We start from the raw sequence: 72,089 nt of genomic DNA, 5'->3' as shown, positions 1-72,089 counted from the left end.
CACCTTCTTTCATGTTTCTTGCAGTTTGCAAATCTTTAGAGATGGGATTTCCAATAAATTCTGGGATGAGGACTCGAGTGCACAAGTCGGTACATAGCTCTAAAATTTCTATGAAAAACCTTGCTAAATGTCATTTTTCTTTATCTCCCTGAAATAAATCCTAGGCTGTACCGGCAGCCAGTGTAACTTCTGTAGATGCGGGGAGATATGTTCAGTATACGAGACTCCTAACACTGTTATTGTACCCTAACTACGCTGTCACTCTCGCATTGCACGACACTCATGAAGGGGAAAGTCAGAGTGTAAGGGAGGAAGAAGAAGTAGGGATCCTCCACAGTCCATCAAGCAGGAATGGAAAATGTCAAAGGGAGATTATGTATGGGCATTCAGTTTCAAGGTTCATTCTTAGGGATGTGCAGCCCCAAAAGAACTTTTGATTGGTTCTTTTTTTTTGTTTGTTTTTTATTCAGGTCATTTAATGCTAATTTTTGGATTATTTTCCAAACCTTAAAAAAATTAAATAAGAAACACCCCGCCCTAAACTTCTAAAAAAGAAAGAAATAGGCCTCGGGTAACTCTTGACTGGCCTTTCTGGGCCAAAATCTGCCCCATGACAAGCTTATCCCAGGCTGGACCCAGAACCAAGGCCTAACACCTGTGGCAGGACCCAGTACTGAGGCCTGTCCCTTGTGTTGAGGCCTAGCGCCGGGTGAGGCCTGGGTTGAGGCCTAGCCCCAGGCCAGGCCTGGTGCCGAGGCCTAGACCTGGCACTGAGTCCAACCTTTGACTGGGCCCAGCACTGAGGTCTAACCTTGAGCCTGGCCTATGCTGGGGCCTGGCCCTGGGACATGCCCAGAGCAGGCCAGGGCCAGGTCCTTCACAAGTACTGGGGCTGGAAAGCTCCCGCTCTGGCCCCTTATTACCCCCTTCCCAAAACGTGTGTTAAAATTGGCGTGATAAATTCCCAGTTGCTCCCACCTGGGTTCTGGTGCTTTAAAAATGGTCCACAAGCAACAGAGGAGAGATACTGCACAGTATAAAGCAACAATCCAAACGAGAAGTGCAGTGTTATTATCAGGAAGATCCACACAATGAGTTCATGTGTATAATTTTATATTTTGAATAACTTAACCAAGTGCCACCGGTTAAGTTGTGCACCGACGCTTGGCTAAGACTTTTGAAACTTTTGCCGGCCCTCCCGATGCAGCCGCAAGGCGAAACACAGGACCGTGTCGGGGGGGATTGTTTAAAGCTTGTACCACTGACAATCTTTAAATCGTGGAGTTGCCGCATTTATTCAAAATATAAAATTATACACATGAACTCACTGTGTGGATCTTCTTGATACTAACACTGCACTTCTCCCTTGGATTGTTGCTTTAAAAACGGCGCCATCTGCCTGGGATTGTGCCGTTGTGATGTCAACTTCAGTAACTTCTTCTGGTACAGCTGGTGCCATTTCTTTTCATGGCCATAGAAATGTATGGCTGTATAAGAAAAGGATCCCAGCCGCACCAGTGGAAGCACCAAAATAATGTCACTTTGCCATTTTTAAAGCACCGAGTCCCAGGTAGGAGCAACTGGGCATTCCTCTTGCCCGTTTCAGTACAGAATCCAGGGAAGGGGGTCAGAGGGGGCTGGAGTGGGAGCTTCCCAACCCCATTACTTGTGAAGACCCCCCCTCCCCTGACCCTCTCCAGTCAAGCCCCAAGGTTAGACTGTGTGTGTGGACTGTCCTGCCAGAGGTCCCCTTTTTTTCTTTTATATGCAAAGAATACAAAAATACCTGAAAATGTTCACGTATTTTTTGTTCGGTTATTTGCCAAACCTTAAAAAAAATTAAATAAGAAACACCCCCGCCCTTTAGCTGCTATTTTCAGTATGTTCCATTCAGAAAACACTGAAAATAGCCTCATTCTTTGCATTTTTTGCATTCGTTAAAAACAAACGCACATCTCTATCATCCCTTCCACACATCTCCTCCTTTGTCTAGGCAAGCCAAGTGTTTCCCCCCCTTCACAGCTTCAATGAAATTAAAATGGGTAGACGATAATTCACACTGGGACCAGTTAGTGTACTTGCTCTCAAAACCAGAAGGAATGTGAGCCCTTCGTGAATATGTGGATAAGATCTCTCAACCTTGGGTTACATGGCAGCGGGCAACAGTATCCACTGATTCAAGGATGCCTTACAAAGATGGAATACAGAAGGACAAACTATGCTTTAGGGCAGCAGAGTTGCCCCAACTCACTCCAGATTTACAGGACAAATGGATCCAGTCCTGGCTTTACCCCCCCCCCCTGTTCACGTCCCCTAGAGAAGCAAGACTACAAATCCAGGCAGGCAACGAGAAAGCCAGGACTGGATCCACCCTGTCCTGAAAATCTTGAGCTGCTTGACAACCCTAGGTGGCAGGTCAGTAACAAGTGGGATCCCTACAGTGGGGCAAGATGATCTGGGTGATGCGGTAGTGGGACCATTGCACAAGTTGTACTGTAATCCCTAGGAAGAGCAGGAATGTAGAAATGTTTAATTAGTTAATGAAGCTGCGAGCTATGAAAGTTTAGTCAAAAGTAATGGAGAAGGAGTGGTTTCAACTGGTGCCCTCTTATGCAGCAAAGTGAGATACTGCACAGGAAGAGACTAAAACAGTGTTTCAGTAAAAGAGTAGAGGAGCTCTCACTAGCAACAAAGCCAGAATTTATTTTCTGTCAGAAGCTCCCGGAGGTGTTTTTGTTTTGTTTTGCTTTGCTTTCTTCAGACAGAGAAGAATGCAACCGTCATCCTCACAAGCTAAAACGCTAATTTGAGTAGCTTCAGCACTAACGCTATTGTTAAAGCACTGCCTGATTTATTAGCAGAGAAGCCGGATGGACCTGGCACAGGGCTTTGTCTTGCAGGACGCGGCAGCAGCAACTGCAGAAGCAATTAGGACGAACCACGCCGGCCAATCAATTAAAGGGAAATCAATGGCATCGATCAGGCAAAAAAGCTGTTACTTGGGGGGGGGGGGGGGGGGAACGACCCATGGCAAAATCCAGCTGTTGCAAATCCCACTTTTAAAGCAAACTTATGCACAAAAAATTGATGGCCGCAGTCCAGGGCTCAACACGATAAGAAAACGTACTAAATAAATAAATAAATAGATAGATAGATAGATAGATAGATAGATAAATGCAAGGGTAAGGAAAGCGGAAGCTTTAATTGAATCAGAACCGCAAGCTATTTAAACGTCGAGGAAAGAGCGCACGGAAGATGGGGAATCTCCAGACTCCGACATCCCTCGCCAGTGGAAAAAGTAAGCGGCCTTCACCGTTTAACCACGCTGCTCCCTTCTCCAGATCACTCATTCACCGCAGTCAATCAAATTAGTGCTGGAGCCCTAAGCAGGAGCCACTTGAAGCTGATTCTGAGTGCCTTATCTCCAGATTTTAGCTTGCTTGCCCTTTTATAATAATAATGAAAAAAAAAAAACCCCCCACAATACTTCAAGATAATACCTTTTATATTGGAAGCAAATGTACTGGTGGCAGTAGTGCTGACAGAAGTGGGGGACTATTTTTCAATTTTAGCAGCAGCCTTCCAGCCTAGCACTGAATTTCAGTTTTAATAGTTTTCTCCCTCTCGCGGAGGCCGACGATGGATAATTAAGCTGGCATGCAGAGCGCCAGTGTAAAATGTACAACGGGGATACTTAAGGCCAAGCACCGGAAATAAATTATGCCCTTGCCTGCCTAGTATGAAGACCGTATTTTCTGCCAAGCAAAGTTTCTACTGCGAGGATTTGATTCAAGGTTTTCTTTTTTTGCCAAGGAGTTTCAAAAATCAATTTGATAAAAAAAAAAAAATTAAATTAAATTTTAAAAACCCTCTACTCAGCACAGCTAACATTTTGCTTTTGTAACTTCCATTCTGCAAATTTTAGGCAAAATACGATTTCCAGGATACACTATCAGGTTCACTGAGGAAGCACCACAAAGATTTTAGTAATTTTTAGCTTGGGATCCCAGCTACTAATTGATAGTGGGTTGACGAAAACAGAGGAAAAAAAACCAAAACATTGTGCCAAGGATTACTGGAATATTTTAAAGGAAACGTCTTCATATCTGTGTGTTGATCGATATTTTAAAATTTCATAAAACAAGTTCTTCCTGCCCTTCCCAAACTGGAAAGCTTTCGCTGTGCTCTTCCTTGAGTGCATTCAGTAAAGTGAAACTCACAGTTCTGCCTCCAGCAGCTGGGTTGGTGAGGATGGCAAAAAAATCACAGCACTCATTCCTGAATCCCATGGCTCAGGAGCGGCCGAATATCATAGGGGTGGGACCAGGAGCAAAAAGAAAAAAACAAAATTAGAGGCTAGAATATTTTTTATTATTTCTACTTCACCGTCGCATCTTTTACTTTAGGGCTATTTCTTAGAAATGTGCACCTAAGCATAGGCACACAGTACAGAAAGTAGAATTTCTACTTGAAAACACGAACAAGCTCGATATGTCCAGAAATAATTCCCTATATAAAAAAAGAGCGAGACAGGACGGGGAATGAGATATATGATTACTTTGCCTTACAAAATGTATGAAAATGCTTTTCTTTCCTATGTCAATTGCAAGTTAACAGCACCGTGTAGCCTTATGGTACAGACGCGCTGCTGGGCTAGGGACGTACGGCGGTGTTCGAGAAGAGGTTTGTGTAAACTTTCGACCAACCCAGAGAAATTTCAAAGCTTCACCCCATCCACTAGATGAATTTTCTTTCCAATAAAAACGACTTGTTAAGTTGAATTTCAAAAGACCGGAGCGCGCATTAATTAGGGGATGAGCCAAATAAGTCTGGCTCTCGCACGCCGAGCGCATTTTAAACGCTGCCCAGATACGCGCGTATCTCCCTCAGCGCGCAGATCTCCAGCGTGCAGGGAATGGGCGGGGTGTGGGCGGGACATGAACCAGAGATGTGCGCGTAATTACGTACACGCCTGGGCAAGCGCCCAGAACCCCAGGCGCCTTAGTTTACGACTACTATGGAGGAGTTGTAAGTTATAAAATATTGAAAACTTGGCAGATCTGTGGGGTTTTAAGGGTCGGGGTTAACTGGGGGGAATGAAGGCTATTAAACTAGGGGGGGGTTTGCAGGACCTATCTCTTAATTGGGCGAACTGGGGAGGAACTGGAAATGGTGTAGACGCGTGCCCCATTAAGAATCCCACGACTTACACAGTAGATGAAGGATTTGTGCACATATGCATGCGCCCACCTAAAATTTGGCAGATATGTTTGCATGGCCAGACTGTTTTATAACATGTGCGCATCTGCACGTGTAAGTTATAAAACAGGTGTGGGCCGATGTATGAGTGCAAATGGGAGCCCCCTCACTGGTGTGAAAGTTACTGTCTTTGAAAACAAAATCTTTGTTAAGATCCATGGAAATACCAATACCATTCCAAGCCAGATCATTGCAAGGTCTTCAGGGAAGATTCAAAGGATTTTCCAAGGGTTTCTTAGGTCTTTATTCTGTCCTATCCTCCTTGACCTGTCTGCTGCTTTTGTCAATCACCACCTACTCTGTCCTGTCTTAGTTCTCTTCTTACCTCTCCCATCGCACTTTTAGCATTTCCTCTGGTGGTTCCTCCTCTACTGCTATCAACTGGTGTGCCTTAGGGCTCTGTCCTGGGCCCCCTTCTCTTCTCACTATATACTAATTCCCTTGGTGCTCTGATTTCCTCTCTTGACTTTCAATACCATTTTTATGCTGATGATTCCCAGATCTACCTATGTATACCAGAAATTTCATCAGAAATCCAATCACGGATCTCGGCCTGCCTGTCTGACATTGCTACCCGGATGTCCCACAGCCACCTTAAACTCAACATGGCCAAGATGGAGCTCCTTATCTTTCTCCCCAAGTCCTCCTCCCCTGTTCCTCCTTTCTCTATTTCTGTGGATAATAGAGGTGTGAATCGTGTGATCGATCGTCTTAACGATCGATTTTGGCTGGGGGGGAGGGAAATCTGATCGTCGTGTTTTGTTTTGTTTTTTTTAAATCATTAAAAATCGTAAATCGGGGGAGGGCGGGAAAACCGGCACACCAAAAAAACCCTAAAACCCACCGCGAACCTTTAAAACAAATCCCCCACCCTCCCGAACCCCCCCAAAATGTTTTAAATTACCTGGGGTCCAGTGGGGGGGTCCCGACGCGATCTCCAGCTCTCTGGCCACGGCTGCGTTGAGAAATGGCGCCAGTGGCCCTTTGCCCTTATCATGTGACAGGGCAAAGGTAGCGCCGGCGCCATTTTGGTTCCTGGCTCCCGACGTCACGCGTGCAGGAGATCGCCCCCGGACCCCCGCTGGAACCCCAGGGATTTTTGGCCAGCTTGGGGGGGCCTCCTGACCCCCACAAGACTTGCCAAAAGTCCAGCGGGGGTCTGGGAGCGACCTCCTGCACGCAGGCCATATTGCCAATCTTCAAAATGGCGCCGGCGCTACCTTTGCCCTCACTATGTCATACGGGCGACGGTCTATTTAACGATACAATACAAATGCCCCTGACGATAAATCAGGGGCATTTGTATTGTATCGTGCACTCTAACGATTTTGGACGATTTTAAAATTATCTGACAATAATTTTAATCGTTCAAAAACGATTCATATCCCTAGTGGATAACACAGTTGTCGTCCCTGACCCATCAGCTCGTAACCTTGCAGCCCTTGCCAGGTACGTGTTAGCCTGGATTGGCCTCTGTTGGAAACAGGATGCTGGGCTTGATGGACCCTTGGTCTGACCCAGTATGGCAATTTCTTATGTTCTTATGTTCTTCTCCGACTCCTCTCTCTATGCATATCCAAAACACTGCTAAAACGTATCATTTCTTTCTTTATAACATTGCCAAAAACTGTCCTTTCCTTTCTAAACACACTACCAGAATCCTTATCCACTCTCTCGTCTCCTCCTGCTTAGACTATTGCATCCTGCTCCTCACAGGTCTCCTGGCGAGCCATTTCTCTCCCTGCAATCTTTCCTAAATTCAGCTGCGCGACTTATCTTTCGCCAAAGTCACTAAATCCATTCCAGATCCTTATCCACTCTCTCGTCTCCTCCCGCTTAGACTATTGCATCCTGCTCCTCACAGATCTCCCGGTGATCCATCTCGCTCCACTGCAATCTGTCCTAAATTCAGCTGCGCGACTTATCTTTCGCCAAAGTCGCTACGCCCCCATAGCCCCTCTTCTGAAGTCACTGCATTGGCTCCCTATCCGCTCCCGCAAACAGTTCAAGCTCCTCTTTCTCACCTACAAATGACTTCACTCTGCAGCTCCTCACTACCTCTCCTCTCTTATCTCTCTCTGCACCCCTCCTCTCGTGCACTCCGCTCATCGGTTAAGTCATTCCTATCCGTGCCCTTCTTCTCTACTGCCAATTCCAGACTCCACCAAGCTGCGCCGTGTGCTTGGAATAGTCTTCCTGAACTGGTGCGTCATGCTTCCTCTCTTGCCATGTTTAAATCCCATCTAAAGAGCCATCTTTTTGAAACCATTTTTAAATCTTATGCCTGATTGCTTTTAGTCTTGACTAATTTTCTTTTCATTTAACCAAGTCTCTTGCCCTGTATGTTTGTCTTGTTAGATTGTAAGCTCTATTGAGAAGGGACTGTCTTTTTGTATGTTTGTATAGCGCTGCGTATGTCGTGTAGCGCTATAGAAATGTTAAGAAGTAGTAGTAGTCTTAGGTAAATCCGAATTTTCCTTGATTCAAGTTTGACTTGACCCTCTTACTGATGGGGTGAACTAAGTTATTATGAGACCAGTAACATAATACTTCCATTTTTCCCTTTAAAATAATCATGAGATTTCCTCTTGGCAGATCACTTTAACAATAGTCGGCTAATGCTATGTCTTCTTTTGCCACAAATTAATAGATTAACTTGATAGTATGGTCTAGTGAAATATATGCTAGCTGAATCTCATTAACTAAAGTATCAAGTCACTTTCTTTCCCATTGCTTCAGCTATCTGTTACCACTGACTGACAGTGCTGGATGTTGCAATGTAGAGAAAGAACAGTAGATGTGCACTATAAACACAGGACAAAATATCATCCATCTCATACTGAATGAACTCTGTTCATTGCTAGGGCAGTTAGATGACCATTTTTAAACTATGTGACTAGCTTGCAAGCCCACTGGTACTTTATACCTGTGGGCCTGCAAGCAAGTTTAGAAACTTCAGGGCTGGTCAGATTCAGAATAGGTGCAAAGTGTATGCCATAAGCCATGATGAACAGGGATTTCAAAATTAAATCTCAGCATGCTGTCTGCTGGCTCTGTCCTTTCTCTGCCCCCCACCCCTTTGTGACACTAGAAATAGTACCAGCGTTGTCAAAACAGCACAGGTACATTTACCTGCAGAATAGGAGGGCAGTGTGCAAGCAATGATTTCACCCAGATATCAACTGCTTAGTTACCGGGTGAAACAGATTAAAAATTGCCATTGTCAGGTGAAAGCTAAGAAACTAAGAAGCCAGGGGCTTTGAGAAGAAGCGATAGACTGGACAAGTGTTGAGTAAGTGCAGTGGTTAATAGAAGATTGATAATGGTAGGCCTGGGGAATGGAGTGAGCTAGAAGGTTGCTTATATGGGGTGTGTGTGTGTGTTTGCTTATATGGGGGAGTGTGTGTGTGTGTTTGCACACATTAACTTCAAATACTAAGAGAATAACTTTAAAATGGGTGGACAGGCACACATAAACAATTGTATATGCGCACATAGCCAGATACACAGCAATTTTATATCCTACATGTGCATAAATGCACGTTTTAAAATTGCCTGGCGTGTGCATGTGTGCTCCTAATTTGAAGCTTGTAAATGCACAGCAGCATGAGTTGGCTTTGGGACATGCAAGTGATGGAATTTTTTTAATAGATGCGCAACAAGTCCATGGCCACTTTCACCAGTTTGCCCAGTCTAGAGCTGGGTCCTCCAAACCCCCTCAAACATTTCATAGATGCCAGGAAACAGTTTTATAAAGGCTTACACCTCCTCCATAGCAGAAGTAACTTTGCATTGACATACGCCAGGGCGCGCACCTAGGCGCATAGCTACTTGGACACACATCTCTTGGCCCCTGCCTGGAATGCACATGCCCCGCCCACATTCTGTCCCTGTTTTCCCCGATGCGAGATATTCCCGCATCGGTACTCGTGCGCACATGTGGGCGGCTTATGAAATCAGGTGGACACTCGCACGTGCTGGATGCACGCTCATCTTATAATTTAGGTGCTTGCCCTGCTTTTAAAATTCACCTTTAAATGTACAGTGCGCCAGCAGAGAGCCACAACTAGAGCTATTAGGTTTTTTTCCTGTGTCTAAAACAAGGGTTTTTTTTTTTTTGCTGTAGCTACCAACAATAGAACCCACTGTTCCCCTAGGACTTTGCAGCTTGCAAAATAAAAATCCCTTGGAGCAGCCTTAGTAATAAGCGTGGGGAGACCAGAGGGAGGAAAGAATAGACGTTCGGAAATAATGTGGTGGAAGGCAAGGAAATAGATCAGGAAGGGAAGAGAGTAAAATGTGAAAAGCAGGACAAACAGGTCCATTTCTCTGAAAAAAATAAATAAAGACGAGATGAAGGAGGAAGAAGGATAAGTGCTAAAGGCACTCTAAAGAGCATCGGTGCAAGCAGAGATGAGTTATGTCCTGTGTGATGCTGAAAACAAGACATCAAAAATAGGTGAAGGTCAAAACATTTGGGAGGTGGTGCAATTATAAAGGAATATGGAAAAGTAATCCTAGTCTTGGTCAAGTAATTTAGCGAGCTTAAGTTGGGGAGGCTGGCGTTTTAGGGGAACTGAAGGAAATCCACTTACCCTTCTAAAAAACGTGACAAAGACATGATGTCTTGGGCCTTATTGAATAAAGAAGTCTCTTTTTCTCATGGACATGGAACAGTGAAAGATCATTTTTTGAATAAGTCCCTTTACGTTTACTATTGAAGCAAGAAAGATTTAGCAGACCTCATCAGATGGAGGGGAAAAGACAAAAAGGATCGTGCAGAAGTCTTTATCGCTACAATAAAGTCTCACCATCCTAATCTAATTAAAATCATGAATGCAAATATATTATTCAGCAAACAAAGGATCATTATGTTTTCTGCCCTTTTCATTATCTGTAAGATAATGATCACTAATAAACCAATTAGAATTAGATCATTTTTTATTGCTAGTGTTCCGTCGGGTTAAGGTTTATAATTGGTTTCTCCTCCAACCTACATCGACCTGGTTCATAACACGTAAATTGTCTTAGAATTCAAACATTGCTGTTAACATGACTTCAGGCTAAAGAAGCCTTTCTTACAAATTGTCAGCCAGGATCTGGATATATTGCACTCTTCAACTTTCACTTACATGTTCTTTGCAAAACTTTTTAGCTTAACAAAAGGCGCAAACCTTTTGACATACTGGTTATGTTAATGTCAAGGTTTTAGCTCAAAAAGCGACACACTCACAATAAATCGAGATGACAATAAGACATTCACGTTGCCAATAATTCATATTGCTTTTACTGCAAATATGGCCACACATTTCTGCATACAGATGCTTCCAGCAACTCAAATTTTAATACTTTGGGGTGCATTTTCAAAGAGTTACAGGTGCAAAAATTAGAATTTATGTATTTATTTATTATTTATTTAAAATATCTTCTAGCCCACAACTTCCTATCATATGTTCAGTGCAGGTTGCAAAATTGGCATACACAAAGATATTAAAATATCAGAACATAGACATACAAATAGTTTAAAAATTGCAAAATAAAATAAACTAACAGTTAAAAGCTTCTTCAAAAAACACATTTTTGACTAATTTTCTAAACATTTTTAAGTCTAGCTGCTCACAGAGATTTCCTGGGAATGTATTCCATTTATTGCTGCTGCTGAAGAGAAAACTCGTAATCTGGTTTGTACCCACTTATACTGATTAGCCGAGGGAATACATAACTGCAGGGTTATATACACACATAAATAGCCAATATGCTCGTATTCACCATTTTATAAACATCAAAACTTAACATATGCTTTAAGTTTTGCAAGCACATATTATGCATGAAAAAAAGGGGTGATCTAGAAGCATTCCAGGGTGGATCCAACAGTTACGCATGTAAATTGCTATTTTATAAGAGACTTATGTAAATACATTGGGCAACTTTTACGCCTCCTACTTATCTTGTGTAATTGATAACAAACTTTTTTATTGTGTACTACTGGCTGGGTGGGAGGTCTGGGTGAACTGGGGGAAGTACAGGCTGAAAAACCAGGAGAGCCTCAATGATCTGAAGAAGGACTGGGCAAACTGGTGGAGGAATCGGAAAATCAGTAATTTCAATTACATGTGCATGTTTTAAAATATACTGACACGTACACGCACATAAATTGAGTTTTACATGAGCAAGTCTTACTTAATTTTTGCATATGAAATATACACACGCATATTTCAAAAATTGCATGTGTTTGCACGTAAACATGCATATGCGCATATGTGGGGGTAGACGTGTATTTTATAATATGCACGTATCTAATATGTGTGAGATATAAAATACTAGCATAGATCTACGCATGGCCATGCAGATACACAGAGCTCTTTGAAAGTTACTTTCTTTCTGGTCAATTTTAAAAGGCATGCACATGCAAAAACCAGCTGCGAAAACGCGCATGTTTTCCATTACACGCACAAAAGATTTTAGGTAAAAAGGACATGGGCATGGTCTTGATGGGGCATGGGTGGGCTGGGGCTGAGGCATGATTTTTACATCTACCAATTTACAAGCACAAGGGCACGCCGGGGTCCCCGACCATGTAACTTTATTTCTCCTATGGACGGCGTATAAGTCATAAAATTAAAAATATAGGCTACTTAGCATGGTTTAGGGGGTCTGGACTAATAGTATAAAAAGGTAGGCAAAGTAATTGGGGGGGTGTTAGAAAGGCCAAATGGTTAACTGGGTGAACTGGGAACGAAGTGGGAAAGTGGGAAAATACAGTGGCGGGTGTGTCTAGTAAAATCCCCCACTTACACGAGCAAGCCAGCATTTACGCTCATATATGTGTGTCAATATGAAATCATGCTCACATGTATGCGCAAATAGCCGGTTTTAAAACACTCGTGAGTATACACGCATATACACGCATATGTTTTAAAATTGATGTTTCCATGTGCGCACACCAGCAAAAGTATGCATATGTGCACCCACAGAAGGCTCTTAAAATCTACCTCTGTGATTATTTGAAAAATGGGATATTTTGATATTTTGACTTTTCATCAAAAAGTCAATATGTATCTCCAATACATATTTCCTCTGAGTTTTTTTTTTCTTAGCAGCATTTACCTAGCTCTTTTATGCTTTGTTCTCTTTTCCTAACATGTGTAAATGTTCCAACCCTTAGAATGCACTTATGGAGTACATGACATGAAAATGATTCTTTGAAATCCATTTAGTGTACTGATACTAAGAATAACAAAATGTCAGAACATCAGTCTGCCAAAAATATAAAGAACAAGCAAAATATACAATTTAATGAGTCAACGTTCAGTTCCATCTTGATTCAGTTAAAGAGCCAACTCCAGCAAAAATATTTCTTGCACAGTTTGGCAGGCAGTTAATCATGAAAATCCCCATTGCTTATTCTCATTTTTATTTAATTCCAGAGGTGATATTAGTGTTCACATTTTTTCAGTACTCTTCCTGCTTGTCTACTCCTTCTGTTAGGTTTTCTACATAGAAAAGGGTACTGCTTACTGACCTTCAGCAAAGCCCTCAGGCTGGTGCCCTATCAATACACGTGAATTTTAAAAGCAGAGCATTCACCAGAATCAGGAGATGGGCACACATTTAGCACATGGACGTGTCCACCTGATTTTATAAGCCACCCACACACCGATTCAGGCTAGTAGGGATTTAAAAGGTGGTCCTAGTCTATTTATTTATTTATTTATTTAGGATTTTTATATACCGACCTTCTCAATACAAGTATCAAATCAGGTCGGTTTCCATAGAACAAAACTGTCGCGGTTAAGGCGTTACAATAAACAGAGTTTCTGAACATAAGAACATAAATAAATATTACATAGACAACAATAACTCATCAAAATAACGTGAATAAATATAGGGAATGGCTAAAAAAGGGGTAGTGTAACTTGGGATATACAGTCTAGTCTCAGGGCCCATTTTTATTTACTGATCAAGTTGTTAACTGTTTTATTTGATTATTGTTTTATGTATTGTTGTTTCCTGTTTACTTATTGTATTTTTTTATTGATTAGTTTTGTAAACCGCTTTGATGTCTTGATGGAATTGCAGCCAATCGTATAAATAAACTAAACAAAGTGTTTATATCACAGCCCGTGTCAGATTCTTAGGAGCCCGTTAACTCTGCTGCACATCTGGCCACTGATTTATGATTATGGAAACAGGAATCAGGGCAGATCAGGAAAAAAAAACATAAATTTTTAAAAATCTAAAGAGGTCTATTCATCAACCCATGATGCATGAGAATGTGCATTATTCACTGGTAACGTGTTATTAGTGCATAGCCCCCTTATCAAATAATGGGAAGCCCAGTAAATAATGCACACTTCTGGGCATCGCCCTTTGATAAATAGACCCCAAAGGATAAAAGACCAAAAAAAAGAAAGTGGATCTAAGAGGTAAATGAAAAGGAGGAGGCCAAGTCACAGATCTAAGAAAAAGACATTGATTTTTTGACAAGTCTAACTTCTGAGCCGCTTAAACAAGATTTAAAAAGGCCGGGGAATGAAAGTGCAGGAGAATGATTGCCAAGTTGGAAACGCTTTGTTACCAGAGTTGTAAAAAGAAAAAGAAAAAAAAAAAAGTCTGATGTAAATTGTTTTTCCTAGGAGCTGGGAAGCTGCAGCCACTTCTGCTCCGTGGCTTCTTTGCAAGTGCAAATGAATGCACAGCAATAGTGCACCACCCGTTTGAGGAGCAGAGGAGGAGAGGCAAGCCTGGGAGGTGTTGTACACGCTGTGGTAGAAACGTGTTCGGCGTGGGTGCGCCCATGTGATCGCACCAGGTTGTCGCGCCACTGAGCCCGAGCACACTGTGGCAGCGCCTCCTCCTTCCATCTGTTCAGCTGCCATAGCCCCGCCTTGAATGGATTTTCTAGGGAACTGAGGGCTTGTGTGGGAGGAGCCAAGGCCTGGGCAGGACTTGCGAGTGCCTCAGAGGGCTCTGCGCTGACTCTCTGGGATCTGCTGCTGCTGCCTGGAGACAGGTGCATCGCCGGCCCCTTTGTGCTGAATCTGCCTGTGCACGGAGAGGGGAGAAAAAGGAAGGAAAGAGAGGCAGAGTAGGATAGATCCTGGGGTGGGCCGGAAATGCTGAGAAGGGGGAGGAAAGACTGAAAGGATGGCACAGCAGTTCATGTTTCAAAATTTGCCATGCTGGCAGTGAGGGCGGGGGAGGAGGGGGCAATGTTGCAAGGAGAAGAGGTGGGGGGGGAGATGTTGTGGGGTGGGGGAGACAGTTTGCAACTGCCCATCCCATCACCAATCTGACCGCTCTATCCTTTGCCTTCTACAAATTAAAGAGCCAAAGTATGCTATGAGTGAATCTGATTGATTTCTTTGATTGTATGACTAGAGAATTAGATCAAGGACATGCACTAGATGTGGTTTAGTTAGATTTCAGTGAAGCATTGGATATTGTCCCACATCAAAGGCTCATTAATAACCTGAGTGGCCTGAAGGTGGATCACAAGATGATGGACTGGATTAGAAACTGATTGAGTGATATGTGAAAGAGGGCAGTGGTAAATGGAATTCACTGTGAGTGCTTCATTCACTGTGAGTGCTTCATTACTGTGTCTTTCTCCTTTTTCCTGGTTTCAAGATTCTCCATAGAGGGAAACCTAAGCCCTGGGTATTAACTGTATAATCCTCTGCAGAGTGCCAATAAAAAAGCTGGACACTGTAACTGTGTTCCAGTATAATCTTTACATATTAGATACTAGTTCAAACATGAAAGCATAGCACTTGATACAAGTCTCTTTCTGACAATATCCATAAAGGAAATGAAAGTAGTAAATCTGCGACTCTGTGGACCCATAATCTCTGCCTCAGGGTCCTCCTCTAGCCTTGGGTAGAATGGTTAGCCTCCATGGGTAAAGTGTGAAAATGAATTCCTCCTGTCCCACTGCTGGGTTTTCTTTCACAATACTTGGGATCCACTGATCTACAACTCTCCAGTATGGATGTGCATTTGCTTGAAACGAATGGGTAAAATGCAACAAATTAGACCATTTTTGTTTCATTCATGGACCCCAAAATAAATGGAGGGTACCCATGAATTAAACAAAAATTTTAGTTTTATTCATTCGTTTCCCATTCAAGACTGTGGCCCATTGAAAAGTGCTGCAGTGAAGTATAGCAACCAAAAAATTCTGGAGTGAGGTAATACCCAGGACAGAGCCGAGGCAGGAGAAGAGGTCAAGTAGACAGGACAAAGGGCCAATCGAGGTGAAACTGACCCCTTGGGGGTCTTGCTGCCATACCCAGGACTCTACATATTAGGGGGTCTAGATGCCATTCTGCCTTGCTGCCATGCTCCTGACACTACACTTGAGTGTCTTGCTGTCACTCTGCCTTACTGCTATCCCCTTTCTCCTACACCTTAAGTGACTTTCTTCCACTCAGCGTTGCTGCCCTACACAGACTTTGCACTTTCAGGATCTTGATGATACTCTGCCTTGCTGTCATAGCCCAGACTCTACACCTTGGGGTGTTCTTGCCACTCTGGGACTGCTTTGCATCTCTCATGGTATCTTGGTGTGTTGATGCCTCTCTTTGTGCTGCTTTATTTCTTTATCAGTGTCTTGTAGTTTTTCGAGCCACCTTTGCTGCTTCATTCCCCCTTCATAGCACCTTAGGATGTTGATGCCACTCTTAGTGCCACTTTGTCTCTCATGCTGCCTTCAAGGGTTCATGCCCAGTTCTTGGTGTCCTCTTTTGAAGCCTTGGGGTATTCTTCCCACTCTTATAGTATCTCTCACAGTGCCTTAGAGAACTCCTGCCACTGCTGGTACCCCTTTGCCCCTTTAATGGTGCTTTAGGGTATTCATGCCATTTTTTGTGCCACTTTGTCAAGGTCTAGGTAACTTGGAGTTCTTTCCCCCTTCTAAAGTTGCCTTCCTAGAAGTTTCATTAGAATTGATGAGAAACCCCCAATTTTGGAGCCCAAAATAAGCTGCAATGCTTCTCCCATTGACTTTAATGGTAAACAAATGAACGAATAAAACAATTTTTTAAAAATTTGAAATGATCCAAACGAATGAAAGTGATCCACAAACCAAAACAGAAAATTTGACTCTGTACATGCCTGCTCTCCATTTTTCTCCTCTTCTTGTTCCCTGTATACTAAGGGCACCTCCTCTGCTGTTTGTGAGCATCCAAAATGGTAGCTCAGATTCTCCAATCTCTTCCTGGTGATGATACCAGTTGGGTATCCACTTCAACTTCTTCAACTCCCAGATTGGTAAGGGGAACCCTCGGGCTCAGAGACATCAAGATTATCAAGGAAACTTCTTCTGCTCCTCTCTCTGGATAGAAAGGATAGATAAAAGCTCTGGTGTGACCCTAGCGGATGGCGTCATTTGGCTTGCAAGTGCCGAAGAAAGGAGAGGACTAAGACAAAACTCCCAGGCCTAGGCTCCGAGGCCTGGGTCTCACCCTGTGCCGAGGCCCAGGCATTGGGATCTGTCCTCCCAACCGAGGCCCCAGCATCAGGACTGGGTCCGGGCATAGGCCTCAGCATTGGGATCCAGCCTCCGGGCCGGGTTGCGGTGTCAGGTCTGGGTCCAGGCCCTGGCCTAGGCTGAGGTCCTGGCATCAGGACCTGGCCTCCAAGTTTGGCTTCAGGCCTGGGTCCGTGTCGAGGCCCCGGCCTCAGGATCAGGCCTCCGGATCAGGCTGAAGCCTTGAGTAGGCTGAAGTCACAGCAACCTACTATGCCCTCAACCTACGCAAGGGGCCTGGGCCTGGGCCGAAGTGGTGGATCCCCATCAGATCCCTTCAGATCCTGGCCCCAGCATTTTTTCAGGCAAGTGAGCAGGAGGCCCCAGGAGGCCTTGTTTTTATTTATTGGCTGTTTTTTTTTTATGTTGAAATATGTTATTATTGTATCACTCAGTAAAATACATAAACAAAAATGTGTGATCATACTGCGCATCAGTGTACAAACATTTGAAAAATAACGATGGAATTAGCGATAGAATATTTTGAATGTTTTCGTAAAACCAACTTCTCAACTTTCATCAATAACAATGCTCTAACTAAAAGACTAATAGCATGAAAACCAACCAGTGGGAGGGTATCTACAGCCCCCTGGTAGTACTAAAAATTAGGTAAGCATCAAATTTAGCAAGGAAAAAATAAACCTACCCTACCCCAATCCTGAACCATACATATAGACAGGCTGAAGCAAACTCAGTTATACAGAGCTGTGTGATGAAATACAAAACAACCCCCCCTCCCCCAGAAAGTTAATGAGATGAATCATTAAGAATCAAACCTCATGCAAAAGGAGACAGTGAGTTTAAATAAACCTCCCAGCGTTTCACAAAATCATGTTTTCTCTGATACCATTCTATTTTCTCAATATATTTATCCAAAATGCAAGCACGGTGGAGGAGGTTTCGTAATTGCATTAGGGTAGGGGAGTCGTCTGAAAGCCATTTCTGTACTACACATTTTTTGGCCAGTATGACAATCAGACGACACTACCACTTAATGTACTTATTTGGAAACAGTATACCCCTCATATCATCCCATAAGAAACTATTAACCGCTAAAGAAAGAGACCGCCCTCCAAAATTTTTGGAATAGAGGACAGGTCCAAAATTGATGGCCCAAGGTGCTGTTTATGACTTTACACTTAAGACATGTCCCCAAGGTCACGACACCCAGACGAAGTGCAGCTTTGGGGAAAATATATGATCAGTGTAAAAACTTAAAATGAAGTTCCTGCAAAGTAATATTTATATGTAAAGAATGAGCTCGTTAAAAACAACCTGTGTAGTAAGCAGGTGTCAAATTTGTCCCCAATTCCCGGTTCCACCCTTCCACTACTGTGGTCCTGTGAAGTTTAAAGGTATGCTTACATATTAATTTATACCAAAAATACATTTTATGCCGGTTAGGGTCTTCCAGGTCCATAAAATCAGAGAGGAACTCCCAGGCACGATTATGTGGTTCCAGTAATGTCAAAGAGGCAACATAGTGCCATAATTGTAAGTACGCGAAAAAGGGTTTGGGGGTCTAAAGCATATTCATCCTGTAGCTCTCTAAAAGAGCGCATATGGTTGTCATCATCCACCAGATGAGCAACTGTTTGAATGTCTTTATCATGCCAAGCTTTAAACACAGCATTCTGCATGCCGGGGCTGAAATCCCTATTTCCCAAGATAGGCAAATAGTGCGTGACTTGATACCGCATCCCCATCCAGTTATAGAACCATTGCCAAGCCCGTAAGGTTGGCTCAATAAGAACACTACGATGAAGGTGAATCGGCAGAAAATTAGTTGTTCTATGTAGTACGTAGCGTAATTCTAAAGGATTCACCCTACTTTGTTCCAGGGTAGGGGGAATATAGAAACTGGAATCCATTATCCAATCTCCGATATGTCTTTTTTTTTTTTAATTCTTTATTTATAACTTTTTAAAACATTTTTTTACAAACCAAATACCAGTTCATAACAGAAACAGCAGGTATCATACTTAATCCAAATTTCAAGAGAACATAGACTTAGGACAAATCAACATTACAGTATGACATCTTAATTTTTGACATCAATGATTCTAATTGGAACTGAAAGGAGAAAAAAGGGAGTATCTTATTTTCTATTAAATTTTTAGAGGATAAACTTAAGATGAGATGGCATAAGACAACCTACATCTTTAACTTAAACCTCTGGTGATGATGTGGGTTGTTTTTTTAAATTCTATGAACCCTGCTAATTGCTCTGGAGTAAAGAAAATATTGCATTCATCTCTCTTTTTAAGTAAACATTTACAGGGAAAACTTAAAAGAAACGAGTAGCCTAATACAATAACTTCTTGACGAAGATTTAGGAAACTTTTCCATCTCTGCTGAGTTGCTAGGACTAAATCAGGAAATATTTTAATATTTAAATCATGAAATTTAATAGGATATTTCCTAAAATAGACTTTCATAATTTTATTTACTTCGAAATTTGTTACAAGAGAAATCAACAATGTTCCTTTATCTATAACAACCAATTCAGAGTTTTCCAAAACGTTTGTCAAATCACCTTGAAACGGAATATTGGTTTCTCTATTTCAAGTAATAGGTAGGAAATAACAAGTATTAATTATTGGCATATCTAATCTATGTCAGAAAATCCCAAAATCTCTGAAAAAATTTTTTTTAAAGTACTATATGGAGTCTCTCCTACAATACGAGGAAAATTTAGTAAACGCAAGTTCAAACTTTTTGCATTATTTTCGAGAGTCTCCATACGTCTATCCAGCCTTATTCGATCTTTAGCTATCATAGCTTTAAATTCTTGGTTCTTTTCATCTTTCTTCTCCAATATTAACACCCTGCTATTTGTCTCAGTTAGTTTTCCTTCCAGGGTGGATATGTCTTGAAATTGTTTGGCATTAGCTTGGCTCAAATCTTTACAAACAATTTTCATTTCGGATCTAAACCCTACCACCAGGTCCCAGAGGCCATCTAGAGTCACCACAGTGGGACGGGGGGGTCACTTCCAGGCCTGCCATCTGCACCGTTCTCTCCCGAACCTGCATCACAGCCTGGTGTGAGGTCGACGGCGCTTCCTCCGACTAGCTGTACCGACCTCTGCGTTCCACTCGCACCTTGCTCCTTTCTCTCCGCGGGGTCCGCATCTAGGTTTACTGACGGAGGCGTTGACAATCGCGGTATCTCCTGGTCAGTGCTCCCTTCAGGCTCGAGGGTGACCCTGAAAGCACAAACATTTCCTGGGTCATCTCCTGCGTCCTCACTGTCACCTCTCTGCGCCGGTGGCTTCCTTAGATCGGGGCTCAGCGATGCCTGCTCCAAGGGCGCGAGAGGCTCTCCCACGCCGCTCCGCCCAGCGGGATCCTCGGCTCCTGGTTCTCTGGTAGGTGTTGACAAAAAGCGAATAATTTCTTGCTGAATAGGTGAGGGTAAAGGCTCCATTGGATATACCCTCACCTTACCTTTGCGTTTAGGCGGCATGTTAAATTTATTTGGCAGAAAAACCAAGAAATTCGCTCACCGTCTTAGCAGTGTCCAGCTTATGCCGCCATCTTAACGGGAAGTCCCCGATATGTCTTAAATGACAGGCGACATTATAGCAATTTAGATCAGCCAGACCTAATCCCCCTTGTTTCCGAAGCAGTTTTAAGTGTGAAAATTCTCTGTGGGGCTTACTACCGTTCCAAACAAATAAGCTAATCTGTTTATCAATACCAAGCAATTCCTTTTTTGTCCAATAGACGGGAAGGAGCTGCATAAGGTTTGGGGTTTTTTAAATTGTTTGATTCATTTTTTTTTCTCACAAATGAAAATTAATCAAACAATCCATGAACTGAAATTCGTGGAAAAAAAACCACCCGAAAAGAAAACAAAAGCACATTTTTTTCTCCTGCACATTCCTACTAAGTATATAACTAAACAAAGCAAAAAAAATCCCTCAGAATGGGGCAGATTTTAAAAGGTATGCACTACCCGGCACGCACAAATGTACGCCGGATTTTACAACATGTGCACGCAGCCGCGTGCATGTTATAAAATCAGGGGTCAGCACATGCAAGAGGGTGCACCTTGCACGCGTCGAGCCCTCGGGAAGACCAGCTGGCTTTCCCCATTCCCTCCCCCACCTTCCCCTCCCTTCCCCTACCTGTCCCATCCCCCAGCCCAAAAAAAAAACCCAATACCTTTGTTTTGGAAGTTATGAGCGCCGGCCAAGTGCTGTGCAGGTGTGCGATCCCCTGGCTGCTGTGCCGGAGTCCTTGGCCACGCCTCCTGAACCACCCCTGGCCCACACCGCCATGCCCCCGGACTGTCTGCCCCGCCCCCATCTCGCGCCCTGCCCACCCATTCAGAAAAGCCCCGGGACATACGCGTGTCCCAGGGCTTTACTTGCTCTGCCGGGCCTTTTGAAAATAGTCCTGACGCACGTAACCCCCCTACGTGCATAAAATGTTTGAAAATCTGCCCCAATGGGGCAGATTTTAAAAGGCACATGTGTGGCGTACATTTGTGCGCCCAACCTGGCGCGCACAAATGTACGCCTGATTTTATAACATGCACGCGCAGCACGAGGCTGGCATTGGGCAGAAACAGGTCAAGTCAGTTAGACTTCCAGGAAAGTGTGAGAGACATTCCCAGAATCTCTAGTTATAAATGTTCCTGGCACACTGAGGATTGTATTGGTGTAAAAACCTTTCAGCACCATGTCTATAGCATTTGATAAGGTGCTCTTTAGAGAATACTTGGGTGCCTTAGGCACACAGATTCTTGGAACAGAAGTTATCAAATAAGTCTTATTCAGCCAATTCATAGACCTTTATTCCATAGTTACTCATATTTCTTGCTACATATATTTTGTTGCCATGCAGAGGCAGAGCCATGGGTAGGCTAAGTGCGTATATGTGTCCTCTCGTTTTTGGCTCAGGCCACCCCCCACCCCTAGCAATAAGGTCATGTTCCATCTGAATCAGCTCCTTAAAGGTGCAGGAGTTAGAAGACCCAGAGGCACTGGAATCACTGCCAGTCCACCAGCTTCTGCTCCTTTAAGAGGAATAATTTGAGTGGGAAACGCTACTGCTCTTGGGCTGGAGGTGTAAAAGTCTAAGGCCCATGAAAATGTTTCTCTTTCCTTTTGGCAGGTAATTATCCCCCTCCTCTGAGTCCCTTAAAAGCTCAGGAATGCCTGGGCTGGAGAGAGGCCTATCTTCATGATTGCTTTTCAGATAAACCCCTATAGGAAGTAGCTGCCTTAATCACAGTGGGAGAGTGAGAAACAGCAGAGACAGGCCAGGAGACAGTGAAGAGACCAATACCAGAGCACTGCCAAAAATTAAAAGGCTTTTGTGGCCACAGCTGTGAAGACACACACACAGGGTGGGGTTAGGAATGGGGCAGGGTAGGGGCTGGCCAGGGTGACATCCATGGGCACCTTGGGCACCCCTATAAAAAATGCCCAGATAAGTAGCTCTATTTGTGACTTATCCATCTATCTGACTTCTCCGGATAAGTAGCATTTATCAGACTTATCCATCTATCTGACTTCTCCGAATAAGTAGCATTTATCAGGCTTATCCATCTATCTGACTTCTCCGGATAAGTAGCATTTATCAGGCTTATCCATCTATCTGACTTCTCCGAATAAGTAGCATTTATCAGGCTTTTCCATCTATCTGACTTCTCCGGATAAGTAGCATTTATCAGACTTATCCATCTATCTGACTTCTCCGGATAAGTAGCATTTATCAGACTTATCCTTCTATCTGACTTCTCTGGATAAGTAGCATTTATCAGGCTTATCCATCTATCTGACTTCTCCGGATAAGTAGCATTTATCAGACTTATCCATCTATCTGACTTCTCTGGATAAGTAGCATTTATCAGACTTATCCATCTATCTGACTTCTCCGGATAAGTAGCATTTATCAGACTTATCCATCTATCTGACTTCTCTGGATAAGTAGCATTTATCAGACTTATCCATCTATCTGACTTCTCTGGATAAGTGGCATTTATCAGACTTATCCATCTATCTGACTTCTCCGGATAAGTAGCATTTATCAGACTTATCCATCTATCTGACTTCTCCGGATAAGTAGCATTTATCAGACTTATCCATCTATCTGACTTCTCCGGATAAGTAGCATTTATCAGACTTATCCATCTATCTGACTTCTCTGGATAAGTGGCATTTATCAGACTTATCCATCTATCTGACTTCTCTGGATAAGTAGCATTTATCAGGCTTATCCATCTATCTGACTTCTCTGGATAAGTAGCATTTATCAGACTTATCCATCTATCTGACTTCTCTAGATAAGTAGCATTTATCAGACGTATCCATCTATCTGACTTCTCTGGATATGTGGCAAATTTGCTGATACTTATCCAGATAAGTGCCACACATCAACATTTAACCGGATAAATTGGAATTTTATCCAGATAAGCAGTGCACAGCTGCTATACTCATGGGGGTAGATATTCAAAACTGGCCGTGTTAGAACACTAATCCAGTTAGAACTTATCTGGCAAAGTTACGATGTACATTCAGAGGTTCGGCAAAACTACTGAATATGGGGTAGATTTTCAAAGGGTCACGCACATAAGATACGCACGTAACCCCCGAAAACCTACCCCTGTGCGCGCCAAGCCTAATTTGCATAGGTTCAGCGGCGCGCACAAGCCCCGGGGCGCACGTATGTCCCGGGGCTTTCCAATATGGGCAGTCCGGGGGCAGTCCAGGGGCAGTCCCGAGTGCTCCGGCAGCCGGCTGGCGCACACAAGTTACATCTGCCTGCACACTTACTTCCTGAAAAAAGGTAGGGGGGGATAGCTGGGGGGGATTGAAAAAAAGTTCCCTCCAAGCCCTCCAAGCCCCGATGGCTTGAGTTCCAAGGAACTCAAGCCATCGGGGCTCCCCTTGGGCTCGGCGCGCGCAAGGTGCACAAGTGTGCACCCTCTTGTGCGCGCTGACCCTGGATTTTATAACATGTACGCGGCAGCGCACGCATGTTATAAAATCAGGTGTACATTTGTGCTACATATACTTATGTAGCTAACTAAATTGCTTCTAAAATAGCAACTACACTTGTAAATGCTGCCCCCACTCCAGAATACTTCTGGCCTGCCCCTTTCTTACACTTGCAAATTTACTCGTGAACCCTCACTTACATGTGTATTTTGAGGTTTATGACGAAGCATACACTTGAGTATATGCCATTTACACACGTATGTGCTGCTTTTTCCATCTGCAACTCTTTGAAAATTCACTTTAAAGGAAGATTGATATATTTATTATTAAAATATTATATATATAGATGTATGTATAAGGTTTCCTGTTTTGGTGCTTTATCCTTTACTAGGGGTGGTACGGGTCTTGTCGGAGTCCGGATAGGGAAGAAAATTGACTTCCAGGACTCTAGGCGCAATTGACCACAGCAGCTTCACACTCTGGCCTCTAATTTCTTGAAGGTGCCAGAAGGTGGAAATCAAAGGTAGGGGAAGCAAAATCAATACCACAGGCACAAATCTTTGAGTCGCATCAGGGTCCCTTCATCCCTTGCACCTCCAGGAAAGGAAAGCACAGAAATCCAAAGGAGTCCAAGTTTGGTGTTCAAATAAAAATAGTCCTTATTGTAACTTAAGAAAGGATAATCTCAGCTACAATACCAAAAATTAAAAAAATATAATGATTTATTGCCATCAGAAATATGATAGCAATGAATATTGTTGTCAATTTGTCCATCTTAGGTTTTTTTCTCCCTTCTCGCTTCCTTTGCACCATTATCCTGATAGAAAAAAATATCCTCACCAGTGAAGGTGGGACAGCTTGAGCGCAGGTCCAACATGTACCAACCAATGGCGTAGCCAGAACTGATGTTTTTAAGTGGGCACAAGGTTAACATGGGTGGGCTGTAGGCATGCAGGTCTGAGACCTACTCGTTGTTTTCTTATTAATAACTAATGCCATACACTGCACCCTACAATGGCTTTCTAAGTAGTTTGCATCAGCCATTATGCATCATGCATGAAACATTAAAACATTTTACCTCAATTATTTCAAGCACTTACCAGCATTAAAAATTCCTTATCAATCTGTATTAATTCATTTCATATTTATTGCAGTTTATAAATGCACAAGTATATCATGTAAATAGCAAAGAAAACAAACAAATCCAATCAATCATGTAATAAAACAAAAATCAACGTATTCTTTCATGAATCCTCCTTTGCAGAAAGCCAGAAATCATCATAAGTACAATAAAATATAGCATTAATCATCAGAACAGGTGCAGAGCAGAGCTAGGACAATTCACATTACAGTCAACATGAAGAAAAATTCAAATTCTGATGTTGCCTCAGCAAAAAATATCCCTCCACTGCTAAACATTTTGTGAAGTAACATAAACTCCGGCAAAAGAAATGAGACATCTAGAATCTTGCCATACATTACATTCATAGCACTGACTCTCAGGACTCAAATAACAGCAACCTTATGAAAAAGCAGTAATGCAAACACTACACCAGACCCTAGAACATTAATACATCACCTACTGGAATAACAGAACAAGCCAGATTGCTACAGAGAAACTACACGCTAGCAGAAATACTGCATTTCAGTCACACACACAGGCAAAACAGAGACCGACCCTTACCTAATAACAAAACAAAAATAGAAAGCCTGAGAAACTAGACTCTGAACAATATAAGAAATGCATATTCCCAAAGTTGGCATATTCCAATTGCTAAAATCTCAAAATATATATATTTTTTAATTTGTTGTCTGACATTCATATTTTTCTAATCAGTTTGTCCCGGTCTCTTTTTTTCCCACTTTTCCCTTGTCAGTCATTTCCTAATTCCTTTTCAGGGTCTCTCTTCTTGGTCTGCTTCTTCTCCTTCCTCACACACACACACATGCTCATGCTTTCTCTCTCAGACTCCCTCACACACACAATTCTCGCTCTCATATGCTCTTCCCCACACACACCCAAGCTCTCACTCTAGCATGCTCTACAACACACACACACACACACTCACACTCACACATAAGCTCTCACTCTTGAATGACCTATCACAAACACAAGCTCTCACATTCTAACCCCCCCCCCCCCCCCCAGGCTCCCATTCTCACATACGCAGATGCATACCCAGGCTCCCATTCTTATACACACACAGATACACACCCAGGCTCCCATTCTTATACACACACAGATATACACAGGCTCCCATTCTCACCTCCCTACACCCCAAGGCTGCCCTTCTAATCCACACACACACACACACACACACACGCACACACACACATATACACCCCAGGCTCCTGTTTTCACCCCCCATACACACACACCCAGGCTTTATTCTCATCCACATACACACATACACACCCTCATACATACACACCCTCATACACCCACATACACACATACACACCCTCACACATACACACCCTCATACATACACATCCACATACACACCCTCATGCACAAAAAAATAAACAACAACAAAATGGACTGGCTAAACAACGGAATACAACCTTACCCTACTCAAAGAACTCTCAGATCCACCAACACTGGACTCCTAGCCGTCCCCAATCTCAAAGCTGCACACCTCAACGTCACCCGCAAACGAGCCATAACAATAGCGGGCCCCACCTTATGGAACACCCTCCCCACCTGTCTCAGAAACGAACCTTCACTGCAAGTCTTCAAAAAACACCTCAAAACATGGCTATTTTTAAAAGCTTTCCCACCCGACACATAACCCGCCCAATTCGCACCATCCACTCCATGCCCCCTCCACAAGCATCTCGCCCCACACCTTTCCCTCCCTACACAAGCATCTCCCACCACCCTTTCCCTCCCTATCACTACCTTCCTCCCACTCATCCCTTCCTCTCCCCTACCCCCTCTACACTCCCTGCTCTCCTTACCATAATTTATCCTCATCAACAAGCCAGTTATGTATATATGTTATATACTATAGTCTAATGTTCCATGTACTCCTGTTAGTTCTGTTACAACTTGTTATATTTATTACCATGTTATAATGTAAAATATTCTTGTTATATTTATTACCATGTTATAATGTAAAATATTCTTATATCTATTTAATACCATGTTATAATGTAAAATAGGGCTGTTACCACCCTATTCCTTTAGTTATCTGGAAACCGATGTGATATCTCGATCGAATGTCGGTATACAAAAGAAATAAATAATAATAATAATAACATTCAAGCTCCCATTCTAACCAACACACACACAGGGCCTTTTCATTAGGCACAGCTAAACCCCTACTTCTGCCATCGTGGAGATGGGATCTCATGATGGCATTACTCCAACAGGCCTCTTCTGGTGTCAAAGAGGACACCAGAAGCACGGACTTTAGGTCTTAGTTTCTTAATTTACTACCCTTTTTAAGCCTTTCTTTCCAGCTGTTTAAGCGTCCAAGTTTTGCAGTCCTTGTTAAATGTAACTTTGTTTCTCCTGATTATAATAAGTTGTTTATGTTTACTGTTTATGTCCCTGTTCGATGTAAACCGATCTGATAAGGTATTTAACCTTGAAGGTCGGTATAGAAAAATGCTAAATAAATAAATGAAGTTAGCAAGTAGCACATTTAAGACTAATTGGAGAAAATTCTTTTTCACTCAACGCACAATTAAGCTCTGGAATTTGTTGCCAGAGGATGTGGTTAGTGCAGTTAGTGTAGCTGGGTTCAAAAAAGGTTTGGATAAGTTCTTGGAGGAGAAATCCATTAACTGCTATTAATCAAGTTTACTTAGGGAATAGCCACTGCTATTAATTGCATAATAGCATGGGATCTTCTTAGTGTTTGGGTAATTGCCAGGTTCTTGTGGCCTGGTTTGGCCTCTGTTGGAAACAGGATGCTGGGCTTGATGGACCCTTGGTCTGACCCAGCATGGCAGTTTCTTATGTTCTTATGTTCCTTCTGCAGCCAACTCACCTATTCTGCTGAGATCCTAGAAGGGATCTCTAGTTCCTTTATCTGCACCTAACCCTCTGACCACTGAGTGTGCTCCCAGGGATTAAAAACCCCCAAAAGATAGCCTCTTCCCCAAAAAGGTAGAGTTAAAGCCATGGAAGTATTCCCAAAATCTCTAACTCCTACTAATACCCCTGGCCTAGAAAAAGTGCTTTAGGGAACATACACGTTGGGGGAAAATATTATTGATGGGCATATATGTATGTAACTTGCAACTTGCTTATTGATTTATTCATTCATATAAACTACTAAAACCTGAAGCTGCTATCACAGTTCACAGTACAAATTGAGCTCTCTCACATGAGATAGCTTTTATTCTATTTTAAGGATCATTACATTGCTATGATATTTCACAGTTCTGCTACTTTCTCAAGGCTTTTGAGTGAAATATTACATTTATTTAATAAAAGAGCCTGGATTTACTATCCCAGTGCTGGTAAGCACTTTTTACTTTCCACATGATAGATTATGGTTGACTGTAGACTTTTTTTTTTTCTACTACTGCACAAGTTTACAAGTCACAATTGAATTACCAAACTGAGCAAAAGAAAGATTATTCCTAGGGGTGCCATGGACCGGCAGACCTGTTTTCTTTTTAAGAAGGGTTTAAAGAATTAGCAATAAATGTTATCAACTGCAGCTAGAAAATGGTGCTGACATATTACTTCGTAGAGGTCCTTTGGGACATCATAGAAAAAACAAAATTTTCCACTGGTGCTTTTGAGAGCAAACTGGGGAAAACCATTATGGCACCTGCAAACATTTTAAAGACCTTTCTGGTGCACTTTGATACAACTTTTCTGTAAGATGTGTCTTAAAATGGAAGAATTAAAAAAAAATTCAATGTCTAAAAATGTTGATAAAATTTACAATTTAGAGTTTGAGGAGGGACCTCAGTTTTCCGTTTGCCTTTGGTAACATTTCCTCTTCCCGTTATTTCCCCATGCATGCAAAGCCTGTTGTGTTAAAGTGACTGCGATGGGCAGGAGTTTACGGGGCCCAGAATCCTGCTGTAAAATTGTTTATTTCACAAGCCAAGGAGGAACAAAAAAAAAAATCAGTGTTTAATAGGCAGTGAAGAGTGGCGTCCAGTGACGCGCTGCAGTGCAAGGAAATACTATCCGTCTTGTGCAGTTACTTGGCTTAAGCTATCTGTCATTGACCTGAGCAGGGCATCTTCCATATTCATTCAGTTAAGTATTCCCTAGGAGGAAATACATGACAGCCCTATCATGCTCACCAAATCACTGTTTACAACAGATTAAGGTCAGATTGTCTGACTTAAGCTGCACTGCACTCAAGACTGCAAAGACAGATGATCTGAGTGTTAGGTTCCTGGGAAACCATTTTTTTTTTCTCTGAAAGAAAAAATCAACCCACCCAAAAACTAAAATGCATTCTTTCACTGCACAGTTCATTCTTTTTAAATCAGCTTGGCCTTCCCATATTATCTGTGCCATCATTTGTCAAGCCCTCTTTCTTGTGCAGCTTAGAAAGTAGCTTTCTAAGGAAGAACCGGAGGGCTTTATTCTTTAAAAAGTAGCAATGAGAAGGGCTGTGGCTCACACCCGCTTCTAAGAAAGAAAGAGACTTCCAGTCTTTGCCTTGCAGAGGAACCAATCGGCTGAATTTTAAATCGGCCACGCGCGCAAATATTGTCACTTACAAAAACATGTGAGTTTCTGGGATGGGTTAAGGGGATAAGGAGGAGAGGAGGAGAGGAGAAGAGGGAGGGGGTTTAGGTAGGGGGGGGGCAGGGAAGTTCCCTCCCAGTCCGCTCCTTAATTGGAGTGGACTGGGAGGGAATGGGGGAAGGCCCGATTGCGTCGCCGCGCGTAATCTACTAAAACTTCCTCCCGCACGTGCCGCCCGCACATGCGCATGCGGTTTTTAAAATACAGCGGGCATGGACTTATAAAATCCGCGCATCCATGTGCACATGCCGGGAACTGCGCGACCCAGTTCTTAAGTGCATTTACCCACATTGATATGAAGAGAGACACAAAATCCATGGATTATATGGGCAGAGCACTGACTTCTAACACCTTGTTAGAAATGAGATGCAAAGTTGGGATTGTGACCACCCCCCATGGAGTAGATGCGGCTTTTCCAGCAGCAGGGTTTAGGGGATTGCAGTCACTGATAGAGTCCCAGTGCCTCCAGGGGGGCTTTTAGTATTTTTACATTTTTGCAAGGCTTTTACTAGCACCCTTTGCCATCGTGAGCTGATAAATCCCACCCACAGGAAGCCTTGAATATCCCCAGAATGCAGGCGGGGGGGCTGGATCACCAGGAGTCCAGCTAAATGTTACTCTTTGTGAGTAGAGAAATCTTCCTTAAAGCAGTTCATGGATTCGCCAGCCTTCTTGTGTGCAGTTTAACGATATCCACTATCACATATGTAAAGACAAGTTTCCCTTCTGATCCTTTTCGGTTGTAACAAATGCTGAGCCGATACCCAATTTAGCTGTCAGATCATTAGACTGCACAGAGCTTCCTCTCTACCCAGGATAATTCAAATTCTAATTTTAAATCTATAAATCTGAAGTTGTTCACATTTCTGTCTGCTCTTTTTTGGTGTAATGACCAGAACTATATGCTCTGGTGCTCAGCATCCGATGATAATCCTCTTTTCTTTTTTGGTTTCTGCAGATTACCAGAGCAGAGCTCTAAACTCTGTTCATTTTAACTCTTTCATGCACTCTTCCGTCTGCAGAATTACTGACCTCAGAAGTCATTAAAAACCTCACCGCATTACAACTCATTTTATTATCGCTTGGCTTGAGCACCTAAATCAGGGGGGTGGGGGGGGGGGGACAGTATAGAGGAAAGGACCCTGCTGTGAAAATCTGGTAGGATTGGGTTAGATTAGGATGGAAGGGTGGGGAGGGAAGAGAAGGATGAGAGGAGGCATTCGTTTAAGATTTAGTCTATCCAGGCAGGTGGGGGTGGGGAATGGGGAGACTGGTGCCAACCCATCAGACTTTTATTCTTAAATAATACAGGGAAGGACGGGGTCCGGCAGAGTGCTTTTATTCTGTGGGAGGGCTGGGAATTGGCCACCAGGCCCAGGCATAACTTTTATTTATTTATTTCTTTATTTTAAAGGCCATTGCCACTTAACCAGCTTCTAATCTTTTGAATACATCTAGTTAAGGCTAAAGTTATCCGGCTACCTGCATCCTGATAACTTCAAACCTAACTGCTGATAATCATAAAGATGGCCAGTTAGGTTATATCCAGGTAAAGTTAGTCCAATAACCTTATGCAGCAATATTCAGTGAGACTTTTATCCTACTGAATATCCACCATAACTTATGTGGCTCACTTTAGCTTGCTAAGGGGGTCATTTTCTTACCGTATCACACGCGAAAAGGGGCGGAGTCGGGGTGGCGTCGGGACTGGAAGGGGAGGAGTCTGGGCGGACGCTGCGGAAACTTCGCTGGCAGCGATAAGGTAAGACCCCCTGATTGCCACCAGTAGCGCGCCCAATAGCGCCACCTTTCACGGTGGCGCTATTGGGTGCAAAAGCCGGCAGCGATAACACTGCGGTGGTGCAATCGCTGCCGGCTTTTGCAGGCCCACCTCCCGCTTCGCCAACCCTCCCCCCATTAACACGGAATTCAAAAACCTGTGCACAGTAGGAAAATCCAGCCCTAAGTTAGCTGTTTATAGGCTTTTTTTGAATACTGAGCTCAAAGGGGCAGATTTTAAAAGCCCTGAGCGCGTAAATCCAGCATAGGCCGCTGGCGCGCGCAAAGCCCCAGGACGCGCGTATGTCCAGGGGCTTTGCTTGGGGGGTGTGTTGGGGGCGTGTCGGGGCGGCACGGCATTCGGAGCATTCCGGGGGCGGGGCCGTGGGCGTGTGCTGGCCCGGGGGCGTTATGGGGGCATGGCCGAGACCTCCGAACCAGCCCCCGGGCTGGAGAATGGTGCGCCGACAGCCTGCTGGTGCGCGCAAGTTACACCTGCCTCGGACAGGCGTAACTTTCTTAACAAAGGTAGGGGGGAATTTAGTTAGGGCTGGGGGGTGGGTTAGGTAGGGGAAGAGAGGGAAGGTGGGGGGGCCGGAAAAAAAGTTCCCTCCAAGGGAGGGAACGGAGGCAGGCTGCTCGGCTCGGCACGCACAGGTTGCACAATTGTGCACCCCCCTGCGCGCGCTGACCCTGGATTTTATAACATGCGCGCAGCAGCGTGCGCATGTTATAAAATTGGGCGTAGATTTGTTCGCACCGGGTTGCGCGAACAAATCTACACCGGCGCATAACTTTAAAAATCTGCCCAAAGTGTTTTGCATAAATAAATATGTATTTGTTATCCATGTTATAAAAAATGTAATTATTGGAGCATTACCCCCACCCCCTCACACACTATTCACAGCATGCACGTTTTCACCCACACAAAAATGAGGCGAGGACAGGCCGGGGCAGGGAAACTCCATGCAGGGATTGCACTTTCAGATAACTGCACATACTTTGTGGTGCATATTTTGTGCCCACTTAAATTGCAGGGGCTAAATTATGTGGGGGCTTTGTGCCGGCATTGTGCACACCGGCAGCATTTTAAAAGCTACCCTTCTAGCTCTTTCCTTGCCACAGCCGGTACAGTTAAGCTAGCCTCTTACTGGTCTTCACAGAAAAATATGAAAAACGTCATCCATGAAAGACACAGTGCACCCCTTGTGACGACACCGAAGAGAGTGCAATAGCACAAGCAAAAAAAAATGAACGTAAAAGCAGAATGAATGTAAAAGCAGACTCAGCAGGGGCGTAGGGCACCATGGGGGAGGGGGAGGGGAGGGCAGGTGTCACTCACTCGCATGTGACAAGACCCAGTACCACCAGAGTTCAAGGCAAAATGCCGGTTTCCATAAGCATCTGGTGTCCTTTGTCAACTCGTAATCCGTGTAATATTGAAGTGGCTTAGTCAGAGTTTATGCAAAAAATTAATTGGCGCCATGGAAACCCTGATGCTGCAAGGTCTGGAGCGGCCTGTTATGATCTTTCACTCCCGTAGTGTTCGCACAATTGCAGTTTCCTGTTGACTGAAGGGTTCAGCAGCACCTTCTGCTGGCTTCCAGATGCCCTAAGAAGTGATACCAATGTAACACTGAATGTTTTCTGCTGATAAGGACTCCCAGTCCACATCCCTACAGCACCATACTCGAGTCCTGAGACACGCTCCGCTGTTCCGAAGTGCTACAATAATGTACATTTTTAAACAAAGGAAATCTACCTCCTATCTGTATATAGGCATCATCTTTTTGCTCAGTTTATCTCTCTTTTCATGTAACCTGCCTCGTGTCTTACCACTAGGAAAAGGCAGAATATCAATTGCATGTCAATAAATTGGACACGTTCAACCCATTTCATCAGATTTAGGGCCTGGTTTACAAAGCTTTTTTTATCCCCATAGACACAGAACGGGAGAGAAGCCCTCGTAAATCGGGACATTCGTTTGCAATCCACTTCTCATAAGCAATCAGAATTATACCTCTCACAGAAGGGCTTCGCAGACCTGACCTGGAGACCCCACAGCCCTTCGGGGTGCACAGGCTATCTCAAACGAACACGCCTGAGACAGCCACATGCCTTCGCACATGCAGGATCGCCAGGGAGTCTCCCACATATCCATTGTGGCTATCCTGGACACCCAACTGGCTATGCAGCTAACCAGGACAGGTTTGGAAAGCCCTTATAGTTTTTTACATCGGCAAAATTTCTATCTAGCCCGCATAGATTGGAAGACAGACAAAATACCAATAAGATATAAGAGAGTCAGGGTCCTTGAGACTGATATCATGTGACCCGCAATGACTCAAGGTCTAAAGTGCCGACATAAAAGAACTTATAGATATAACTAATTACAAGTTTCATATATAACTCACTCGCCCACACTGCTATTCCCAGTACCTCATGAGAATCCATCACATAGCCAAACAACTCATTAATAGGCAGTCAATTAAATCAACCATGTAATCAAGCAATCGACCAGATTAATTCACCAAAACAAAAATGCTCTCCATAGAATAATTTCAAAATTATCAGAGCTTGCCAATATGATTTTCAGTAGCCCCTTTTTCCTTTTCTGTCCGGCAGTTTCCTCCTTTGGGCTTCCAGCTCGGTCGGAACCAGCTTCTGTTGGCCCTGCAATGTTATAAGGTAGGGGTGGCCAACTCTGGTGCTAAAGAGCCAGGAGCAAATCTGGTTTTTCCGGATTTTCACAAGGAATATGCGTGAGAAAGGTTTGCAAGCACTTAACTCCCCTGGATGCAGATCTCTCTCATGCAGGTTGTTCATTGCAGATATCCTGGAACCCAGATCTGTTTGTGACTCTTCAGGATCAGAGCTGGACTTCCCTGCTCCAAGCCTTTATTCACTCCCTGGGATTCTTTTGCCCCCTCGTTTTATATCTCCCTCCCAACTCAGCCCAGCTGTCACAGTCCTGAAGACATAATGGAAAAGACATGAAAAGGAACTAATATATTAACCAGGCAAGGTTTCAAACCAAGAATGTGTCTTGCATAATCTGTAAATTGATGAAGGGCTGAGGACCTTAAAGTGCAGCTTTCTCCAGAACCCAATTAATTTGGACCCTAAATCTAGCCACTAGATGTCACTGTTGAGAGATGCTTTCTCCCCCACATATAACTGAGCACATAACTATTTTCAAAATACAACCCTGGTAATGCACATAAAAAAAAAAAAAGCTATTTTCATTATTTATTCTTCATGCCAAATATCAACCCAAGCAGAGCAGGTGCTACAAATTTTTTTTAACCCAGTCTTTGCAAAACACCATTGAAAACCTCAAAAAAAGCCCTCACTAGTGGCCTTCCCTTTCAAATACTGCAAACTTTTAAATGACAACCTTAAATCAAGCCAAAGTCAAGATCCTTTTTAATCTTATGGTGTTCATACCATTGCTGTCTAAAGGTGCCTGTGGTAACTTGGGAAACAGTCAGAAGAAATAAGGAAGCAGACTCTAGTTGTTTCCTTTATGTGCAATTTATTTACAGTGAAAGAAAAGTCAAACAATCGAATGCAGCTCACCTTAAGTTCAGGTAGCACACAGACATCACAAATAGCAGGCCTTTGCATAGAATGGGTTCCTGTAGGCTCCACGGGGTCTCTCTAATCCTTCTAGGTCCTGCCTTCTTATACCCTGATGAAGGGCTTCTCCCTTCACCCAGAGGTCCTTGCAGGTCTGGATCTTAAGGAAGATCATGCGAGACAGCTGTACCTGGTCCCTTAAGGTGGTCCGTGGGATTTATTTTATACAATTAAGCAAAAACCCTGTGAGTAAAAAATTATCACTATACAACCAGAATTTTACTCCGGTATCAGATCAAACATGCAATAATTCAAAATGCCAAATGTGATAAATTAAGAGACCTCATATATCGGCATAAACTTCACCATATATTTCGGTGTCTTGTGTTCTGGGAGATCATGCCAATGATTGTATAATCATCGGTCTATAAAGGTCTCACGTCTCTAATTGATAACATATATTTTTTCAGAGTCATATTTTTGTTGCAAATAAAATTTATTGAAAAGGGTTATTAAGATAAGTAGACCTCTTTTTGATAAATTTTATTTGCAATAAAAAAATGACTCTGAAAAAAATATATATTATCAATTTGAGACATGAGACTTTTTATAGGCAGATGATTATACAATCATTAGCACAATCTCCCAGGACACAAGACACTGAGATATATGGTGCAGTCACTATGCCATTATATAACATCTCTTAATTTATCGCAAATGGCATTTTGAATTATTGCGTGTTTGATATGATACCAGAGTTAAATTCAGGTTATCTGGACATCTTATGGCATAGTCCAGAATGATGAGGATATACATATTTCCTCAAGTAGATCTCTCTAGTGGCCACACAAGATCCATGCCCACCCTTTCAAAAGGGGTCTCTATTTTGGCCATTGGTATGAGAAGTGCTGCCCATATGCCAGTAAGCTTTGTGAGTTGGCAAGTAGGGCAGGACTAGCAATACAATTGGACCTGTTTATGTAGACCTGACCAATAGAACTGTGTCAATATTTTCACCTGGGACTTTTTCTCCCCCAGGTGACCTCCTAGAAGGTGGCTGTGTGCTAATTGCATGACCTTCTGATGATTCAGTTTGGGAGCTAGGAGTTATTCTATCATTTCCCACTCTACACTTCCCTTTATGACTCAGTAAAGTAGATCCCCTTTCACCACAAAATAAGGAAGAATAGGGTCTGTAAGCTGCGCTCCAGGGACTACCTTTCCATCCACCCTCTGGGCCCACTTAAAGGACTCATCCTCCCTCTGGGCCCACCTGAAGCTCCCCAGGTCACCCCTTTTTTCCCCCATTCAAAGGGGCCAGGGTGGGTGGCTATTCTTCCCCTGACTCTAATCTCTCCTCCCTGGCTGCCTCTAAATTAGCAGCATAAGTGTATTTGTCCTGTCGGCACTGTCGGGACATAGGAGTCTTGGAGTCTTTATGATAGAGATCTGGATCCTCCAAGGAAAAGATTTCTGAAAAGTCTGATTCTTCATTGCTGTGGCTGGATGAACCTATTATGAACTGGTTCCAGAGTCCTTTCAAATTTGGACAATCCCAACCTATAACCACGGGTTACGGAACCAAGGAAGAATTCCCACCTCAATTTTGTCTTGACTGCACGGAGTCTTCAGTTGTACCTCGCTTGTTAGATACTGCCGTTAGTTGCCATGTATGCATGCCAGGGTCACTACTCTGTCATAGTCAATCTGGACTCACTTCCTTAACTCTCTTTGAACAAGCTTTTTCATACTCTCAGAGTCCACTAATGCTCAATCACAAAAATAGAGACCTCAATTACAAAAATAGAGACTGCCTGGCTGGGGACATCCACAAAATTACAAAAAAGTGTGGGGCCTCAGCATTAACGTCTATGGCTTCATCTTCTCTACTGGAACAGTCTCTGGCAAAATAGCCCCATTCTCCATGCCAAATCGGCTGAGGATTGCGGTTGAGGTGAAAAGTCCAGCCAGACCAGTGTTTCTGGTTGTCAGGGCCTCTGGCTCTTAGGACTCTGTCTTCCTCTGCCCAGGTCAAGTGGCTTCTCTGGGAACCATGGGGACTCAGGCATAGTCTGGACTTGATAATAGACCTCTGCCTCTTCCAGCACCTTTTCAACCGTAAGGTTTGGGTGTTGGCAGACCCACTACCACATAGGCCATTCTAATCTGTCTAGGAACTGTTCCAACAGAACTTCTTTGGTTACCTCCACCCTGGTCTTCCCTTCCAGGTGCAGTCACTTCCAAGTGACAACTTTAAGTCTTTGGAAGAGGTTCCTTGGGTTTTCTCCAGCCTGTAGAATTCCCAGTCGAAATCGCTGTTGGTAGGCTTCAGGGGTGAGTCCCACTCTCTCTAGAATGGCTGCCTTGACTTCCTGATATGTGGCCCTCCCTTCTGAATTAAGAAAAATTAACAAACAAATGCAGCTCACCTTAAGTTCAGGAAGAACACAGACATCACACATAGCAGGTCTTTGAATAGAATGGGTTCTTGACTGCTCCTCAGAGTCTTTCTAACCCTTCTAGGCTCTGCATTCTGGTGAGGGGAATCTCCCTTCACCCAGGATTCCTTGCAGGACTGGATCTTAAGGAAGATCGAGCGAGACAGTTGTGCCCGGTTTCTTAAGGTGGTCTGAAGGAGTTTCCTATAGACTCCTTCACAGTGCCAAACTATTTAATCTACAGTTCTATAAATAATTAAAAAAAACATAAACTGAACTTTAAAAATATGTAACCCAGAAAATTGTCAGTAGTACGTTGCCTGAATCTCCTCTATAGCCCATATCCTGCATTCCCAACTAAGTCTTTGATGGAGGGAGAACTATTTCAAGCCTGATACAGCTCAGATGGCCAGCTGGTTCCTGGTCATAAGGAGCAACTCTGTCAGTCCTACATAAGAACATAATTCCTGTTTCAAAGCTTTCCAAAGGTTAAAATCCAGGACTGACTCACTTATGACAATGGAACTGGGTGGCTAGAGTTTCCAACAATTCCTTGACATAAGGGACATACCGAGGCAGTCCTGGTTTTCCTCCCAGCACATGAAGGGGCTTCCTTAGTTCCTAGATCAGCTTGTCCCTTATGACACGGAATTGTTGGCAACCTTACCTCAGGTCTCAACTTCTGCCGCACAAAACCCTCTCAAATAAAGCATGACCACATTTTCAGTAAAATTACATTGGTGGTAAAAAGGACAGATGCAATGAAATAAACCTCCTCTGCAAGAGAAAGACTTAATGAAGCTGCCAACCTGCCAAGTAGTAGAAGAAAATTTAGGCCAGTCCTGGTTTTCTCATAGAGCTCCTGTTGTAGTTTGGTGCCTATAGTGCTCATTTCAAAGGAAAGACACAATGCATGGGGATTCTAAGTTAAAAAAAATAAGAGAAATGTCCATCCACAAGTATTTCTCCAGAAAATGTGATCTCCTGGGACCTGGCAGCTTTGAGTTCCAGGTCTCGCTGAGCTTCCTAGTAAGAGTTGGAAAAGTTGCATGCTGATGCGTGCATGAGACTGTCACTAGGCATCCTTGTCCCCCACAAATGGTTTGAGCACCAGGAGTCTGTAGGTTTGCATGGTAACGTCTGATGGGGCGCACTGTGAACAGGCACTGGAGGAAAATGATCTTGGCACTCGTCATGAATTTACAGATTATGCAAGAAACATTTTGGTGTGAGCCCTTGGCTTAAATTAGTTCCTTTTCATTTCTTTTCCACTACATTGCTTAAAAGCCTTTGCAATGCCGAGTTTCACATCCCAGTCCTTTCGGTATGTTTAAGCCCATCTCTTTTTATTTCAAAACGATTAGTATAGCACTCATCCATAAATTACTTTGGCTTACAAGTGGTAGCTGATGGATGAAATTTGAATCATCTTTTAAATTGTTCTTCAAAGTCGGGAGCTTGGCAGGACTAGTAACAATCAGTACAATGACATACTTGCTCATATTGAAAGGCACAGAAGCTAGATAAAATAAAACTTTAAAATAACTTTGTTCTTTATTTTTTAAAGTGAAAAATCTGTGAAACCCGACAAACCTCTCTCTCTCTCGCTCTCTCTCTTTCTATCTGTATGCAGTCTAAATATATACACTACAAACGTGCATGAAGACCAAACTTCAAGGTCCTTTGGGCCTAATTTATCAAGAGCTTTTCCTAGGCACAGAATGAAAGAAAATCCTTGATAAATGAAGATTTTCGCTTGTAGAGATACCATTCATCCAGATGTAGCAGGTCGTGCTTACTCCATCCTTTCTGAGATAATATATTCTGCCTGTTTGAGATGCTCGCCTCCTTCTTTATGTCTTTGTGCGTGGGTCGGGTTATATGTTGGTTTGGGAAGTGGCAGGAGCTTTTCCCTGGCACCTCTGGGGAGTTCACAGGATGCTGCTGTTCCTTCTCTTTGCTGATTGGGCATCGGCATTTCCTGTACCTTCCGTGACCCCTTCTTCCATCAGTGGGCTTGACTCATTTCTCTTTCTCAACGTAAGGGAGACCAAACATGATTGCTGATGTTTGCTGCCTTCTCCATCTATCATGCAACAGGAAGGATACGCAGCGTTATATATATAATGCCAATTCATAATTCTTCACCCAGTTAGGAGGACATCCAGCCCAGCGTTCCAACTGTTAGTCCAAGGACAATCAGCTCATTTCAAAAACTGGGTCTTTCCGTAGCTATGCTCTGAGAAAACAGGGTACTTTCATTGGTGCCTGGGAGTCCGTTTTGAAATCTGCATTGCATCTTTAATCAGAACTCTTCCAGTGCTAAGTGAATTTTCAATTTATTCTGAGACTTTTCAATGATAGGCTTACAGATCATGCAGACAGATTTTGCTTTGAATTGGTTATAAACGGGAGCTCTGAAGTTGGAGTCATTTTCCTTTTTTTTTTTCTTCTTTTACAGATCTTGCCTGCACAAGGCAAGAAATAAGCAATTTAAATTCTAATCGGCTTCAGAAAACATTTCATGCATACACATGTCTATATTTTCATAATTACCTAGACTTCTTAAATCAATTGTTTATTACTCGGATGAAATCAGAAGTTATAATTCTAGTAAGCAGACCATTTCTAATAGAATTTGATACATTTCAATTCCAATGTGTACATAGCAGCTAATGAATACTAGAGACAAGCTTAGCAGTGATTCTCAATCTCCTCCTCCCCCACTTCCCCACCCTCTTTATCTTGTCTCATTTTTGGAATATTCACAATGACTATGCATCAGACACGTCTGCATATGGTGAGTTCAAGGACCAGGTGTAATTGTGTCTGATGAATATTCATGATGAACATCCTGAAAACAAGTCAACACTGGTTAAGAGGTCCCAAGTATTGGGCTGAAAACCGATGATTTAAAGGGAGACAAACAGCCAATCATGTCCTACCCTCCTGAGCTGCTTCTGGCTACTCCTTGCTAGTGCTCCGGAAGACAACATTAAGCAATCCTGGCTTTTACAGCAGTTGTTTCCCTCTTTGGAATTCCTTCAGGATCCCAATTGGCAGGTCTCCTGAATCAGCATCTAAAATATAAGCAGATTATCATACCCACTCACCTTTCAGCCCTCCAGAAACTCATTTAAACTACTCTTAAACTAAAGATATTCCAAAATTTATGATCTTGGGATCATTATCCATTAATTTCTGGATTAATGTTATTCATTTGGCTTTTTGCAGTCCTGCCCTCTAATTCACAGTCATGAATCATTTTTTGGGAATTTTCTGTGTGGCTGGCAAAAGAGATATCTTAGAAGGACATGCCAGAAAGTCAAAGAACTACTCATACTGACTTCTGAGTAATATTTCAGCATCATTCAGGAAATCTTCAAATTAGTGATCTATGACATTTTCTGTGTGATTCCATCCTGCAGAATGTGATTGACAGTTCCTAATTTCAAGGGGTTTTCTCTATTTAGCCTGTTTATAGATGCAAAACATGGTGGCATTCTCTGGAAGTGTATTTCACAGTCTTTAACCCTCCCAGTGTAAAATCTCCTCCCTTTGGCATTCATGAAATCTATATCTCTCCAACCTCTTATTCTTTTAGTTATTCTGAGCTGAATCTTTACATTACCCTTTAATGTGCCCCTACAAATCTCTTCACATTTGTTATAGGAGAGAAAATATATACCAGTCACACCAAGTAAATTCATATAGAGTCGTTCTCAAACTAGAAGCCAGTTGAAACTCAAGAACAAGTTTTGTTCAGAGAAAATTTAAATATATATTGCAAGTTCTTTCACATGCCATGATCATAAATCTATTCTCAACATTTTCTTCTGCATAATTCATGGAATGACAAGAATACAGTAGATGGTTTAGAAACCTTTTCCAGTCATCTGTATATGACAGAGACATTCAAATACTACAAAGGTGGTAATAATGGCACCAGAAATAAGCCTTCTTCAATGGAAAGAAAGCTCTAGATCAAGGGCATCATGATATGTTGCTCAGATGGAGTAGAGTAGGGAGTAACATAAGGACATATTTCTTCACAGAGGTTGGGACACATGGAACAGCTTCCCAGTGCAGTAACAGAATTCAAGAAGGCCTGGGATAAGCCAGAGAATGCTTAGTGGTGGAGAATTGCGTAAGCTCTGTGGTATTGCATCAAGTATGGATTGACTAGGTGGGCCTTGTGGGCCTTATCTCTGCTATCATTTTCTATATTTCCGTGTTTCTGAATACATTTGTGGGATGTAGTTTTGCCAGCAGAATAACAAAGGCTGCCACTAGCAAAATGTTTTCTGTTGCTCCTAAGCATGACTTCATAAGATGCCTCAACACACTGAACACTTCTGTATTCCACTGCTCACTGCGCTGAGCTACTGAATCCTCTCAAAAGCAAGTCACAAATGCATTACGTTCTTCATCGGAATAGTGATCGCATTGCCTGCTTAATTCGAAATACTAAAAATCAATGAACTCAAACTTTAGACCACCAGATGGTTTCCGACTTGTTTGCATTTATTACTTGTAGTAGAAGTGCAGTTAGAGACTGACTATGAGCATGAAATCCTTTTAGACATTCTGCTCTAATTGCCTGCACACTAATCACAGTGGGCTTAATCTTTGAAAAAGGTTGCCTACATAGATTAGCACCGATAGCTGTTCTCCAAATACCTTCAGTATTCTGCCAGGTTTGGACCCTCTGACGAGTGGAATGTTGTGAATATGCAAATACAGCCACCAACTAAACACATTTTGTTTATTTAAGTGACCCAGTAGTAAATGAATTCTGGCATATGTACATAAGGCCATGAAGGTCACCCTAAATGGCTTGTTTATGAATGCACATAATCTTAAATAAACAAAGTAATTGTCTTCAATTATGTGGATTTTTATCTGTTACACAATCAGGTGGCATCTCCGGGAGGTCCATATTCAGCACCACTTTATCCAGCTAAGTGACGTGTTTTAATTATTCGGCCATGGTCAGTGGTTGACACTTAGCCGAATAAATTTTCTGTCCTTTATTTCCTGGCTACCCTAGCCTCCAAGTTCATTTTCCCTGTTATTTGTATCTGCGCTTCGGCCTTCTTGTTATACGGTTTTTTGCTAAGTTAACCCCTAAGTTCGATGTAAACCGGCCTGATATGAAGCTTGTCATGAAGTTCGGTATAGAAAAATGTTAAATAAAATAAATAAATAAATAAATAAATACATTCCCAGCTAAGTATTTATCCGGCTAAGTGATGGGAGGGGAACGGGCATAATGAGGAGGAGTTGAGTTAGGCAGATAATTTATCCAGCTAACTCTGGTCGCCCCAAAGAGTTGTCCTAAAGTTAAACCAGGTAAACTTATCCAACTAACTTTAGTACATCCAGATATGTTCAGCTGTGCAGCCGTGCTGCTGAATATATAGGCTGAGTAAGCCGGATAGCTTTATCCCAACTAACGATTATCCGACTAACTCGCCAAGCCACACAGCAGCTGAATGTGGACTTCCAAATGTATGTTTTTGCAACCCCAAGATACTTATTCCTCTATGCAGTAAAAACAACAAGAACCCAGCAGATCATGTATGCAGTACATGTTTCTAAAATCCAAAGGTCAAAACTTCAGCTAACATATATTAACCTTTATTGTAGAACAGTGGCATGAAAATTAAATATATGACTTTGTATGGCCTGTACAAGGGACAAAGAAGATATTGCACCGTTCAGTTAACAGTATTTGGACTTAATCTTAGCACAGCAGATGATCTTTTAAGTACACACATTTGAGAAGATAAGGCAAAAAAAAAAAAAAAAGACCAGAAAATATCTCTAACACAAGGGAATGCTTGAAAAAATAGGCATATAACCAAACAAGCAAGGGGATCTCAACTTCGGGTAATGAACTGGCTGTGATGACAGAAAAAAATTCCCTAGGTTTTTATTAAAGTGGTTATTATTAATCATGTTAATTAAAGTTAAAGAATAAATGTAATATTTTCTGCAGGGCAATACTGATTAGCATTTTTTTTTTTTTTTTGCTGCATTGATCACTTATTGTCTTGGTAAGCATTTTTTTGTGAACACTATAATCTATTTTTGTTGTAGTACTTTTACATACTATTTGAAAAATATGAATCCCCTTTGCATATACAATTCATATACTATAATGGTTTGAATTTCTTTTGCTTTTTGGTTTATCATTCGGGGTAGTTTTGTTAGCAACTAGGACATCCAGTGTCATAAGGCTGCACTACCTGTAGAGAGGAAGCCAACTCAAGAATTTATTCAATATTTTCCAGCAAGAAAAAGGTGTGCAAATGAAATCCAATGGAACAAAATAATGAAGAACTGAAAATAACATTTAATACACAGTACTCTAGCAGCAACGGACCAAGTCTTGATTGAAGTCTGCAACCCAAATTATAAACCTGGTTGCCCGTCTTTCTAAAATCAAGCCAATCCACTTCTCCTATATGGTCAGCGAAACCACATAGATCCAGTACGAGAAAACTTGAATACAGTACATCTTGCAGGCAACTTTAAACTCTGACATTAGGCATAGATATTTAGCATCTGCTTTGAGTCTGAATCCAAATATACTTTAACACAAAATAAAGCTTCTCTTTTGAAACTTCAGAGTAGTTCAGAGAGGGCTGGAAGCTTTAAATAGAATCCATATTCACCCATGAGAAACCAAGAAAGAAACATCAATCCATTGATGGAAAAAAAAAAAAAAAAGATCTTCAGATAACAGAGGCGATGGGTGACCGCACCTGGATGGAGGTCACCGGTAAATCAGAATTTACAGTGGGAATACCAGAAAGCCAGAAAACGTAGAATACTGCCATCCTCCAACCAGGTTACCTTTCTCCAGTTTCAAGTATACCTTGTCCTCCTTATCCAGATAGAGAAGCACCCCGTTGGTGGCAGCTTCGCGGGTGACGTCTTTGTCCCCAGCAAAGGCAGATATGACAGGTTTTCCATTCAACATCAAGTTGACCTAGAACAAAAAGAGAGCCACCAAAATATTCTAGTGAGAAGCTTATATCACTTGGGCAGACTTTTTTCTGGTTTTATCTTACTACAAGCGAGTGCTGCTGCCATGCGTTCTTCAGATAGGTTCTCCAAATCACCTGCAGGGAAAACGTTCACTTTATCATTATAATCTGTTCCGTTCCATTCCATTATGTTCATTCTGTCCTGTTTATTACACTAATACCCTGACTGTTGTGTACTTAATGTTCTTGAACGGGTTAGCATGAAGAGGAAGCTTATCCGGTGGCCCAGTACCACTCTACTGCGGATAGCCTACTCATTAAAGCCATCAAATGAAAGGCTGCATTTCCATTGCAGTTCGGTAGGTGGCGCCTGTTTGGTCAAGCTTGCAGGTGAATAATACAGGAAGTAGAATCTTACCCAGCTCGCTCAGCTGCGCGAAGAGTAAGCAGCCATTTTGGTTTTCAAATCAGTTTTGGAGAAATTAAACTTAACCTTAATTTTTAAGGAACTCATGAAAAGAATTTTTAGCATTGTCTCATTACCTAATGTCTCTGTTCTTATATTTAGATTCTTCACATATGAACAAGAAATCTGTGTAACTTGAGCTTTTCCTTTGACCTTTTAAAAGACTCCTGTTATCTAGAGATTAACAAATGGGGTTTTTTTTTCCCCATGTGCATTGTAAAAGAAATATTTAATTTCATTCATGCAGTGGCAACTGCATGACCTACTAAGGACTAAAATCACTACCTGGAATGTTAACATTTTTCAGAGAAAATGCAATTTAAAAAGTAATGCTGTAATAATTATAATATTATGCTCATTTGGGAACATTTTTTTTTTTTATAATAACAGAAACTTCATCTATGTTACAAGCTGCTCAGAAGCCGTCCTATAATACTCAGTAATGCCCAGGACATTGGATAGTACCACTTTATTCATCTGTGCAGCCAGCAGCAATCAGACGGGTAAATCCATTCACTAATGTTACTGGACCAAAAAGGTGAAACCGCCACCCAGCATATAATGGGTCATGCCTTAAATCAGGGGGTCCCCAAATTACAGGCTGTGGGCCAGATCCTGCCTGCGGAGCTTGGTTTTCCAGGCCCCCCATACTTTGCCTTCCAGCGGCTGGATCTAGTCTGCAGAAGGAGGCTTGGTTTGTTTTTGCTATATGCTGCGGCACCAACGGAAAAGCTGGTGGCGTTTCACGGCCCCTGCCGGCCAGGAGCGCAGGAAGACCCAAGCAACAATGCTGCTATCTACTGTGGCAGAAGGTCTCCCCTCCACTAGGTGGACATGCGGCAATGACCTGCGGAGAACTGAGCAATGTAACATCCTCTATAGCAGTCCTCCAGCAGACCCGGTGTTAAGTCAGAGAGGGTAAGCTACAGGAAGAGCAGTCGGTGCTGGGAAACAGCACAGGAGCAGGCCTGCAAACACTCTCTGTATTTCTAAATAAAATGTTAAGTTGGTTTAAAGCCTTAATCTGTCACACAAACAGCAGCAAGGCTGGTGGAGTTCCCCAAGCCCAGCCAGTGGTACCAGAAGAAGACATGCACGGCAGCAACAGGAAGGCTGGCAGACACCCCCGCCCCCAGTGAGGCACACAGTGATGGAAACAGCTGCTGGTGGGGGGGAGGCCACTCCATACGCTGCCAGCGAAAGGTCAAGGGGGCTCAAGGTGAGTGGGGAACTAGCGAAGGGTTGGGAAGAGGAGGGGAGTTAAGAGAGTTAGAGATGAGAATAAAGCAAGGGGAGGGGTGGGGAGGGAGGGGAGTGAAAGAGAGTGAAAGAAGAGGAGGGAGAGCGAATGACAGGAAAGGAAGGGCAGGGAATGAGAGGGGAGGAGGGAGTGAATGAAAAGGGAGGGGAGGGAGGGGAAGGTAGATGTGAGGGAAGGGTGAAATAAAAAGAAGAGAGGGGTGAGTGAAGGGAGGGGATAAAAGATGGAGGGGATAGGAGGAAAAAGGAGGAAGGAAGTGAATCAGGGTGGGAGAGAGGGTAGAGTAAAGAAGGGGAGGGAGGTGAAACAGAAAGGTAGAGAGGGATGCGAGTATAAGAGAAGGGAGAGAAGTCAATGACAGGGAAGGGAAGGGATGAATGAGAAACAAGGGGTGGGTGGTGTGAGAGAGAGAAAAGGGAGGGGTGAAGGGAGGGAGGGGAGATGGGAGGGAGGGAGGCGGGAGTGGGAGGGAAGCAGAGCTGCCTAGTTACCCAGTTCCAGGAAGGAGATTTTTCGGCCAGACTGGGTCTTGACCTTACACCCCAATGCATTGTGGTATTTGTTGTCCCTGATTCTGTCCATGGAAATCCCTGCTCTATGGCCCATCAGGCACTCAGATGGGGTTGTCGGAAATCTAGGACTGGCCTAAAATGTCCCTACTGGGACTGAGGAGCTTGGCAGCTGTGGGGAATGGAGGAGTGAGAGGAAAGAAAGGTGGAGAGTGAGGGGAATGGAGGAGAGGGGAATGAACGCGCACACACACCTCAGGGGAAAGAGAAGGGCAGGGTTCCAGGAGGTGTAGCACAGTCGCACACGAGGAAACCCTGCCCCCCCGCTTACCTCCTTTCTAGCAATTTAGATCAATGAAATGACCAGACATGATGCCCCTCCTAGGGGGGCCCTGGCCCTTCAGCAATGTCAGGCCCTCCTGTAGGGCTACCAAGTGGCTCCAGATTTACAGGACAGGTTGATCCAGTCCTGAATTTATCCCATGGCATGCTGGGAGTTGTAGTTCTGACTTCCCCATTGCGGTCTCTTAGAAAAGCAATGCTACAAGTCCCTGCACGAGCTGGAGTAAAACGAGGAAAGAGATCAGCCTGTCCTGAAAATCTGGAGCCAGTTGGCAACCTTACCCTCTCTATAATTTGAAATGTCCTATGTGGCCCTTCCCTTGAAAGGTTTGGGGACCCCCTGCCTAAAGTTATGGGTCCATACAAAAGATCAAATCTTATAACTAAAGTCATGAGCAATACTAAATCCAACAGAGCCAAAAATCAAAGGGGGACACTATTCAAACCCGTTACCGCTCCATTTGTTTTTAAATCCAGCTACATTTCTAAATAAGCTTTCAGCGATGTGTATTGTTCTCTTGAAGTAACTTGAAACTGTCATTGTATTTTGATTGATTGTTTCCTCATTTGTCAGTTCTCTTTCACATTAGTCTAACAAAATCCCACCCTGGAGTCAGCCTAGTGGCTCAGATTCAGCAATACTGAAAGACTTGGCTCAGATCTTCCACTCTTCTTGGATTGGCCTGGGCAAGAGGGAATGCTGCGAAGGCAGCACTCACATCCCGTGAGCGGAAGGGAAGGGGGATCATAGTCATCAGGCAATGGCAACACCTAGCAGTATGAATTAGGGCCCACAATTTCAGGGTTCCAGAAGAAACCCTGCTGTATGGTCGTCGCCCCCCTGAGGACCGTTGCTTCAGTGACAAGACTAGGAAGAGCTGTAGTTAAGCTTCACTGAAAATGACCACCTTGTGCAGTTTGCTGCTGCAAAATCGCTAATAAACTGATTTGTATGGTTCTTCAGTGATTTGGCACAATTTTTTACAAATGGCTTCACAATCACCTTCATGCAGAAACAATGGCAAATAGTGCACGTGAAAATTTGCAAACACGATTGTGTGTGCAATTTCCTGGTTTTCTGTACCAATTCACATTCCTAAACCCATTTGCCCTTTTGCACATCAGTCTCTTTGTGAGATAAAAAGGGGCAGCGCGCATGGACCAAAGACTCATGGCGGGTAATTCTCAAAGCCATTTTTACACCTTTTCTATAAAGGTGGATAAAATTGTGCTCATTAGGATTCTGCGCACACACGTTTACTCACAGTGACAAAAGGTATTCACAGGGGCAGGGCTGGGGAAGGGGTTTGGAACTAGGCCCAGCCATTTGAATTTTCAAAAGTGTGCGCTTATATTTTCTCAGAAAAAACTACCCACACAGAACAGCAGGTGTAAAGGCGTGTGGGTCAGTTTTCTGGGATAATTTGCAAAGAACGCACATCCTTTCTCTTTGACTACTGGTGAAAAGTCTGCAGATAAAAAGTAGCCACAGACTTTGCCCTTAAGAGGCCAGTCTTAAAATTACCCCAAATTTGTTCCCTTCTTATTCACGGAGAAAGTTCAAAGACATCAACTTTTTCCACACTATGTTCTAGTATAATTCTTAGCGATGGATTTGCAACTTTCATACAGTAGTTGCTCTTGGAAAGGTGATTCCCTCTAGCACCCTCCAGTGTCCGTGAGTAATTCTTGAAACCTGGTAAAATTTAAGGCAGGTCACAAGACGATGGCCAAGAGTAAGCACAGAGGAACCATGAGCATGTTAGGAGAACTCACCCCTAGTCCAGGCTGTTAAAGGTTGCCATATGAAGGCCAACCTAGTAGCTCAGTAGCAAGTGCAGTGCAATTTCACGTGGAAGGTCCTGGATTTGATTAGTGGATCGGAACTTCTGCACTCCGGGTTGACCAGAACTGGGGGGGCGGGGGGGGGCGGGTTCTGTGGAGGCAGCATTCACAGCCCCTGGGAAGAGGGAGGGAGTCATGGTCATCCTCAAGGGTGACACCAGGTAGTTGTATTTAAAGCCCTTGAAACAGGGTTCCTGAAGGAGCCCTGGTGTTGCATGCCCCATCCACGCCCGGCCCGCACACGGGCCTGCTCACCTCGATAGCTCCTTTGCAGGTCACAGGTCGGCCTCCCCAGCGGCAGCCGTGAGCTGCTCCAGACCTTGACATCCTGCGGTGGCAGTTGCCGGGCCTTCCAATGCGCACCAGGCCTCACACCGGAGTTCAGCGTGCTCAGTGGAGTTGGCCACGCCCCTATGCGCGAGCGGACCACCCGGCCTCTTGTAGGGCCAGGGGCGGGTCCTAGCTCCGTGGCGCGCCCTGATTGAATGTACGTTATAAGGAAGTCCCTGCCTGCACGTCCTTGCCTTGGCAATCGGGTCGGCACTGTAAGTGTACTAGTTTGCCTCCACATTATTCCAGTCTTGTTCCAGTCTTATTCCAGTCTTGTTCCAGCGTCCTACTGTTCCAGCTTCTGTCTGTCCTGTCTCCCCAGGTAGTACCCTCGGACTGTCTCTCTGGTACTGACCTCGGCCTGCTCCTTGACCATTCTGTTCGCTGCCTGGATCCTGACTTCTGCCTGCCTTGTGATCTCATCTGACCTCTGGAACCTGACCCCTGCTTCATTGACTACTCCTCGGACTGATCCTCGAATTCTGACCCCGGCTGCCATTGACCACGTCTCCTGATTCTGGCTTTGTCCCTTGCCTTGTCATTGCCTATGCTGTACTGGCCTTCCTTGCTTCGCCAGCCCTACAGCCTAGTGACCGACCGTGCTCCCTTACTGCTCATGGGCACACCTCTCTACTATCTCTCCTGGAGACCATGCAAGGTCCACCTAAGTCCAAGTGGCCCGGGTCCTTACGGGCTCCACCCGGGGGGACCGCAAGCTTCCACTGGTGAAGCTCATCCTAGCCTCTATCTCCTCCTGTGCTCTGCCCCCTGGGGACAGGTGCTTCCTGGTCCCTACCAGGGAGCCGTGCTCCATTGCTCCAGGACAAGGGTCCACCTCCAAGCGCAACAGGTTGCCAAGGTCGTGGACTCGGCGGAATCTCCCGCCTCCAGGGCCCTACCGGGTTTGGCCACCACAGTCCAAGAACATCGCAGGGCTTTGAAATCGCTAGCCTCTTCGATGGAAGAGCTTCGTTCCCAGCTGCGAGTTACAGCTCTGTCCAATCCCATGGGCCTATTGGCCTCTATGCTACCCAAAGCATCGTTGGCGCTCCCTGCACCTCCTTGATACAACGGGGACCCACGCTCCTGTCCTGGCTTCCTCATCAGTGCTTCATGCAATTTGCACTGCTACCCTTCTTGTTCCTGAAGGAAACCACTCAAGTGACCTTCATCCTTTCCTGCCTAGAAGGGAAGGCTCTTGCATGGGCCTCTCCATTATGGGAATGCTCTGATCCCATGCTTTCCAAGCTATCAGAGTTTGTTGCTCTCTTCAAGCAGACCTTTGGAGACCCAAGCCGCCAAGCTGTAGCCAGCCATAATCTACTCCACCTCTGTCAAGGGTCACGGACCCTCTCTGAGTATACCGTGGAATTCAGGACCCTGACTACTGAGCTTGGGTGGCAAGAAGATTATCTGCAAGCCATCAGACTCTCCAGCGCTCTCAAAGATGAACTCACTGTCTGTGAGACTCCCACGTCTCTAGAGGACCTTTCCCTCACGGGGAAGATCGACCATCAACTCTGGCAAAGGTGCCTAGAAGAAAGTCTTCCCACTCTCCTACACCGCATCCCACGCGGGTCCAGAGTCCTCCAGCCAAGACTCCATCACCGCCACCTCCTCCCGTGGTGGAACCCATGGAGGTGAACCGTGGGCGACTGTCTCCGACTGAACGTCTCCGTCGGAGGAAGGAGGGTCTTTGCCTTTACTGTGGTGCTTCCGGACATCTTCAGCAGTCCTGTCTGGTCCATCTGGAAAACTGCAACGTCTGAGCCCGGCGGGGGTCCTGAATTTAGGTGCTAGTATCACTGGCCCCCAACTCCTGCTTCCAGTCTCTCTGGGCATTGAGGCCCACTCCTTCACCACCACTGCTCTTGTCAATACAGGAGCAAGTGGCAGCTTCACCATGGATGACATTGTCAAGCTTCTGAACATTTCTCTCCAGCCATTAGATGTGAGCTTCTGCATCACCTCCATTCAAGAAGAACATTTTCAGGGCTCATCGCCCATCGAACAGTGGCTGTCTGTCTTACCATGGGCAATCTCCATGAGGAGGAGATGTCCTTCTATGTGTTAAAATGTTCCATAAATCCAGACATCCCGGGGCTGCCCTGGCTCCAGGTCCATGAACCCTGGTTCGATTGGCATTCCCTGCAGTTGGTGCAGTGGGGTTCCAAATGCCAGAAGACATGTCTATGTCAAGTATCTCCAACTGTCTCTGTTTTGAAGTCTACCACCCTATTTGGTTTGCCTACACAGTATGCTGAGTTCGAAGACGTCATCTTGAAGCAGAAGGCTGACACCTTGCCTCTGCTACGCAAATTGTATTGCTCCATAGAACTTCTGCTGGGCATGACGCCTCCCAAGGGCAGAACTTATCCATTGTCTCATCCAGAAACCCTAGCCATGTCTGAGTATATCAAAGAGAACTTAGAAAAAGCGTTCATTCATCCCTCTGATTCTCCTGCTGGAGTGGGCTTTCTATTCGTCAACAAAAAGGATGGTGGTTTATGCCCTTGTATTGACTACAGAGGGATGAACACCATAACCTGCAAAGATCAGTATCCCCTGCCCCTTATCAGTGAGCTGTTTGACCTCCTTCAAGGGGCATGGATCTTCACCAAGTTGGATCTGAGGGGTGCGTACAATCTGGTACGCATCCAACCTGAAGATATCTGGAAAACCGCATTCAACACAAGGGATGGTCACTATGAATATACCATGATGCCCTTTGGGCTTTGCAATGCCCCAGCAGTCTTTCAACACCTTATGAATGAAATCCTCCGAGACCTCTTGTACTCATTCATAGTCGTATATCTTGACAACATCCTCATCTTTTCCAAAGACCTTGAATCCCATCGAGAACATGTTCGGATTGTCCTCCAACGTCTAAGAGAAAATCACCTTTATGCCAAGTTAGAAAAGTGCCTCTTTGAGCGAAATTGCTTACCCTTCCTAGGATACATCATATCTGATTGAGGTTTCTCTATGGATCCAGATAAAGCCCAGGGGATCCGAGACTGGCCCCTGGGCCTTACAATGTTTCCTTGGCTTTACTAATTTTTACAGGAGCTTCATTGCCAATTATTCTACCCTAGCTGCGTCGCTCACCGCCATGACCAACAAGGGGGCTAACACTCGTGTGTGGACTCCCAAAGCAAAAGCCGTCTTTCAGACGCTAAAAGAAGCATTCTGTTCTGGTCCTTGTCTTCAGCATCCAGACCCAAGACGCCCATTCATCATCGAAGTCGACACCTCTGCAATTGGAGCAGGAGCTCTCTTAAGTCAGTTTTCTCCAAAGGGTAAATTGATACCTTGTTCATTCTACTCACACAAGTTCTCTCCTACAGAGCAGTACTAGAACCTCTAGCCATCAAGTTGGTGCTCCAAGAGTGGCACCCCTGGTTGGAAGGGGCGCAACATAAATTTACCATTTTCACCGACCATAAGAATCTTGAGCACCTTAAAGAAGCTCAACTCTTGAATCCTAGACAAGCCCGATGGGCGCTCTTCTTTGAACGCTTCAATTTCGTCCTTTGTTATTGCCCAGCTTCCAAGAACCTCTGTGCTATTGCACTATCAAGATCCTTTGAATCAGAGGATGTTCCTGATGTTCCCAGACACATCATAGATCCTGCCTGCATATCCCTTGCCATGACCACTACAGTTCCAGTTGGGAAAACTGTCGTTCCACGTAGATTACATGAACGAGTTCTGAAATGGTTCCAAGTTGGCAGGACACCCGGGTCATACCAGGATCCTAGAGATGTTGTGGAGATATTATTGTGGCCCAACATGGTGCAAGACTCTCGTAACTATGTAGATTCATATCCCGTCTGCGCCCAACAGAAGCGATGTACCAGATGGCCTTGGGGCCTACTCCAACCGCTTCCAGCACCTACTGAGCTATGGTCCAGAATCTCAACGGACTTCATCACAGAACTGCCTCCATCCCAGAACAATACCATAATCTGAGTCATCATCGACTGTTTTTTTGAAAATGGGTCACTTCATTCTTCTGCCGGGCCTCCCATTGGCCCCAGAATTAGCCAAGTTGTTCCTGATTAATTATCCCTATCAATTAAAAAGCAGAATGAAAATACAAACAAAAAACAAACTTTGAAATGTTTGTATGCTAATGCCAGAAGTCTAAGAAGTAAGATGGGAGAATTAGAATGTATAACAGTGAATGATCCTTCATGATACTTATATAACTGGAAGGAGCGGAACGTTTCATATATGAAACGTTCCGCTCCTTCCAACAAAAATTTTTTTGTCAAATTATTCTGTCAATAGTTAATCCTTTGCACTCTTACATGAGGATCTGGGAGTAGAACAAAGACAGTTATATAAGTATCATGAAGGATCTGTTTTGAGGTTTTCATAGTATTGTAAGGATCCTCTTAAATTGTATTGGTGCCTATTGATAATAGGTTGGTATTTAACAGTGAATGATGACATAGGCTTAATTGGCATCTCAGAGACATGGTGGAAGGAGGACAACCAATGGGACAGAGCTATAGCGGGGTACAAATTATATCGCAATAACAGAGAGGAGCACCCGGGAGGCGGTGTGACACTTTATGTCTGGGATAACATAGAGTCCAATAGGATAAACATCCTGCATGAGACTAAATGCAAAATTGAATCTTTATGGGTAGAAATCCCTTGTGTGTTGGGGAAGACTATAGTGATAAGAGTATACTACAGTCCACCTGGTCAAGATGGTGAGACAGACAGTGAAATGCTAAGAGAAATTAGGGAAGCTAACCAAATTGGTAATGCAGTAATAATGGGAGACTTCAATTACCCCAAAATTGACTGGCTAAATGTATCATCGGGACACGCTAGAGAGATAACGTTCCTGGATGGAATAATTGATAGCTTTATGGAGCAATTGGTTCAGGAGCCGATGAAAGAGGGAGCAATTTTAGATCTAATTCTCAGTGGAGTACAGGATTTGGTGAGAGAGGTAACGGTATTGGGGCCGCTTGGCAATAGTGATCATAATATGATCAAATTTGAATTAATGACTGGAAGAGGAACAGTATGCAAATCCACGGCTCTCATGCCAAACTTTCAAAAGGGAAAATTTGAGAAAATGAGAAAAATTGTTAGGAAAAAACTGAAAGGAGCAGCTACAAAAATAAAAAGTGTGCAAGAGGCGTGGGCATTGTTAAAAAATACCATTCTGGAAGCGCAATCCAGATGTATTCCACACATTATGAAAGATGGAAAGAAGGCCAAACGATTGCCGGCATGGTTAAGGGGGGAGGTGAAAGAGGCTATTTTAGCCAAAAGATCTTCATTCAAAAATTGGAAGAAGGATCCAACAGAAGAAAATAGGATAACGCATAAACCTTGGCAAGTTGAATGTAAGACATTGATAAGACAGGCTAAGAGAGAATTTGAAAAAAAGTTGGCCGTAGAGGCAAAAACTCACAGTAAAAACTTTTAAAAATATATCCAAAGCAGAAAGCCTGTGAGGGAGTCAGTTGGACCGTTAGATGATCAAGGGGTTAAAGGGGCACTTAGAGAAGATAAGGCCATCGCGGAAAGATTAAATGATTTCTTTGCTTCTGTGTTTATTTATTTATTTAATATTTATTTCTATACCGGACTTCACGAATAGAATTCACATCAGGCCGGTTTACATGGAACATAGGGGGTAAACAAGTGTAACCAAACAAGAAGGCTGAAACAAGCAAAGTTACATAAAACAAGGGCATTGAACTTGGGGGCTAAAGTAGCCAGGAAGAAAGGTAGAGCGGAATTAGCAACAAATAAATATTATAAAACGGGTTATGAGATTAGTAATTATCTCATTCCTTGGGCTGAGTCCGAACTGTCATTTTGCCTAGGGGAAGGCTTGGAGGAAAAGCCACGTCTTCAGTTTTCTTCGAAAGGTATGAAGGCAAGGTTCTAATCTTAGGTCTGTCGGTAGTCTGTTCCAGTGGACAGGGCCTGCTGTGGAGAAGGAACGTTCTTTGGTGGTTTTTAGACAGGTGTATTTTGTAGGTGGGACTTGAAGGGTTCCTTTATAAGCTTTTCTGATGGGTCTTTCGGACGAGCGGTGTTTGAGAGGGTTCTGAAGGTCTAGTGTGAGCTGTTGGTGGATAGATTTGTGGATTATAGTGAGAGCTTTATATAGAATTCTATATTTTATTGGCAGCCAATGTAGGTTTTGAAGGATGGGGGAAATGTGAGCAAGGCGGTTGGTATTGGTTAGGATTCTGGCTGCTGCGTTCTGGAGCATTTGTATAGGTTTTGTGGCTGAAATGGGGAGCCCCAGGAGTAAGGCATTGCAGTAGTCTGTTTTCGAGAATAATGTGGATTGAAGGATGGTTCTAAAGTCCTGAAAGTGGAAAAGGGGTTTGATTCTTTTTAGAACTTGAAGCTTACTGAAGAGGATTGAAGTTTACTGAAGAGGATGTTGGGGATGTACCTGTATTGGAGAAGGTTTTCATGGGTAATGATTCAGATGGACTGAATCAAATCACGGTGAACCTAGAAGATGTGGTAGACCTGATTGACAAACTGAAGAGTAGTAAATCACCTGGACCGGATGGTATACACCCCAGAGTTCTGAAGGAACTAAAAAATGAAATTTCAGACCTATTAGTAAAAATTTGTAACCTATCATTAAAATCATCCATTGTACCTGAAGACTGGAGAATAGCAAATGTAAGCCCAATATTTAAAAAGGGCTCCAGGGGCGATCCGGGAAACTACAGACCGGTTAGCCTGACTTCAGTGCCAGGAAAAATAGTGGAAAGTGTTCTAAACATCAAAATCACAGAACATGTAGAAAGACATGGTTTAATGGAACAAAATCAGCATGGCTTTACCCAAGGCAAGTCTTGCCTCACAAATCTGCTTCACTTTTTTGAATGAGTTAATAAACATGTGGATAAAGGTGAACCTATAGATGTAGTATACTTGGATTTTCAGAAGGTGTTTGACAAATTCCTCATGAGAGGCTTCTAGGAAAAGTAAAAATTCATGGGATAGGTGGCGATGTCCTTTCGTGGATTGCAAACTGGCTAAAGACAGGAAACAGAGAGTAGGATTAAATGGACAATTTTCTCAGTGGAAGGGAGTGGGCAGTGGAGTGCCTCAGGGATCTGTATTGGGACCCTTACTTTTCAATATATTTACAAATGATCTGGAAAGAAATATGACGAGTGAGATAATCAAATTTGTAGATGATACAAAATTGTTCAGAGTAGTTAAATCACAAGCAGATTGTGATAAATTGCAGGAAGACCTTGTGAGACTGGAAAATTGGGCATCAAAATGGCAGGTGAAATTTAATGTGGATAAGTGCAAAGTGATGTATATAGGGAAAAATAACCCATGCTATAGTTACACGATGTTAGGTTCCATATTAGGTGCTACTACCCAAGAAAGAGATCTAGGCGTCATAGTGGATAACACATTGAAATCGTCGGTTCATTGTGCTGCGGCAGTCAAAAAAGCAAACATAATGTTGGGAATTATTAGAAAGGTAATGGTGAATAAAATGGAAAATGTCATAATGCCTCTGTATCGCTCTATGGTGAGACCACACCTTGAATTCTGTGCACAATTCTGGTCGCTGCATCTCAAAAAAGATATAATTACGATGGAGAAGGTACAGAGAAGGGCTACCAAAATGATAAGGGGAATGGAACAGCTCCCCTATGAGGAAAGACTAAAGAGGTTAGGACTTTTTCAGCTTGGAGAAGAGACGGCTGAGGGGGGATATGATAGAGGTGTTTAAAATCATGAGAGGTCTAGAACAGGTAGATGTGAATCGGTTATTTACTCTTTCAGATAACAGAAAGACTAGGGGGCATTCCATGAAGTTAGCATGTGGCACATTTAAAACTAATCGGAGAAAGTTCTTTTTTACTCAACGCACAATTAAACTCTGAAATTTGTTGCCAGAGGATGTGGTTAGTGCAGTTAGTATAGCTGTGTTTAAAAAAGGATTGGATAAGTTCTTGGAGGAGAAGTCCATTACCTGCTATTAATTAAGTTGACTTAGAAAATAGCCACTGCTATTACTAGCAACGGTAACATGGAATCGACTTAGTTTTTGGGTACTTGCCAGGTTCTTATGGCCTGGATTGGCCACTGTTGGAAACAGGATGCTGGGCTTGATGGACCCTTGGTCTGACCCAGTATGGTATGTTCTTATGTTCTTAACACATTTTCCGTCTCCATGGACTCCCAAAGGAAATCATATCCGACCGAGGACCACAGTTTGCCGCCAGGTACTGGCGGCAAACTGTTTAACATTGCCTTGAATTTCACATCAGCCTATCACCCATAGGCTAATGGTCAAGCTGAAAGGACCAACCGGACCTTGAAAACATTCCTTTGTTCCTACGTGAATGACCAGAAGGACAACTGGTCTGATCTATTACCCTGGGCTGAGCTGTCATATAATACCCACGTCGTTGCTGCCACCGATGTTCTCCATGGTATTCGGATGACAGCCTCGGTTGCCACTTCCAGTTTCTCTGATTGTTCCTTCTCCAGCCATGGAATTCATGGCCCACACCATTCGCCAGCTGTGGAATCAAGTCAAAGAATGCCTTACCCAGGCTGCTGAGTGCTCCAAGTGCACTTCTGATGCCCATAGATGTCCTGCTCCACTCTTCCGTCCTGGTCAGAAGGTGTGGTTAAGCACCCAACACATAAGGTTGAGAATTCCTTTTCATCACCTGGCTCCCAAGTACATCGGCCCATTTCCGGTGCTTCGAAGAGTGGGAGCAGTGTCTTATCAACTTCAGCTACCTCGTGCCATGGGCATCCACCACACATTCCATGTCTTCCTTTTGAAGCCTTTGGTCCTCTCATGGCCTTCTCGTAGAGATCCTTCACCTCCGCGGATTGCCACCGAACCAGATTTGTCACTCCAGGTAAGAGAGGTCCTCGACGTCCGTCGGCATCGAGGCAGATGGGAATACCTCTTAGACTGGGAGGGTTATGGGGCTGAGGAGAACTCATGGGAACCTTCCCACAGCATTCTTGATAAAGAGCTCCTCAGGACTTTCCACAGGACCTATCCTGAAAAGCCGCGGCCACGTAGAGGGAGGCCTAGAAGGGGGGAGGGGTACTGTTGCGCACCCCATCTGCACCCGGCCCACGCACGGGCCTGCTCACCTCGCTATCTCCTCTGCAGGTCATGGGTCAGCCTTCCCAGCAGCAGCCACGAGCTCCTCCAGGCCTCGGCTTCCCGCGGCAGGGGTCGCAGGGCCTTCCACTGTGCACCAGGCCTCACGCCGGAGTTCGGTATCCTCAGTGGCGTTGGCAACACCCCTACATGCACCCGGACCGCCCAGCCTCTTGTATGACCAGGGGCGGGTCCTAGCTCCGCGGCACACCCTGATTACGTTATAAGGAAGTCCCTGCCTGCTCTTCCTTGCCTTTGCAATCGGGTCGGCACTGTAAGTGTACTAGTTTGCCTCCACATTATTCCAGTCTTGTCCAGTCTTGTTCCAGCGTCCTACTGTTCTAGTGTCTGTCCATCCTATCTCCCCAGGTAGTACCCTCGGGCTGTCTCTCTGGTACTGACCTCGGCCTGCTCCTTGACCATTCTGTCACTGCCTGGATCCTGACCTCTGCCTGCCTTGTGACCTCATCTGATCTTTGGAACCTGACCCCTGCTTCATTGACTACTCCTCGGACTGATCCTCGGATTCTGACCCCGGCTGCCATTGACCATGTCTCCTGATTCTGGCTTTGTCATCACCTACGCTGTACCGGCCTACAGCCTAGTGACCGACCGCGCTCCCTTACTGCTCATGGGCACGCCTCTCTACTACCTCTCTGGGAAACCCTGTGAAGCCCACCTAAATCCAAGTGGACCGAGTCCCTACGGGCTCCACCCGGGGGGACCGCGGGCTTCCAGGGTGAAGCTCATCCTAGCCTCTGTCTCCTCCTGTGCTCTGCCCCCTGGGGGCAGGTGCTTCCTGGTCCCTACCAGGGAGCTGTTCTCCACTGCTGCAGGACAAGGGTCCACCTCCAAGCGCAACACCTGGTGCATGACCCCCAGCCTCAGGGGCCTGTTCCTGCATTGACCAGATTAGGAACAGAGGGAGGAGGTCTATTAAAATGGGAATGAAATCCCCAGGTGTTAGTGAATGAAGGTTCATGGCGCCAGGTTTCCAGCGTTGGTTCTGTCTGAGCTGGAAGAAGGAGAAAGCAGGGAGTTCCATGCCAAAAAAAAGAATTCCATATGGCCAATGAAGGAGAAACTATTAAAGGAGATGGGGCAATCAAAAAAATTAGTGTGGCTAATATGGGGACAGTATTCTTGACTTTATTCAACAGGAAAGGTTAACTTGGTCAATCAAATTGGACAGTTCTACCTTTTTAGGCACATAAGTGGTAACTTTCAAAGCCACTAATGTTTCACTTCCTTTGCTCTGGAGGAAGTTTTTATCCACCCTTCCTTCATTTTAAAATTATTTTTGGAAAGTCTGAATTTTTGTGTTTGATACAGCAACTAAATTCCCCCGGGGCCTAGGGAATTTAGTCACTGTCAGGAAGAAAGGAGTTCCTCAGTGGTTTCTCACTCTGAGTGATCCAAGGATCCTTCACAGAAGGAATGGATACCTATGCATTTCTGAGAGAAGGATGGAAGTGTTAACCACCGCATATCATCAGGATATACTGGAGGAGGTTGGATTAGGAATAGACGTCTGAATCAAGGTATGAGAAATGGGATTGTATTGTATGCCATCTAAATTTAGTGAAGAATCCTATTCCACCAATTCTGGGAGGGAGCTCCTAAACTAACCCTGCAATTGGAAAGAGATGTGAAACCGGAAGAGTAAATTAAAACATCAGTAACGAGTCACAGATTTATTGGAAATGAATTATGTAATGGATTTCCTAGAAGAAAGACCTGCATATTGTCCATCACTTCATTTCTGCATTAGTTATCAGTAAAGCTTTGCTGGAACCACATTCATTGTCCAGCGTTGATCATTACTATACATGTTAAAGATTTAATACAATGCTCAGAGTCTTGCAGATCAGTCTCCCTCCTTCCCCCGACCCACAGGTAATCCTGGAACCACATTCATTGTCCAGCGTTGATCATTACTGTACATGTTAAAGATTTAATACAATGCTCAGGGACTTAAAGATCACTCTCCCTCCTTCCCCCGTCCCACAGGTATTCCTGGAACCAGAGGGACTTAAGGACAGTGTAGAAGATTTGGAAATCTTGAGTTTTTGAAAATGGAGGTGGCCCGTGGAGTCCTCAGTGGCTACAGGTTGTTATGGTGCACGTCAAGAGGACGAGCTACGCCTCGTAAGTATAAGCGCTGGTGGCCATTTTCTCTCTGAGAACAGTCACTTGGCCATGATTCTATGCGATCTGAGTTTTACCAGCTTGGTGCCTTGAGGATTTCATGGCCTACCAAAGGTGAAGCAGTGACCTCTGTGATTTTGAATGTTCATGTACAGCAACGTCTTTGGATAATCCTTAACTGGCCCAATGAAAAGGTATCACAGCCTGCAAACAATCCAGGATTTCATAAATAAAAACACGGGTACACTGAAAAAAATGCCGAGCTGCCATGGGAGACATATAGTTAATTTCTTCACAATTTCCATGTTTTGTATTATTGCAATAAAGATAATGCTGCTCATGCTCACAAGCGAATAATCTGGATTCAAGGTTAGATGTAGGATTACAATCGCCAACTGTGATGGTTTAGGTTATGTCTAGTTTGATTCTTGAGCAACATTTCAGCCATTCAGGAAATGAGAATCAAATCTGTGATCCGCGGATCATGATCAAACAACTTCTCAAATATTGCCTTGTTTTTGCAGTCTTATCCTGCGATTTGTAGACTGGAGGTTCATGCTTTTTTTTTTTTTAACTATGATTTTAAAAAAGGCTGGAGGGTGGGGCAGCTCTGATTAGTGATTAGTACAATTTCAGGATCCTGAGGAAGAAAGTGCTGGAGTAGTTAGAAGACGGGAGGGAGCCGAATGGCCTAGTGAGCCGTGCACTCAAGATTTATGCTCCGGTGCGCAGGCTGAAGCTGAGAGGCACTACAGGAAATATCAGCTGCTGCTGCTCTTACAGTGGCACCTAATGGTCAAATGTAACGCAGCCTGGCAGTGACTCTGCAGAGAGCTGCATACAACTTCCCCACTACAGGACATCTCTGTCTAATGAGATGTCAGGAAATAAAAACAAACACTGTGTGCAAAACAATAGTTTTGAGAGTCACACATAAATATATATAGGCACTGTTTGATAATGCAAAAGAGTACTGCATGGGTTGACCAAGGGCATGCCTTTTGCCTATTTGTTAATGATGACCTTTTATAAGGCCCATATGAGTTTTCTCTGCCAGTTTTCAGTAATGAGTTACTCATAAATAAATAATACATTTCAGGAGGGCCATCTGATATCCTCCCTCTACACATGGAGTTAGCTGATACAGGGAAAGGAGAGAAATTCTTCAGATGTACTGTGTGTGACTGATACCATTAAAACATCCAAAATAATCCTCATAGGCATTTCAGTACCAAGCTGTGAAATGCATAGGCTGTGAGTACAGCATATAGACTTTTTAGCATGTTTATTTCTCTAATATGTTTATTGTTACATCAAGTATTTATCTAAGAGAGATGTAATACCTCTGAAAGCAATTTACTGTAGAAGAGAGAAAACTTCCTATAGTAGCTTGCTTATTTAATCACTGTGGGGTTGTATTACAATGTACTACTTGACATAATGTATTAAAGCTTTGCTTATCTAATGGCTTTCATTCTTCAACAGAATTTATTCAAATTTGTTTTGATATAAGCCCAGGTATTTTTCTATAGTCTCGTCCATAAACCATTTAATGTGGGCTTCACTGGAACTAAGCAATTCATGGAATAACTTGGAAATTTACAGCGTTTTAACTAACACAGTAAATGATGGCATAGAAAAAAGACCAAATGGCCCATCCAGCCCTGCCCAGTTATTCCTGTCCGCACTACAGTGATGTATCCCAGCTCACTACTGTAGGATCTTGACCGCCTGAAGGGTATCGTTTCCGAATGAAGTCAGTTTTTGTTTGCTTTGTCATTGGGTTTCTCTACCATCCTGGACAGATGACCAAACAAAATCCACTTCCCTTCTTCCCACTACATACAAACATACACACATATACACACACATCGCATCCCACCACCAAGACTTCTAATCATCCAAACAGCTACCAAAACTAGTGAGGCTGTCGCCCAAACATCCAGCCTTCTAGGTCCCTTTGGCCTTGCTGGACAGTACCCAGCTGTCACCTACCTGCCAACGCCAGCCCCGGCTGTATGAGAAAATGGTGCCAGGTGCAGTGGAGGCAGGTGCCGCTCAATGCCACTTTTTGGCGCTGTCCTCCAGTAGACAGCGCCATTTTCATGTTCAGACTTTATATTAAGCACAAGAAATATACATACAGTCCCACGAAGCACATCTGTTTCTGATGCACTCCGAAAGTAACCGCAGAACAAAACCATTTTTCTTATTTTGCTTTAACAGAAACACAACCCACCCCCGGAGCAATATGGTAGACGCTCTTATGCTACTAAACCACCTTAGCTTTCTATATACCCCACAGTGAACACGCCGAAGCATCTCTCCTTATAGCATCCTTATCTCCTCAGATGCTCCTATTTCCCCCTTTACCTCAACCACTCCTCAGCTTCTAGACATACCTTAGAAGCTGCTGCTATAACCCTCCACCCAGTAATTAATTAATAACACAAGACCAGATAGTGCAAAAGTAAAAGTAGAGTCCAAAACTCGTGACCATGCCATTTTTAAAGTTGGGCAGGAGCTGGGCAGGTGCGAATGGGCTTCACTCTTGCCCTAAAGGATTCGTATAAAGACCACGAAAAGAGAGTAAGTGGGGGCCATGAAAAAAGGTCTCCGGTTCCTGAAGTTTTTAAAGGGGAGCAGAAGGGTGCTGGCCCCAGTCAGGCAGACCCAAGCCCCAGGTGCAATTTGGACTGGCTGAAGAGTGTTTATAGGACCACAGAAGGCCTGATTTGTTTTTAACTGTTTGTAATTTTTTTTTTTTTTTTGGGGGGGGGGAATAGCAATTAAATGCTTCTTTTGGTTCAGTAAATGAACCAAACTGAAAATAACTTTAAACAAACAAACAAAAAAAGCCCTAATGATAAAACAAACTGAACTGAAAATTTTGGGGTTGCACATCTCTAAAGATTACTGATTGGTTTTGGTGTGCCACGTTTCGATTTATCTTCCATAATTTTAGCACAAATGTGATGCGAATGTAATGGACACATTTATTTAGGAGGCAATATTCAAGGGCTTGCCTGCGTAAAAATGCAGCTTGAAAAACCCTCACTTCCCTGTAGATGGGTAAAACTAGGTGCACTGTACTTTTATCTGCATAAAATCTTTGCTTAGCTGGGGGAGGAGAGAAATTTCTTTTGATATCTCCACACGAATCTTCCATCGCATGCTGTGCACCTGCTCCCATAAAAGGGTGCAAAGATCAAACACGCAAAAGTGGTTGTGTTGCGCACGCCACCTGGACTTTCAAAGGGAAACAACACAGGGAATTTGCCTCTGAGGATCTGCTTGCAGGCCCACGGGCACGGAGTACCCGCGGGACTGCAAGCCACCTGTGGGATTTCAAAATTGCCCTGTAAACATCCAGTACCCTGGGCCTGAAGCACCATGCATTTTCTAGCATTTTAAACTTTGCCCAAGAAGTGGATGGCCCATAACATGTCCAGCAACCCACATCTCAACCAGCAAGGGAGCTGAGAAAAGAAGCACAGGATAGACTCAGGGTGAGAAAGAATAGGCATAAACTTATGGATCTGGAGTAAGACAGAAAAGTAGGCTTGCAATTGGCCAACAATCAGGCCAATGTAGTATGGTGCACTGGCCGCAGCGCACGGCTCAACGCACGGTTGGACGTGCATTTTGGACACGGGGCCATAACCCCCGATGCAAAATTGGGGTTAGTGTGTCCAAAACATGCACACACCCGCCTACGTAGATAATAGCGCTCATCACATGTAAATTCATGTTGATGAGTGCTATTATGTATTCCCCTCAATGCAGAAAAAAAATGTGCATCAAATCCGCACATTTGTAGCTCAGAAATTAATGCCAGCACAGATCTGGCGTTAATATCTGAGCAGCCAAATATACTTCCAGGGCTGTACTTCCAGGGCTGTTCCTGATTCGTCCTTTCCACTGACATTTGTCAGTGGAAAGGACCAATCCCCTTTCAAAAGGCTGTCCTGAAAGGGTATTGGTCCTTTTCACTGTCAAATGTCAGTGGAAAGGACCAATCGGAGGCCAGACCTTGGGGGGAGATAGCTTAGGGCAGGTCAGACAGGGCTCCCAGCCATGTCTCCTAGGTACCCGAGGCACTAGGGATGTGCACATTTTTCCCTAGCGCGTCCTTTTTAGTGCAGCAGGTCATTTGAATTTTACATCGGGTCCCCGGGAGAGGTGGATGGGTGCGCAATAAGAAAGCGGGCGCTCAGCGTTGAGCGCCCGCTTTCTACGTGCCAATACTGCATCGGCCTGAATAAGTTTGACTAGTCTTCAGGTCTCATTTCAGTCCCTGCCAGTAAACAATAGATGGAGTGGGGGTGGGGAGTTATGTTGTTGTGTTGGTTTTTTTTAAATAATAAAGCGTGAGAGTGAATGCAGGGAGAAGAATAACTTTTTCCTGTTACTTTCCCTGGGAAAAGCTATTATCACAGCAGGAGACTCCTAGTTTTAATGAGGAGGAATCAGGGGCACCTTACATAATTACCTTACATAATTAAAATAATAATAATAATTTAATTACATGCTGTTTCCAAATATGTGTTGGCACACCATTAGAAAAACATAAAACATACATAGTATGTGTCTTGATTGTTACACCCTCAGTAAAGGGTCGGATGCCAACTTGAGCCATGAAGTTGAGTTGGGCAAACTCTTTCCATAGCTGCTCACTCAAGTAAGGGCTTGGAGCAATGTGAGACCTTCTGGGTTTTACATCAAGATGGGCTTCAGGCTTGAGCCCAATGAAAAGACCAGGCTTGATGAGACTGATGGTCTCCTGGGACCAGAGGTTGATGAGATGAGTTTTAGATCTGCCCCGGGTGAGCGGTAATGCCTTACTGCCTATCATGCCTTCCATCACACCTCACCCTCTCCCTCGCCCTCCCCCCCAATCTCTTTCCCCTTTTTATATTTAAGAACATAAGAAATGCCATGCTAGGTCAGACCAAGGTCCGTTGAGCCTAGCATCTTGACTCTTACAGTGGCCAGTCTGGGTTGCAAGTACCCGGTAGTGACCATGAACTAGACCTGTTTCCTTGTACTCATCCCCCGGGATAAAAAGAGCTTTCCTTAGTCTACCTGGCTAATAGTATTTTATGTACCTTTCCTCCATGAACTTGTCCAAATCTCTTTTAAACTCTGCTATGCTCGTCACCTTGACCTTGTCCTCAGGCAACAGATTCTACTGCTTAATTGTGCACTGAGTAAATAAAATACTTTATATGATTTCTTTTAAATCTGCTGGTGGCCAGTTTCATGGATTGTCTCCTTGTTTTAGTGTTATTTGAAAGGGTAAATAACCGTCCTTTATTTACTCATTCCACCCAACTCGTGATTTTATAAACTTCTCTCCTGTCCCCTCTCAGACATCTCTTTTCCAGGCACAAGAGACCTAACCTGCATAGCCTCATCATCGGGGAAGCTATTCCATTCCCTTTCCAATTTTTGTCACCCTTTTGTTACATTTAACCAGTCTGCTAAAGGTTAGTCTCCTTGAGGCCATATAAAGAAGCAGATGAGATGGGGAATCACCTTGGGGACCAGGTTGATGTTGGGGGGGGCGGGGGGGGGGGGGGGAGGCGCACCAGCATGTAACTCCCTCAGGACAGTGGTGCCATGGAGAAATAAAATTACGGAATGGTTTACACACTGTGGGGAAAGTAGCCAAGCCCCCAGGCATCTGCATGCCACATCATTAGAGGGGAATCCCCTCCTGGCTGGCCTTGTCATCAAAGGGGGGTGGAGTCCCCCTGCTCCTCCACTGCCCATGCAGCCACAATAGTCCTAGGTGTAATCGATATATGTCTGAGAAAACAAATATCATAGCTGCGATTTAAATATTATCTCAAAAGTGTCATGCATAAAGGTGGGACCTTTGTATTTCCACAATCATCCCATGTCTGGCTTTCAGTAATTGAATGCTGTGTCTACCCTGATTTGTTTGTTTTTATATCAATTTGCCAGTTTAGTCAACAGTCAGTGAGCTTATGCTTACTTAGTCCTGGGAGCTTATCAGCATACAATTTTATAAAAGCTGTTGTGTATCATGTTCATTTTCTAAATAACTTTACTTACATACTCTTGTGGTATTTAGAGTTTCTTTACTACTTTGCATGCTCTTCCCAATATCCAAAGCTAGAATTAATGCATTGTTTTAGTTTTCATTTACTTCCAACTAACTTAAAAATTCTAAACTAATGAAAGGACCCACCTGGATTGTTTGGCTCTGATAGACTTTAATTACATGGAAATTGAAGCTGTAAATTCCTTTTCTTGGTGCTACAAAGACAGATTCCAATGTGAAAAAGTTCCCCACATTTACCAAGATCTAAAATAGAAAAAGACAGAAGCATTAGTTTAAGAAGTGTTTCTCTGTACTTCCCAACTGTATTTAAAAAAAATAACAGGCCGTGCTGTTATTTGTCTCAATAAATAACATATCCAGTCATGCATCTTCCCACAACAGCAAAATGCAAGCACTTCTGCTCCATAATGATGATCTTTTCTGGTGTTCTCTGCAATTAGCCAATTTTTAGTTGTACAATGGAATGTGTGACATGCAATTCTGTAAAACAGGATTGCATTTTATATGGAATTGGTATATCAGAAATTCCCATTCTAGCTTCTTAAATCTGATACGTATCTGTAAAATACTTAAACAATGCAACCAACATATGAAAAAGGTACGTCAAATGTGAACCAAAAAGCTTCTAAATAAGATGCTTCTACCTTTTGATTATTAATCATCTATTTCTCTATGTAAAGCCATGGTTAATGTATGAAAGGAAATGGTTTTCCAAAGGGAGGGGAGAATTAAGCAAATGGTTCAATTAATTTTCACAGTCTAACATGCCCTTTCTGAAATTTATGGGTTGTGTTATCATGACAATATTACAACCCATTAATTAATGCTCTGGCAAGTAAAATAGTCCATGCGGTGAAGAATGGATCTCTGGGCATAAAAATATAACCGCCCTTCTCAGTTCTCAACCAATTAGCTTTGACCGGTATAGTGCAAGAAGAAGAGCATGCACTATAAAGTAAATGGATATGTATGGAGACAGGAGGAGAAGGGAGACATACAAAAGGATGTAATAAGTTAAATTCATTTTGTGAAACACTTTGATTATGCAGTCTGAGTTGTGATGTGAAAAAATGCCTTTTAAATGCAAATAAAATAGTCATGAAATATCTTTCTTGTGTAATAATATTCATACAAGTTATCTTGCAACAAAGTAACCTTTGGAATACATTGGTCTCCCATTTAACGCCAAATACCCACACTAGATAAAATAGAATTGCAGGATTTAAGTATGGTTAATTAAATAAATGAATATACTCAAAAGAGGATTTTTATTTCCATTGTGTGTCTATGGATAAAATGCTTAATTGCACATCTGGCTCTTAATGACATCTACAGTATATAGCAAAACTTCCTGATGAATGGGGCCCATTGCAAGAGTTCTATCTGCTGCACTGTAGGCATAGGGATTGTCTATATCTCTGTAAATAATGTATCTTTATACCTATGCACTGACTTCAGTGGAACTTACATTTCTTGAAATGGAAGACCATATCACATTTACATTTATTTGAGCATTTTTTGTGACACTGATAAAAAGGGGGGGGGGTCCACAGGGCTTACTTTCTGAACTGACCACATTTCAGTCAATTATGCAATGACCCCTTAACAAGATACAAACATAGAGTATGATAGCCCATTGAGCCTGCCTATTGGTTTAGTCTTTTTGATGATCTCTTCTGTAACCCATTAGTACCATTTCTTCTTTGCCATTTTATTGTAGTACTTTATATTGAATATTCCATTCATGGAATTTTTTTTAACTCTTTCTCTTTCGCCCAAAGAAAAACATGTCATTGAATTACTTTCTTTCTTGATTTAATACAGCGCTGATTTGCAAATGTCTAAAAACAGTTAACCATCTCCCTCCTGGAGTTCTCACTGGGTTTTCAGATGGCCTGGGAGGCACAGGGAATATAACGCCTCCCAGAAAGGATAATATGGAGAGTCTGCATCATAATTGCATATTTAGAAATTAGATTCTCTCTAACTATTCTATATTCTGTACCGTTGAAAACTGATTTTCTAAATTAGCTAAAAGTGAAGTTCAATGAGAATAGTAGCAAGCATTTTTTGTGTTTCTTTGAAATTACCATTTTGTTTTATTTGAAAAACAATGAAATATGTTTGGGTCTACTGCATAAGCTAAAATGTTATATAATTGTGATCAGCTCGTTAGGGTATTTAAACTGGCACACACTAAATCTGATAATCAAACAATAATTAAACCTAGTGAACAAACCTGTAAATCTCTATTTTGTCATGGGGATGAATTCAAGAACTGTGAATCATAAAGAAGCTGATTTCAGTACTCCAGGCAAATAGCCTGTGCATTTTTTTTTGTTTGTTTACAAGTCCCTTACAGGTCCTCTGACTTTCTCATGTGTATTTTTCATGATAACTAGCCACAGGGAGCATTAATTATGAAGGATCTTCTGGCTGCATTAAGGTTTCATAGAAATAACAGAAGTAGCCTTAAGTGTCATCAGCTTATGCAAATGTTCTTAGGGTTCCTTGCCAAAAGTATGTGTAATAAACTTTTCTGAAAATTACCTGCACATCATGGAAACTGTCAACAGTAAATTAGTGGTTTCCATATATTTGAAAATTTCTTTCCTCTCCCAACACTTAAAATTCCTTTGCCATTATAAAGGCTGTTGTTCCTGTCACTACTGGTGCTAAAAACTTGTAAATCCAGGTAGTGTCAGTAGATCCATGACCACTACAATTAAGACAGCCTAGAGCTCATACACAAGCCTCGGTCCTGCGAGATATCCTCCACTTAGCATTTTAAATCTGTACCAAGCATGTTTATTAACTGCCCCAGCACATTTTCTTTTAATCGAACCAAAGTGTAAAAAAGTGAATTAAATATTTAGCAAACAGCGATGAGTGGCAGACCATAAAGAGTAGGCGAGTGAAATCTATCCCTTAAATTTATGGTAATCTAAAGCAGCGAGCCTTTCTCGCTCTCTCATTCCCCAAACAAGTTTAAGCAAATCATCTGAAGTAGATACTGCCTTCAAAAAGAAGCTAGCTGGGAGCTTTTTTTTTTTTTTTTTTTTTTCCTTACAACTTGTTAACCGGTCACGTTTAATGCTACTCCCTGCAAAACTGCTATGCATATTTAATCTGATTGCTTCTAACTTCCTGTTTTCAGTAAGAACATAAATGACAGATGCAACAGTCTTATCTTTTCAGGTACACGGTACTGAAAAAAAAAACCCCAAAAAAACGGATCTTTCTGGATCCCTTAGATCAATTAATCATTACTTTAATGATATGCTTTTTTTTTTTTTTTTACCGGAATGTTATGCTTGTTTGTTTGTTTGTTTGCTCTGTCCTTTTACCTGATCGAAGTAGATTATCCTAGTTTTGTTGCTCATTTCGGACGGCTCATGGTTTGTGCTCCGGACTGCTGAGAAGGCAACCTTAGAGTTAGCGGCCCGAACTGAGATCCCAAGGGGCGAGGAAGACGAGCCTTTGGAATCCGAAGTAGGATTGGAATCGCAAACGACCAGGCATTTCCCTTCTAAAACTATAGGCTCGGTGTCATTCTGTGCCCAGACGGGGAGCGCGCCGAGAGCCAGCGTGCTGAAGACGGTAAGGACCATGGACAGCAGCCTGCCCGAGCCCACCAGGAGCAGCAGCATCCTTCCTCCTCGCCAGGCTCCACACTAACCTACTACACAATCAGATCTTTTTTTCAGAGAACCAGCGCTGCTTCACAAGTCCACCAATTCCTCTTCTCGCTCTCGCTCTCTCTCCCTCTCTCTCTCTCCCTTTCTCGCTCTCTCCCTCTCCCTCTCTTCAAGCAAAAGTCTTCTTTGCCTTTTGTCCTCTAAGGTTTTCTTTCAGCACCAAAAAAAAAACACTTCCTGGTCCCCTTTGCTTCAATGTACAGCACATCCAAAAAGCCCTAAGGTGAGTTATTGATGGGCGAGATCACCTAGAAACAAAACAATTGACGTTGCCATGATATTTTTTTTCTCTCTCTCTCTCTCTCTCTCAGAGCATTCTCCCTGTCTTCTGGAGTCTGGATGCAGTGCTATATTGATTACAGAGGTAACTACACGAGCCTGCCAGAAGCTGAGATCTTGTGTCTGATTTCATTGCCAGAATGGTTGCAAATCGGAGTTCCTTGCCACAATTCCCCAAAGCGTTATGTCATAATAAGCCAGCCCCGCTAACAGCTACCTGCACTATATTCTGCGCTAGCTTAATACGGTGTCTGTCATTTACATTGCAGCATTCTTTCCACAGAAAACTTTTCTTGCAGAGAAAAAAAAAAAGGGAAAATAATAGTTGAACACCCCCCCCCCCAAACCCCTTCAGATTAAATATAGTTTTTATTTAAATAAGGCAGTAACACTTTTGCTGTAAGGACTACAAACACATATAGGGGCTCAAGAATCGTAACGGTTTTAAATTATTAAAAAGGCATTAAGAGACGTGAAATCTTAGGCTACATACATACAGCTATCCTGAATCCCAGCATAAAGAGTTATATGCGACTGCGTGTCATTCCTACAATGTACATCTTAATATTATGTGTGTGTGTGTGTGTGTGTGTGTGTGTGTACAGAACTTAATTGTGAATGCAAGTTTTCTGACTGTAGCATCAGATTGTAATTGGCATAGACTATATATACTGTATATATAGTATATAATATACAGTATATATAGTATACAGTATATCGTATATATAGTATATTCTTATATAGATGTATACATCATTTACACATCATTTATTACATTGATACACTGATTTTCTTTTGCGATAAAAGCTTTTAATCATTTGTGTCTCTTAAAATATCATCGATGAATTATCAATGCAAATGTATATTACTTACTGCACTGCCAAGTAGCTCTTTTTTTATTTTTATTTTTATCTTTTGTGCAGTTTATACAATAATCTATATAAACGGATCATATTAATGCCATGAGGGAGACGTTTTGAACCACAGCAGGGTAGACAAGTAAAGTAGTACAGGACATGGTTATGCCGCATTCTGCAGCTGGAGGACTCTTATACAGCTGTTGGAAAGGGAGAAAGAGGAGCAGGGGAAATTAAAAAAAAACCAGGAAAGTCTAATAGGTAGAAAGACAGCTGAGAAAAAGGAAGAGAGGCGAGAGCAAGAAAGAGGCAGGCAGGAGCATGGAGAAAAGTGACAGCAGGAGAAGGAGAGAGAGTAGTACGAGAAGGTAAGAAATAGGATGCTGGGAAATGATGACAGCAAGAGAAAGCAACAATAAAGAACAGAAAACAGAAGGAAAAGAGATGCAGCCGAAGGAAACTACAGAAGGATGGAGGCAGGAAGGGGAACAAACCGCTGGAGGGAAAGAGAGGGACAGAGACAGCAGGACTGACGGGGAGAGAGATGAGGCGAGAGACAGTTCTGAAGTTTTACTCAGACAAAGAGCGCATTGTGTCCTTCCACCCCACGAATGTAGTTTAAGTTCACAGTCTTTTTTCAGTCTTGAAGACTGGCGATGTCAAGGGATTCAGATTAAATCCAGTTCAAAACCAGAAGTGGTTCCAATCTGCTGTCTTGAACCAAACCTTGTACAGTTCAATGACATCTGAAACAATTCTGCCATCCGTACCATAGCTTGGGGCTGTGATAAAAAAAAAAAAAAGCATTTCTGAATCTGTTCTTCCCCTCACCCAGCCACC

General features: G+C 43.3%; 1 protein-coding gene across 1 annotated transcript; it reads right to left on the bottom strand.

Annotated features, from left to right (window-relative positions):
• Window positions 1-44,067: 44,067 nt before the first annotated feature.
• On the bottom strand, window positions 44,068-70,065 carry CBLN4 (cerebellin 4 precursor). The gene is made up of 3 exons (XM_029611926.1): window positions 69,763-70,065; window positions 66,542-66,658; window positions 44,068-44,265 (listed from the first exon to the last, which is right to left on the bottom strand). Exons 1-3 carry the CDS (start codon window positions 70,063-70,065, stop codon window positions 44,068-44,070), a joined length of 618 nt encoding a protein of 205 aa, XP_029467786.1.
• Window positions 70,066-72,089: the final 2,024 nt, after the last annotated feature.

This window comes from Rhinatrema bivittatum, chromosome 8, assembly GCF_901001135.1.
Source record: "Rhinatrema bivittatum chromosome 8, aRhiBiv1.1, whole genome shotgun sequence".
Classification (NCBI taxonomy): Eukaryota; Metazoa; Chordata; class Amphibia; order Gymnophiona; family Rhinatrematidae; genus Rhinatrema; species Rhinatrema bivittatum.
This window is presented reverse-complemented; position numbering and strand designations above follow the sequence as displayed.

Coding starts and splice junctions, on each gene's coding strand:
- CBLN4 (XM_029611926.1), bottom strand. CDS start 70,065: ATGCTGCTGCTCCTGGTGGGCTCGGGCAGGCTGCTGTCCATGGTCCTT. Junction 66,659..69,762: donor GGATAATCTACTTCGATCAG/GTAAAAGGACAG, acceptor TTTCTATTTTAG/ATCTTGGTAAATGTGGGGAA. Junction 44,266..66,541: donor ATCAGAGCCAAACAATCCAG/GTGGGTCCTTTC, acceptor TTTTTGTTCTAG/GTCAACTTGATGTTGAATGG.